Source organism: Salvia splendens, chromosome 19 (genome assembly GCF_004379255.2).
Source record: "Salvia splendens isolate huo1 chromosome 19, SspV2, whole genome shotgun sequence".
NCBI classification, from domain to species: Eukaryota; Viridiplantae; Streptophyta; class Magnoliopsida; order Lamiales; family Lamiaceae; genus Salvia; species Salvia splendens.
This window is the reverse complement of record NC_056050.1, coordinates 18,534,920-18,607,008: the sequence shown is the minus strand read 5'-3', so window position 1 is coordinate 18,607,008 and position 72,089 is coordinate 18,534,920. Positions and strand designations below refer to the sequence as shown.

The following is a 72,089-nucleotide window of genomic DNA, read 5'->3' as shown; positions in this document are numbered from 1 at the left end:
TTCATTTTCTAGAAAATTACAATTCATAGTTGTTATAACCTTCCTAGACCCCGGGTGATAGCATCGATAGCCCTTCTGATTTACCCCATACCCCAAAAAAACACATTTTATTGCACATGCAGAAAATTTTCCTCTTTCGTGTTTCGGTACATGCACATAAACGGAACAACCAAAGATTTTGAGCGGAAGTATGAGAGGTGGGGGAATATCAGTAAGGGATGCGAGAGTCTGCAAAGGAGTTTTCATACCAAAATTTTTGTAGGCAAACGATTAATCAGGTAGACAGCAGTGGCAACAGCTTCGGCCCATAAAAATTTAGGAACATTTGAGTAAAAAAACAGGGCTCTCGTGACCTCTAGGATTATCCTATTCTTTCGTTCAGCTACACCATTTTGTTCAGGAGTGTAAGGACAAGTAGTTTGATGAACTAACCCCTTTTCTTTAAAAAAATCAGTCATGTCTTTGTTAACAAATTCCCTACCATTATCGGTTCTAAGAATTTTGATCGTGGTTTGGAATTGTGTCTGGATCATTGTAAAGAAACGGGTAAATTTTTCAAAAACGTCAGATTTATGCTTCAAAAAATATACCCAAGTCAATCTAGTGTAGTCATCCACAAAAATGAGAAAATATTTAAAACCATGATCACCAACAATAGGAGCAGGACCCCAAACATCGGCATGCACTAGAGAAAAAATAGTCTTAACACGAGTATCACTTGATCTAAAGGATTGTCTGTGGTTTTTTTCCAAAACACAAGATTCGCATATCCTTAAAATGGGAAAACTTTGGAAAAAGCAATTTTAAATAACCTGAGGATGGATGCCCCAATCTGCAGTGCCACAACCAAGCTTCCCGATTTGCAGATCCGTGAGCAAGCATCGCGGTGCCACCTTGTTGAGTAATCTCATCCACATAATAAAGACCTTGACGCTCAGTGCCACGCCCAATTATCCTCCTCGTCCTGATATCCTGTAATACACAGAAGTTTGGATGCATTAGTAACGTACAGTTTAATTCTTTCGTCACGTGGCTGATAGACATAAGTTTATGAGATAATTTGGGCACATAGAGGCAATTTGTAAGCTTCAGGGTTGGGGATATTTCAATGGTTCCACTCCCACCCACAGCGGTCAACTCTCCATCGGCAGTTTGAATTTGGCTTTTAGTTGCCCCATTAAATTCACAAAAATCTTTCAGATCGTAGGTCATAGTATCAGTTGCCCCACAATCAAAAATCCACTCACTCTCCTTAGGGTCAATTTTACTTTGGGCAATGCATGCAATAGGTATATTTTCCAAGGGTGCAAAACGATTTGGGCTTAAGACGGAACTTTTAGACAGTTTTGGGGTCAAACGTAGAATACAGTTTTTCTGGGGTCCTAACTGTAATTTTCCCGGGTCATATTGCATATATTCTGAACTATAAGGACCAGAAATTAAATTACTCATGCTTTGGGGTTTATTCTGAAAATCAAATTGGGTATCGGGGTTTCTGATCAACCCCAATCCGTTACCTCCATATGACCCGCCTCCTTTCTTCTCCGCGAAGGCTGCCTCGCCGGGCCTGCCGCCTCCACCCGGTTGAGGACCGGTATCTCCTGCTCTCCCACGGGTGTTAGTCATCTCTCTATTCCCTGCTCCTTGCAGAAATAATCCGCCTCCATCTTCGACTCCGATGGCTAATCGAGCTTTAGCCTTTTGATTTTCATCCCACCATTCCGGAAATCCAACGAGGAGGAAACATGTATCTCGAGTATGTCTTTGTTTTCCGCAATGAGAGCACCAAAATTTTGATTTGTCGGGTTTGAAACCGCCTTGGCGATTGGGCTGTTGCGCGGCGGTTCGTGGGGGTGGTTGTTTTGGTCGCGGTGGTGGCTGGTTTCTGACGGCGAACCCATGTCCGACTTGGCCCGATGATGATCCATCGTTGATTGCGCCGGTCTGGAGATCGATGTCTGCTGTCGGTATGATTTTCAACCGCATAGCTTCTCGTTTTACCAGACCGTATGCGGTCTCGACTGAGGGCAACGGGATTTCCTTGAGAATATCCCTTCGGATCCCGTCATATCTTGCATTCAAGCCTGTTAGGAATTTGAACAGCCGTCTTGTTGCTACATACGTTCGAAGTTGGCTAATCCCCTTGTCGCAGCAATCCACAGGTTGATGTTGGCATCGGTCAATTTCGACCCAGATTCCGTGGAGATGTCGCTAATATGTTTCTAGCCCATGTTCCCCTTGCACGATTCGGCCTGCCTTTTCCTCTAGATCATACAACAAATATGGATCTGCAGTACTTTCGAATGTAGTTTGTAGGCTCTCCCACAGAGCTTGCACGGTTTGGTGATGTGCAAAGTCGACAACAATTTCTGTTTCGACGTTGTCAATTATCCATGAGAACACTGTCATATCGGCTTCCTCCCATTCTGTGTACCCCTTCATTCCAGGTTCCGGCGGCTGCGGTGTACCGGTGATATACCTGTTTGCTCGTCTTCCCACGATGGCTACTCTCATCAGCCGTTTCCATAGGGGATAATTCATCTCGTTGAGTTTAACGGCTAGAGTAAACATTCTTACTCATCTTTAATCGTGTCTCCTCCATATTTGGTTTCTCTTCATCGTCTGATATGTTGCAGGTTGAAAATAACCGCCTTCTTGGTCGGGAAAGGTATTAGGCTATGATGATTTTGTTATAGAGCCTTTGCTCTGGTACCATGTTGAAAGATGTGAGTATTATTCATTCAACTTGTTCAGAGAATTACAATAGGTACGCCTCCTTTAAATAGGCCAAGGGTTACATAAAATTGGCAAGATTTGTCATAATACTCATTCCCTAATTAATTTTTTTTCCTTGCTTACCTATTTTCCTTATTTACATATTTTCCTTTCTAACAGGTTTAGATACCGTAGTGGCTTTGATCACGGCGCCTCTTGCCAAGTAGAGAGTCATACGGCTAGTGAGATTAAAAGGTCCGGTTAGATATTCGCCGGGAGGAATGTAAAGCAGAGAGCCACCTCTCCTTCTCAAATGCTCAATTCTGTAAATTGCTTCCCTGAATGCTTTCGTGTTCAGCGTCACCCCATCGCCTACGCCTCCGAAGTCCGTTATCGATATCTTATTGTTCCGGTAGCTCATTGGAACGATCCCGGAGCAAGTTGCCCATTCTCCATTCGTGAATTTTCCAAAATTAATTAACAATAGTAGTGATAACGTTCCAACACAAAACCAAAATGAACAATCAAAACGATACATTTGACCTAATTGCTTGCTAATTTAGCGAGAGGAAACAAGCAAACACAAGGCAACAAGGAGATAGTAGTAAGATCTTTGGTTGAAGAAAGGAAAACGACGCAGAAAGGTAAAAAGAGATCTGGAAATAGACCGAGGAGAAAATTCCAAATGCAAATCTTCTAGGATTGATGGAGGCACAGAGCATAAGTTGTGAAAGTTGGAGAAGTAAAGACAAAGGCAGAATGCATGAGGAGAGAAAAGCCGTGCATGAGAAGAAGAAAGAAAGCTTGCATGCTGAGATGAAAGTGCTGACTCAGCATCGTGTTGGCAGTGACTGGGCATCTAGTCAGCATATAGTTGGTTAAGAAGTTGGTTATATTGTTAGTTAGGAGTTAGTTGTTTTCCTCCAAAAATATCTAGCTTGGTGTATAAATAGTGAGCTAGCTTCTTCATTGTAACTCGGTTGATTCATTAATAAAGATATATTTCTTCTCTCTCAATCCTTGTTCCATATATTTGCTTTTATGAATTTTCACATGGTATCAGGAGAATATTGATCAATCTATTGCTTCCGCATCTCTTTCTCTTCTTTTTCAATGGCTCGCAACACTCGTGGTGCAAATGCTGCTCACATTCCTCCAATGGAGGATGCATCCAGCCCATACTACCTTCATCCAAGTGACAATCCGAGTTTTCAATTGGTTCCTCACGTGCTGACTGGTTCGAACTACATCAACTGGAGTCGATCAGTCACCACTGCTCTCATAGCGAAGAATAAGCTTCCATTTGTGAATGGAGCTCTTCTTCGACCGGCCGAGGATGATTTATTGTTCCCGGCGTGGCTCCGTTGCAATTCCATGGTTGTCTCATGGCTTCGGAACTCAATTTCAGATCAAATCTGTTCCAGCATCATGTACATTGATAATGCACATGAGATCTGGTCTGATCTACGCGATCGCTTCTCTCAATTGGATACAGCTCGTGCTTATCAACTGAGGCAGAAGATCATGTCTCTCACGCAAGGGCACGATGATGTCAACACTTATTTCATAAATCTGTGGATTCTATGGGATGAATATCACCATTCTCAGCCGATTACTTGGTGTATTTGTGGTACTTGCCGATGCAACAGTGCATCAAAATGGAATACATATCAGGAAGAAGAATGTAGCATGCAATTTCTGATCGGGTTCAACGCTAGTTTTTCTCAGATCCGATCAAGCATTCTTTCCATGATTCCTATACCTCCTTTATCCAAGGTTTTCTCTCTTGTTTTGCAGGAAGAGATGCAGCGTACAATTAATGGTAATGCCTCTTCTACCATTGCTCATCCTCCTATTACTTCTTCGATGAGTGAGCAGCTGTACTCTGCTAATGCTGCTCAATCATATAATAAGAGTCGGCTGTGTTCTCATTGTGGCAAGACTAACCACACAGTAGACAAATGTTTTGTGCCTCATGGATTTCCTCCAAGTTTTGGCAAAGGAAAAAGGGAAATTCAATGAAAAGGATAGCAATTTCTCCAAGTCTGTGAACTTTGTGGAGAATACCTTTGATGATTCATGTAATGGTTCTACTGTTGTGCCATCTGCTATGCCTTCAGCTATATCTGTTGATCAGTGTCAGCAGCTCATCAATATGCTGCAGTCTCAACTTGCTGCTACTGCCACTCACTCCTCACCTTCAACATCCACACCACTTCCATATTCGTCCTCTGCCGCACAGAATAATCCTTCCACAAACTCCTTCACAGGTACTATATCCTTCATTCCCTTCATTGCTTCAGTCACTACATCAAATCCACATTGGCTCCTAGACACAGGAGCCACTCACCATGTTTGTTGTGATTTGTCCATGTTCAATACTTATTCTGCCATCAAAAATGCATCTGTGCATCTTCCTAATGGTGCCACTGCTTTAGTTACACACATTGGTTCTATCATACTGAATTCACATATCACTTTATCCTCTGTCCTTTGTGTCCCTAGTTTCAGCTTCAATCTCATCTCCATAAGCTCCTTGACTTCCTCACTTTCATGTAATGTCATTTTCACTCATGAATCCTTTGAAATTCAGGAAGTTTCTCAGGCAATTGTGATTGGGAGGGGTATAGCCGAATAGGCAATCTTTATACCCTAGAGCTCTCTGACTCAGAAGATAATAAAGGTTCTTCCATTTCTGCTTCTTTTCCAGCTATTTCTAATTCCTTTTCCAGTTCTGCTGTTATTCCATCTATTAATCTTGTTGCTAATATTGATGTATGGCACAAGAGATTGGGGAATTTATCATATGGCAAGTTGAAATCCATGTCTGATGTTCTTCATTTTCCAAATAAAATCATTCCTTCACTGTGTGAAATTTGTCCACTTGCAAAACAAAAACATCTCTCTTTCACAAGATCTGACAGTATAGCAGAAAGTTGTTTCGATCTTGTTCATTGTGATACCTGGGGTCCTTTCAGCCATCCTACTAATCAAGGGTTCAAATACTTCCTAACTTTAGTAGATGACTGCTCTAGGTTTGTTTGGACATTCCTAATGCAAAACAAGTCAGATGCTGGGGCTATTTTACCTGAGTTCTTCAATACAGTTTCCTCTCAGTTTGGCAAGAAAATCAAAGCCATTCGTTGTGACAATGCCCCTGAGTTCAATATCCCTTCTTTATACTCTTCTTTTGGCACTGTGATCCAACCTTCTTGTGTTGAAACCCCCAACAAAATGCTCGGCTAGAGAGGAAACATCAGCACTTATTGAATGTTGCTAGGAGTCTCCTTTTTCAATCTTTCTTGCCCATTCATTTCTGGGGGGGACTGCATTCTCAATGCCTCTTATCTTATAAACAGAATCCCTTCTTCAGTTTTACCAAATAACTCCACTCCATTTCAGATCCTATTCCAGAAACCTCCATCATACTCACATTTAAGAGTTGTTGGATGCCTCTGCTATGCATCCACTTTGCAAAGAGGCAGAGACAAATTCTCCCCTAGAGCAAGTAAATGTGTTCTTTTGGGATATCCATCAGATTTTAGGGGTTATAAATTGTTGGATTTGGAGACTTTGCAAGAATTTGTCACAAGGGATGTTGTTTTCCATGAAGATGTTTTTCCCTTCTGTCATTTGACTCCATCTCAGTTTCCATCTTCTGGAAACACAGCAGATACTCAATCTTCTTCTGCTATTCTTCCATCAAATAATGACCATAATCTCCCCACACCTTCCATCTCCTCTCCATCTCCCACATCTCTCTGCCCCCCATCCACCTCCTATCCAGAAAATACCCTTTCTAAATCTGGCAGAACAATAAAGCCACCCTCTCACCTCACTGATTTTATATGCAATTCTGTGAGCTCCACTTCACCTTATCCAATCTCTTCATACTTCAGCCTATCCAAGCTCTCTCCAGAATATCTCAAATATATCATCATCATGTCTGCCATCTATGAGCCAGCCACATACAAACAAGCCTCCCAACACCCTGAGTGACAGCAAGCAATGCAAGAGGAGCTGTCAGCTTTTCTAAGAACTGATACTTGGTTCATTACTGTTTTGCCACCGGGGAAGGTACCTATTGATTGCAAATGGGTCTATAAAGTCAAGTTCAACCCAGATGCATCAGTGGAAAGGTACAAAGCAAGGCTTGTTGCTAAAGGATTCACCCAATTGGAAGGTGTGGATTTCCTAGATACTTTCTCTCCAGTTGCAAAGTTGACTACTGTCAAACTTTTGTTGGCTCTAGCTGCAGTAAAAGGTTGGTCTTTGACTCACCTTGACATCAACAATGCTTTCCTATATGGAGATCTAGAAGAAGATATATATATGACTCTTCCCCCGGGCTTCAAGGCTGACTGGCAGACTGTTGAAGGGGCAAATTCCCAATCAACCTTAGTTTGCAAGCTAAAGAAATCTCTATATGGTCTAAAACAAGCATCTAGGCAATGGTACTTGAAATTCTCTCAAGTTTTGAAAGGTTTTGGTCTGCAACAGTCTGCATCAGACCACTCTTTCTTTTTTAAGCATGATCACACTGGTTTCTTTGGGATAGTTGTGTATGTTGATGACATTCTAGTGGCCACAACTGATCCAGCAATAACAGAGAACTTCAAGGACTTTCTATCTCAACACTTCAAGTTTAAAGATTTGGGAGTTCCTAAATATTTTCTAGGAGTTGAGATAGCTAGAAATAAGAAGGGAATACTGATTTCTCAGAGAAAATATGTCATGGATTTGTTGAGGGATACTGGAATGCTGGGATGTAAACCCTCTGCAGTTCCTATGGATCCTCTAAAGAAACTAAGAGCAGATTCAGGGAAGCCTATGGAGGATACATCAAAATATAGAAGGCTGATTGGCAGGCTGCTATACCTATGCATCACCAGACCTGATGTAACCTTTGTTGTGCATAAATTAAGCCAATATGTGGCCAGCCCTACTGATGAACATTGGGAAGCTGCAGAAAAGATCCTAAGATACTTGAAGAGATCTCCAGGCCACGGCTTATTCTATTCCAGTAGCAGCAAATTGAATCTCAGTATATTCACTGATGCAGATTGGGCATCATGCCAAGACACAAGAAAATCGATGACTGGCTATTGTCTATATCTTGGAAGTTCTTTGATTTCTTGGAAAGCCAAGAAGCAGAATATTGTCTCTAGATCTTCGGCAGAAGCTGAATATAGAGCAATGGCACAAGGCACTTGTGAAGTGGTCTGGGCAGTAGCACTCTTGACTGATTTTGGAGTTAAAATTGAAAAGGCTGTTCCTTTGTATTGTGATAATCAATCAGCCATTCATATATGCTCTAACCCGGTGTTTCATGAAAGAACTAAACACATCGAGATAGATTGCCACACTGTGAGAGAAAAGTACTTGGAAGGGGTGATTAAACCTTTACACATCAGAAACAATCTGCAGGTTGCTGACATTTTTACTAAACCGTTGGGTCCAATGTCTTTCCATTCCATATTAAGCAAGATGAATTTTGAAAGCCTCTACAATCCATCTTGAAGGGGCATGTGAAAGTTGGAGAAGTAAAGACAAAGGCAGAATGCATGAGGAGAGAAAAGCCGTGCATGAGAAGAAGAAAGAAAGCTTGCATGCTGAGATAAAAGTGCTGACTCAGCATCGTGTTGGCAGTGACTGGGCATCTAGTCAGCATATAGTTGGTTAAGAAGTTGGTTATATTGTTAGTTAGGAGTTAGTTGTTTTCCTCCAAAAATATCTAGCTTGGTGTATAAATAGTGAGCTAGCTTCTTCATTGTAACTCAGTTGATTCATTAATGAAGATATATTTCTTCTCTCTCCATCCTTGTTCCATATATTTGGTTTTATGAATTTTCACATAAGTGAAAAAACGAGAAATTAGAAGTTATCCGATTATGAAATGGGGAAAATAATTAGTGCCAAAAAAGAAGAGCATTCGACGAAGAAAACACACAGAAGCTAACAAAAAAGAGGCGAAACCAAAAAGCGCAGAGAGACAAAGCAGAATGTGACTGTGCGTGGTATGTGCAAAGCGGAGAGCAGAAAATGGAGGCAATGTTTGTCGAGGATAGCTCTATTGTCTTTGCCGCGAATTTAGAGAGAGAGAGATTTAAGCAGGGAATAGTGATTGCAATTATTTCGTGACAGGCGATTTAAATTTTTGGAATTTGGAAACGTATAAACAATTTGAACGGATATTTTCGGATTTGATTAAAAACATTCAAACAACGTTTTGTTATACTCTCTTTACATCTTAAAATAACTGTATTTTCTTTTAAATTCATCCCTCATAATTATAAACTTTTTTACTTTGAAAAACTTTTTCTTTCTCATTTTATAAACTGAGAAATAAAAATGTAGTATAATTATTGGCAGTCACATTATGTGTTCTAGACTTTGATTAGTAATCTACAATTTCCTGGTAGTTGAGGTTTATTCCATTTTTAGCTATCTCAATTATTTTCTTTTCTTAATAAAACTTTATTTTTGCTCCTATTTTATGGAATAGTATTTCTTTTTTTTTCTCTTACTTTATTATCTTTCATATTTTATTCTTTCTACACAACCTCTAAATTATTAATCTCACCTAAACAGATGTCAACTACGATGAGACAGAGGAAATAAATAATAATGTTGGAAATAGTCACAGACTCTTCGTCGCCCAAGTCTTTTGGCAATTTAGTTGTCGAAGGTTATATCTACTCTAAGATTATCCACAACAGAATGGAGAAGGTGCACCAGCAGCCACAGCGTCACAACAAGTGGTGCAGTCCAATGCAAGAGTGGGCAAGCGGCGACTAGAGATGGGACGAGAGGTGGATATAGGGATGGGAATGGTGGGCGGCACGAGCAGGGGGTGGTTTGGTTTGTCGCCATTTTTGGGGAAGAAAAAGGTGAGGTGAAAAATCTATGTTTGGTTTTTAATTATTAATATTATTTTTATTGAATTATGACTTAATATTATTAATACTTTAATTGTTATTATTAGTTTTGTGTTTTTAATAGTGATTGTGTATTTTATAAATTATTTAAAATAATGAATAATGCAAATTAATATTATAATTATTGCTAGAAGGATGATAATTGTGAGAATTGTGACATAGCATAGAAAGAGAGGGGAATAATGGTGTTTCGGATGAACAGTACTACTAAAGAGATTGGTGGAGATGCTCATTGTGAATTCCCTAAATGTCTATATTTTTATTAATAGCAAGACTTTTCATATTCCCAATAGTAGTATATAAGAGCATCCACAGAGGGACGATTGTCCCAGCGGACATCCCGACGGATTTCCCAAAAACACTGCACTGCCACGTCATAAGGACATCCCACTGCACAATGGCGGGCATCCCCAAGGACATCCCGACGGACATCCCATAATAATAAAAATTCACAAATTCACCAAATTAAACAATTTACGGAATTAAATAAAAAAATAAAAAAGTACATTTTATTAAATAAAAAAAAATAAAAAAAGTACATTTCAACAAAAAAAAGTCTAAACAAATTACATTCTAAACATCAACGACTACCCTTCCGCGTCCATATCTCTTCAATAATATCATTCTGGAGTCGAATATGGGTTTGTCGTTGGCGCATGTCGGCAATTGCACCGACTCGATCGGCCTCTTCATGGGGTATCCCCATACGTACATTGGCGGTGGCCACGCCATGGCTTGGACCGGCAGCATCAACATCATCATTGGCCCAATCAGTCAGTGCTGGACCTTCATCTTCGACAATCATGTTGTGCATGATAATACATGCGTACATGATATCAGCGATGATGTCAATGTACTACAACCGTGATGGACCCTTCACTGCCGCCCATCGAGCCTGGAGCACACCAAATGCCCGCTCCACATCCTTGCGCGCTGCCCCCTGACGACCCGTAAAATAGACCTTCTTTTCTTCTGTGGGGCATCTGATAGTCTTCACAAAGACGGGCCACATAGGGTATATCCCATCCGCCAAATAATAGCCCATGTTGTGCTGGTTGCCGTTGGCAACAAAACTGACGGGCGGACCAACACCCATACACTGGTCGTTGAAAAGGGGCGATGACTGGAGGACACTGATGTCGTTGTTCGACCCGGCTACTCCAAAATATGCATGCCAAATCCACAGCCGGTAGTCAGCTACCGCTTCAAGGATCATCGTGGGATTCTTGCCCTTGAAATCGGTAGTGTACACCCATTTCCAGGCGGCGGGGCAGTTCTTCCACTCCCAATGCATACAATCTATGCTACCGAACATTCTCGGAAACCTATGCTGACTCCCGTGCATATCCATCAGAGTCTGGCAATCTTTGGGGGTAGGCTTCCGAAGATACCTATCCCCGAATATCTCCCTAACGCCCTCACAAAAATACTTCAGACAATCGCGGGAAGTCGTCTCGCCAATGTGGAGGTACTCATCGAACATGTCGGCCGCACCTCCGTATGCCAGCTGTCTAATTGCGGCAGTGCACTTCTGTATGGGCGTGTGGCCGGGTTTACCAACCACATCCTCCCTCATCCTGAAATACTCGTATCGACGCTCTAAAGCGCCCACGATATGCAGAAATAGCGGACGATGCATCCTAAAACGTCGCCGGAACATGTTCTCCCCAAACCGCGACTCCGGAGTGAAGTAGTCCTCATACAACCGACGGTGTATAGCAATGTGGTCCCGGGGTACTATAGTTCGACGATGGATGGGTCGAGGTACTGCCGACTGCTGTTGCTGCTGCAAGGACGCTTGTATTGCCTGAAATATTTCCTTGGACGTAACGACCCGCAACTGTTCTCTAATTCGCCGACGTACGTCATCAGAAATTCCACGACTACCACCCGCACCACTACCGCTGCCACTAACCATTCTGGATATATAAAAGAAACGTAGAGAGAAACAGAAACTCGTTAAAATAAGTGGTACGAATGAAATGAAGTTCAACGAGCCGTATATATAGAGTTTTTTTTAAATTGAAAATCGGGACGTCCGCCGGGACATCCGTCGGGAACCCGCAATGGCGGACGTCATGACGGACGTCGTCAGATTGCCGCAGAACTCCGATGCCTCAGCAGACGTCCGTATCCGTCCCTCCCGCGCCTAATGGCAAACGTCCGCGCGGGACGACAACCGTTGTGGATGCTCTAAACAAGCTTTAGTTTTTTAGAGGGAAAGACACTAATTCATGCAATTACATATATAATGGCTTATACTTTTCACTCTTAATTTCAATACATACATTTGCTTTTGTCAGGTGCAGACCCAACTCTTTTTTTTTTAATAAAAAAACGCCCTTTGTGGGCTGGTGGTTAGCCAGATCCACAACCCGGAAATAAAATCAAAATGTAATGTTCCAAAAACATGATCTTAGCCCGAAAGTGACTAAGATCTAAACAAGGACATGAAGAAGCAGAGTAGAGGTCCCACAAGCCGGGATCCTCCATTCTATCAAGTGGAAAAAAGATGACTAAATAAAATATGTCCGGTCAATGGATTTTGACCAAATAATAAATGTGACGAGTCATCTAATTTTGTGAAATTAAATGATATAGCATCGATCTACATTTTACGCAGATAAATGTAGTATATTCACTTTCTCAAATCCGATTTCCGGTGAGTGAGAAATAGTGGATTAAAGTTGGGCATGATTAGCTTTAATTAAAGCTTGGAGTTTGAATTAAGTGACACATCTTTTAATGTGCTTAAATTAAGTGACTTTATGTTACTTAATAATTATAGTGGACCAAGATGGGTGAAAGAGCCCACACGCGCGCACACGCGCGCGCCGCCGCCGTCCGCTCGTGGTCGTGGTCGCGGTCGCGGGCCTCGGGCCCGGGCCTGGGCTCGGTCTCGATCTCGATCTTGACAATTGGTCTTTGGGTGGTCTTTGGGCTCGGGTCTGGACCCGTAGTAATCTTTTTAGACCACCGCTGAGTCAGCAATCCAAGTGGCTTGACACATCGTCAAGCACAGTCAAAGCCTACACGGCTGCCACGTGAGAAATCCACACACGGAAGGCACACTCCTGCCACAAGCTTGTAACCGCCGACGGTTACGAATGAGCCATGATGAGCCTTCATGGCTTGGTTGACCCTGCATGGTGGCTTGGCCTATAAATAGGCTAGCCATTCCACTGCATTTTAAATATAATTCACAAGCATAACAGCATAAGCTCTATCCCTCTCTCTGCATTGTTTTTCTGTCGAAAGCTCTGTCCTCTCCATCCAGTTCGCCGGAGCTCTGTTGATTGCGGTGCTGTTTCACTAGAGACGTAGCCGTTTTATCTTTGGGGACGACACGCCAAACCGAGAGCACTACCGGGGCATATCTCGTCTTGCGTAAAGAGGCCTCCTCGACTCGGCTAAACCACTGTTCACGGTTACTGTTTCGAATTTCTCAATTGTAATTTCATTTCAGTTTCCCCTTTTGTATTCCTTCTTTTGGGTTGTATTACGCCCGGTTGTATCTCTTGTAATCCTAGAAACCAACAATCGCAAGACGAGCTAACTTGCATTTGAAGGAATTTGGACTATAAACTGAACTTAACACTTTCGAAACATTTAACACCTTTGCTGGAGATGTCGACTAAATCCAACACCGCTGCTGCCACCTCTGCCGCCGCCATTTCCTCCACCATGGCGACCACTGGACCGGTTAACACCTAGTCGATTCCGACGATGATGCCCACTCCCTGGCGCTATCCATCTTCATCAACAACCCCTTGGGAGTTTGGTAACCCCTTTAGGCCCACTGGTGGATCCACCTTGAGTGGATCGGTTGGTTCCACTTTTAGTGGTTCCTTCGGATCCTTTAATGGATCGAGTGCTGGAGCCTTCGGGTCTCACACGAATGCTGGGGCCTTCGGGTCTCACGCGGGTGCTAGTCCCTTCGGGGCTGGTACGACCATGGCGGGCTCTATGCTCAACATGAATGGTGCCCAACCACGTTGTTGGCTCCTTCGGGGGAAACGGAATTGGTTCCTTCCATGGACAAAGCGCGGCACCTTTGGCACCAAGAATGATGCCACCTGCCGAGAAGCCACCAAAGTTTGGAGGATCTGACTTCAAAAGGTGGTACCAAAAGATGTTGTTCTACTTGACAACATTGGGCGTCGCCAACTTCCTCACGGAAAACGAGCCGCCCGCGCCAAGCGATCAAGAGACCAAGCTCGAAGTCATGGCGGACTATGAAGCTTGGAGAAAAGGAGATTATCTTTGTAAAAATTTCATTCTAAGTGTTTTAGATGATAGTTTGTACAATGTATATTCTGTTGTAACCACATCAAAAGAGATGTGGGAAAGCCTAGAAAGAAAGTATAGCATAGATAATGCTGCAGGTACTGAGCAAGTTGTAGCATCCAAATTTATGGACTACAAGATGGTCGACTCTCGACCCATCATGGAGCAAGTTCAAGAGCTCCAAATGATCATTCACGCACTAGTGGCTGAAGGGATGACCTTGCCCGACAAATTCTTAAGGTGCACGATCATCGACAAGCTTCTTCCTAGTTGGAAGGACTTCAAGAGCTATCTCAAACACAAGCGAAAGCAGATGACCCTTGAAGACTTGATCGTGAAATTGCACATTGAGGCTGATGTGCGCAAAAGTGACCAAAAGGCCAAGGGCTTTAGCCCACTTGAAGCCAAAGCCAATCTGTTGGAGCGGGGCGGTCCCTCCAACAAACGCCCTCGCCCAAGTCAAAAGGATAAAGGGAAGGGAAAGCAGCCTGCAAAGAAATTTGAAGGCGAATGCTTCAAGTGTGGCAAAACTGGCCACTTTGCCAAGGACTGCCGCAGCAAGAAGAAGAAGCCGGCGGCCCACGTTATTGAGAAGGAGTTCAAAGACTGGGATGAAAATGACTTCATTGCTGTGGTCACTGAAGAAGTTAACCTTGTTGATAACAAGGGTGGCTGGTACATCGACACCGGCGCTACTGCTCATGTCTGCTCAGATAGGAGCAAGTTTGCCTCCTACACTGCGGTTGAAGGAAGGAAGATCAACATGGGGAATCAAGCATCGTCCGAAGTTCTCGGCATTGGCAACGTGATTCTCATGATGACGTCTGGCGTCACTATCACTTTGAAGGATATACTGCATGTCCCGGACATCCGCAAGAACCTAGTGTCAGGATCAATACTAGTTAATAAGGTGTTTAAACTTGTATTTGAGTCTGATAGGTTTGCATTGTACAAGTTTGGAAAGTCACTCGGAAAAGTTTATGTAACCGATGGACTTTTCAAGCTCAGTGTGGCAACTCGCAGTGTTGCAAAGCCGTTGGCTAATAATAATAAAGCATCTACTTCCTCTTACTTGACTGAGTGTTCAAATTTGTGGCATTGTAGATTAGGACATGTAAATTCAAAAGCCATTAAAAGATTAGTGAATTTAGATTTACTAAAGGCTAATGAAGTGGATACCCAAGATAAATGTGAAATTTGTCTTGAAGCAAAAATGACTAAGTTGTCGTTTCACTCGATCGAACGAAGCATAAAACCCCTTGAATTAATTCACACTGACGTATGTGATTTAAAGATTGTGCAAACTAGAGTTGGTAAAAAGTACTTTATCACTTTCATAGATGATTGCACAAGGTATTGCTACATTTATCTTTTAAGAAGTAAAGATGAAGTAATAGAAGAATTCAAAAATTATAAAAACGAAGTTGAGAATCAACTTGGTTGTAAAATCAAAACGATTCGAAACGATAGAGGAGGCGAATATGTAGCCCCGTTTGAGGAGTTATGAAACGCAAGTGGTATAATTCATCAAACAACTGCTCCCTATTCACCACAATCTAACGGTGTTGCAGAACGCAAAAATCAAACTCTAAAAGAGATGATGAATGCACTGCTTCTGACTTCAGGATTACCACATAACATGTGAGGGGGGAAGCTGTTTTGACAGCCAACTATATCTTGAATAAAATCCCTCTCAAAGTAAAAGATGTTACTCCTTATGAGTTGTGGAAGGGAAGGAAGTCATCCTACAAATACCTCAAAGTGTGGGGGTGTTTGGCAAAGGTGATGGTTCCTCCGCCCAAAGAAGTTACAATCGGACCTAAAACGGTTGATTGCATCTTCATTAGATATGCACATAATAGTAGTGCATATCGATTTGTTGTTCACAAGTCTGAAATATCGACTATTACAGTAGGAACAATAATTTAGTCAAGGAATGTTGTATTTCTCGAAAATACATTTCCTTGCAAAGACAAGGAAAAAGTCTTAACCAATTCTGAGACAAGAATTGAAGTAGAAGCCACTAGTTCTAAATCAGCGGACGAGGAACCTGAATCGCGCAAGCGTGCAAGGCCTGATCCAAAGGATACATGACTAAGACGTGGTAGTAGGGTCAGAACACCAAAAACATTTGGTCCTGACTACATTGCTTTTATGTTAGATGAAGAACCGACATCTATAAAAGTAGCCTTCGATGGCCCAGATGGACTACATTGGAGAGAAGCTGTTCAAAGCGACATTGATTCAATTTTGCTAAACCACACTTGGGTGTTGGTAGATCTACCTGAAGGTGCGAAACCTCTAGGTTGCAAATGGGTACTTAAAAGGAAATTTAAGGCCGATGGAACAGTGGATAAGTATAAAGCCCGACTAGTACTAAAGGGTTTTAAACAAAAGGAAGGACATGACTTCTTCGATACCTATTCACCTGTAACAAGGATTACATCTATCTTAATGCTTCTCGTTATTGCTGCATTGCACAATCTTGAGATTCATCAAATGGATGTAAAGACCGCGTTTCTAAATGGTGAACTAGAAGATAAAATTTATATGGAGCAACCCGAAGGGTTTGTAGTACCTGGACAAGAGAAAAAGGTATGCAAGCTCGTAAAGTCTCTATATGGATTGAAACAAGCGCCATTGCAATGGCACTTGAAGTTTGATAATGTGATGTTATCAAATGGATTTAAAATCAACGAGTGCGATAAATGTGTCTACATCAAGAGCACTAATAACGGCCATGTTATAGTGTGTCTATACGTTGATGATATGTTAATCTTGGGTAGCAACACTCAAGTAATTAACGATACAAAGGCCATGTTAAAGAGAAACTTTGACATGAAAGACATGGGTCTAGCCGATGTAATTCTTGGAATGAAGATTCTAAGAACGTCTGATGGAATCATCTTAACACAATCACATTATGTTAAGAAGATATTAAATAAATTCAAAGCTTATGATGGCGCACCGGTTAAGACTCCAATTGAACTCGACGTTAACTTGAGCAAGAACAAAGGCGAGCCCGTTGCACAAGAAGAGTACGCACGGGTCATCGGATGCATTATGTACTTGACTAATTGCACTCGACCTGACATTGCTTGTGCCGTGAACAAGTTGAGTCGTTACACGAGCAATCCAAGCAAAGAGCATTGGAGAGCTCTTGTGAGGGTTTTGAGATATTTAAAACATACTCAAAATCTTCGGCTACACTTCTCGAGATACCCCCTGGTACTTGAAGGGTACTGTGATGCAAATTGGATATCCGACAATAGAGACTCACTTTCAACAAGTGGATACGTCTTTACTGTTGGGGGTAGTGCTGTATCGTGGAAATCCACAAAACAGACATGTATAGCCCGATCAACAATGAAATCAGAGTTCATTGCCTTAGATAAGGCTGGTGAAGAAGCCGAGTGGCTTAAGAACTTCCTTGAAGATATTCCATGTTTAGGTAAGCCAGTGCCACCAGTGCTGATCCACTACGATAGCCAAGCGGCTATTGGAAGGGCAAACAATGGCTTCTATAATGGTAAGTCTCGACATATACGTCGACGACATAACACCGTGAGACATTTGATCACAATAGGGGTGATTACAATTAACTATGTGAAGTCAATAGATAATCTAGCGGATCCGCTAACCAAAGGGTTAAACCGTGATCAAATGAATAAGTTGCTAGAGGGAATGAGTTTGAAATCCACAAACTAAAGAATTATCATAGTGGTAACCCAACCATGATGACTGGAGATCCCAAGAACTTGGTTCAAAGGGACAATTAAGCTATGAGAGTTCATGAGAAACACTCAACTATATCTATTCCCTAGAGAATAATAGAGTGTCGGAAAGCTTGCCTAGTGGTGAGGCTAAGTCTACGACTTTTAATGACCCCTAAAGGATCTCGAGGAGATTGAGTTCTCAAGGAGACCGAGTAGGGCAAGATACTCGATTAGGAATCACCTATATAAGTGTGAAGTGAGGCCACTTCAAATAACACACTTATGAACCCAAAGTGGTGTCCAAGGCCGCAAAGGACACAAAACGTGAGAACGGATTAGGTTGAGGTGTTTAAGCGTTAACACCATTGTCTCGGTGCACGCCGTGGGGGATTAGTTCAAAGCATCGCGCTACTAAGCCACCTGTGTATCCGATGGTGTCGACTATCGAGGGTTCAAAGCCAACAACTACCTATCCTTATGCTTATATACCTTTCGATGGTTGAGCTTGTGTCTGCATGCATATGCATTTGGCTATTTCCACTCATGTGGGGGATTGTAGAAATCATGGAATAAAATATGCCCGGTCAATGGATTTTGACCAAATAATAAATGTGACGAGACATATAATTTTGTGAAATTAAATGATATAGCGTCGATCTACATTTTACGCAGATAAATGTCGTATATTCACTTTCTCAAATCCGATTTCCGGTGAGTGAGAAATAGTGGATTAAAGTTTGGCATGATTAGCTTTTAATTAAACCTTGGAGTTTGAGTTTAGGGAATAATTAACTAGTGTTAATTATCCCACATTGGAGAAGTGACACATCTTTTAATGTGCTTAAATTAAGTGACTTTATGTTACTTAATAATTATAGTGGACCAAGATGGGTGAAAGAGCCAACACGCGCGCGCCGCCGCCGCCCGCCAGAGCCCGTGCTCGCGGTCTCGGTCTCGGTCTCGATCTTGATCTTGATCTTGGATCTTGGCAATTGGTCTTTGGGTGGTCTTTGGGCTCGGGTCTGGACCCGTAGTAATCTTTTTAGACCACCGCTGAGTCAGCAATCCAAGTGGCTTGACACATCGTCAAGCGTGGCACAGTCAAAGCCTACACGGCTGCCACGTGAGAAATCCACACGGAAGGCACACTCCTGCCACAAGCTTGTAACCGCTGACGGTTACGAATGAGCCATGATGAGCCTTCATGGCTTGGTTGACCCTGCATGGTGGCTTGGCCTATAAATAGGCTAGTCATTCCACGGCATTTTAAATATCATTCACAAGCATAACAGCATAAGCTCTCTCCCTCTCTCTGCATTGTTTTTCTGTCGAAAGCTCTGCCCTCTCCTCCATCCAGTTCGTCGGAGCTCTGTTGATTGAGGTGCTGCTTCACCAGAGACGTAGCCGTTTTATCTTTGGGGACGACGCGCCAAACCGAGAGCACTATCGAGGCGTATCTCGTCTTGCGGAAAGAGGCCTCCTCGACTCGGCTAAACCACTGTTCACGGTTACTGTTTCGAATTTCTCAATTGTAATTTCATTTCAGTTTCCCCTTTTGTATTCCTTATTTTGGGTTGTATTACGCCCGGTTGTATTTCTTGTAATTCCATAAACCAACATTAATTTCGTTATATTTTGAATGTCTAGCACGTTTGAGATGCTTCAATGCATCGGAAGTGGTGTTATCTTTAGAAACATATATTCGACTCAAATTACCGTTATTTGTTTATATTTTTGCCATTTTCAGTTATTTTTCCAGTTTCTTGTCTTGGTTTATGTGTTTTCAGTATTTGGTTTAGTTTCAGATAAATTATCTGATCGAGAAACGCCTATTTAACAAGTAATTATTTCAAAGAGAATCTGGTGTTTGTTTGTGACTCCAACTCGAGATTGGGGAATAAATGTATATGCAAAATTCTAGTGATCTCGAAAGCTGTAAATTTGTCTCTCACAAATAAAATCGAAACGCAAAGTTAATTTTTTGTAAAATGATGTTGCATACGACACAAAACTTGCATAATTCCAAATTCATTCACTCTAAATGCTCTAAAACCTAAGCACTTTGAAACTACGTAAATCAAGAATTGGTAGAGAAACAAAATAAATGCAGGTATACTCAAATCCCAAAACAATAAAGTTTGGATGTATTGAAATAAAGAGTGCATGTGACTGATAATTATACAAGATAGCTAGTGTCCGAAATTTTGCATGGCACTTCAACTTGTCGCATTAATGTTAATTTTTAACGCCACTTCATTAAATTTGTCGCTTATATTACCACCATTATTGACTATCAATTAACTTTGGTGGCGTTCGGTTTCCTACATAAAATAATACCAAGATACAATTTTGGATTGAGTTGTGAGATTATTTTAGTTATAGAGGATTAGCTATGACTAATTATCCCACGATTATCCATTCAAGATTGAGTTGTGTGATTGGATCTCATGAACCAAATACACTACATATTTAATCCCGAGATATAATTTTGCAAACCGAACACCCCTAATATAAAGCTTTACTAGCATAATATAATGATTGTATTAATTGTATGTTAGCGATGATATTCATTAATGTCTAAGCTAGGTTTGAGTTCACCGGCATAGTATATACTCTATAATTATTTGTTCATTCACTAAAAAAAAGGAAGTTAGGAATCGTAGTTTCGAATAGGGATTGTGGTCAATTGTATCAAAGGATTACAAGAATTTATAGAGAAATAGGTTCTCAATCAACGGCTAGATTTCTATATGCAATGTGCCTTAACTTCGTTCGGTATTATCGAATTGAGTTTGCAAAATTGGAATTACAGCCTTTAATTTCAAATTTAATTTTTGGCACAGTAGAATATTTGGATTTGGAATTAAATTATAATTTCAAATCCTCCTAATTCCACAATTTCAATTCCATATCAAAAGTAGAAAATTGGAGTTCCACGTATCTATAAAATTGGGCACCTTTACACATTACAGACATACTGCACACATGAACACACAAACACAAACACCCTTCATATCAATTAGTATACTACCAAAAAAACGATTTAAAATTGAATTATAATTCAATTTTTTCAATTTTAATTCTGTAGAAGTTAAAATCCAATTCAATTCCGATTTCGTGTACCGAACAAACTCTTATTAGTGAAATCATTGGGGTCTAAATTATGCTCCTTATTTTGTTGGATTGTTGGTCTGTTCAAAATTTGGTACTCCCTCTGCCCTATAATAAATGTCACACTTTCGTTTTTTTTTTATCCCATAAAAGATGTCACATTTCCATTTATGGAAAAGCTCTCTCTCACATTAATATAAATATATTATTTTCTCTCTCCACCTAACATATAAACAATATCTCCTAAAATCACGTGTCATTCCCAAGTGTGCCATCTGTTATAGGAAGGAGGGAGAGAGTATTAGTTTTAAATTGAATATCTTTTGAAATTTTATTTATGCAGTACTACATGGTATAACTTTATATTATCTTTTTATTGAGATTTATGTGCGCAGTGCGTGTTTTTTAAAATTGTCAAATATTTAATTGTACTACAGAATGCAAATTGTAGAATTGAGAGTATTTAGGATTAAAATATAATTCTAAATTAAAATATTTTTGCAATATAATTTAAAATTATATGCTACTCCTATAATCTAAACTCACACCCCTCGGTTTCATATTTTGACACGCACACTAATAATAGTTTTGTGCGAGCATGTTATATACGAAAACAACGCAAAACCTATAAACCATGCTTAAATTGCATAAAACAGTGCAAAGAAAACATATGATGACCCTTTTATTTTTCACACTTTATTTTAAAAAATGATAATAAATAATTAAAGTGGAGAGAAATTAAAATAAGAGAGAGAATAATATAGAAGAAACTCTCCTCTATATTATTCTTTCTCTTACTTTATTTTCTCTCCACTTTAATTATTTATTATTATTTCTCAAAATACGTGTAAAAAAAATAAGTCATCTTAATTGAGACGGAAGATGTATTATGTTTTCATATACTCTCTCCATCTCAAGTTGAGACATAACTTTTGGGCACGACGATTAAGAAATTATGTTGAAAAGTATGAGAGAGGAATAAAGTAGGAAAAATAAAGAAAGAGTAAAGTAGATGGTGGAATAAAGTAACAGTGATTGAATATTTTATTTTTTGTTAAAAAAGGAAATGACTCAACTTAGTTGAGACATTCCAAAGAGAAATACGAATCCAAGCCCCCTAGCTCAAGTGGTTGAGGAGGGTGGCAAGGATACCGCGCCATCCTGGAGGTCTCGAGTTCGACTCCTGGATGGCGTAACTTGAGATTAATTTCTCCTATGGGCCTAAACAAGGCTTGTTGCCTTGGGGCTTTGCAAGCTTACGGGCCTGGACCCATCTGAGGGTGGACAACTTACGGGCCTGGACCCGTCTGGGGGAGGCTAGTTCGTGCGGCCACGAGGGGCTGGGGGAGGCTAGTTCGCTTGCCAATGTATTTCGAACTTGAAAAAAAAAATTCAAAGAGGAATACGACTCAACTTAGTTGGGACGGAGGGAGTACAAAATTGAGACACTAGTCTATAATGCTGGAGTATATTCAAATGAAAACAAAATGGAAATGTGACATCTTTTGTGGGACAAACTAAAAAGGAAAATGTTACATCTACCTTGGGACGAAGGGAGTACTATTTATTACTCACTCCATTTTTTAAAGTACAATTTTTTTATTAAGTATGTTTCTTAAAAATAAAACTTTGATTTTAGAAAATAGATCTCACATTCCACTAACACTTATTCAACTATTTTTTCACTTTTTTTCTTACTTTATTCAATTTCTTTTCTTTCTCTCTTATTTTACCAGTTTTACATTAAAATATATATCATTTCAAAAATTTTATTTTTCTACTATTCACTTACCAATACTTTTCATTTGCATACAAAATTAAGTTTAACTTTATAAAGATATCATCATATCCCAAAAGCAAAATTGAATTATGTAACAGGTTTTAAGTAAAATAGGGAAAAGGAAAAGGAAAAGGAAAAGGAAAAGGGTAAGGTGGTATTTCAATAATTGGTGTGTGGAAATGACTAAAGAGGATTGGTTAGGGTGAGTATATATGATTGGTGTAAATTGAATCCTAGTTTTGTGGGAAAGGAAAGGAGATTGGTTAATATGCTAAGAAAAGACAAATTGGAATAGTTAAGTTTGGTTAATAGCTTCCACAATTCTCTCCATCTCTTTGGAAGATGTGAGTGATATGAGAAATTCGAATTTAATTATATTCAACCAATAATCGTAGTGACGTGAAATTTGTAAATAAATACTTCATTTTTTTTCGTAAAAGTTTCTTTTTTTATAATTATCCCAATATCTAAATATTTGGTTTAATAAGGTTATATGAAACTCAAGTCTTTAATCGTTTTTAAATGTTTGTTAATTGGGCAACACACATCATTTGTTCATAATCATATATTCTCCTATTATATTGAGCATGCATTCTCGTGCTGAATGACAGTTCAGAATGTCACGTAGCGTGCTTAAATTTCTTTTTAATCTGAAACTCTAATTTTATTTTATCTAGAAATACCTTCATTCTTCCATCTTCACATTCTTCTCTTCTTTCTCTCCCATACATTTTAATTTTTTAATTTTTGGAAAATTCTTTTGCTCCGTCTTTGAAAATGATAGGACAACTTGATGTGAAAACACTGAATCCAATGTGCATTAGCTATCATAATCAACCTTCAGATCTTCTTATTTAGGTGATCGAGTAATACCGCCAATTCAGGCTATTGTCACTGAAATTCGTAATTTATTAATTATGTAATTTTTTGTTTATTTTAATGTAATTTTAGTAGTTTTCCTTGAATTGATTTGACCAGGATTTTACAAATAAGAAAGAAATGGTCCAAAATAAGAAATAGGAAAAATAAAAGATTTTTTTTATTATTATTTGAATTGAACAACATTATTTTGAGTATCACCAAATATGTAACCGTTAAGTAAAATCGAAACTTTGTGATTTGATATTTTATTTCAAACTTTATGGAACTAATATAATTTAATAAAAATAAATGATTTAAATAAATATTATAGTATTGATTAGAAATGAATTAGTCGGATAATCGAGTTAAAAGCACAGTATTGATGTGTTCAGTTTAAAGTCGTAGAAAATCGGAAACTACTAAAAAAAGTCAAGACATTAATGTTAAATAAACAAAGTGCATTTACATCAAGCAACAGTGCTAGTGTTATTGTTGGTTCTTAAATAGGAAGGATATGATAACTGTCCACTTTCTATTTTTCTCTGCCAGCTTAGGGAATTGTTTGCCTGCTGAACTCTAGCACATGTCATCCTACATTTTTCAAACTATTTGTCACAAATATTTGCACTATTAATCAAAATTTCACTCTTAAATCAATAGTAAAATATGCATATAAATGGGGCCATGGGGGTAAGAATTCATATAATGTGGCAAGAAACCAAATGTTGGAACCACCATTACATCAAAGAATAAAGCTATGCGGCCACATTATGGTCAGCTATAAATTAATTAAATAATAAAAAAAATGTTTTTTTTTTCAAATTTTTGGTTTAATACTACTTGATTTTACTTTTATATCATCTTCATTATATGTTGCTCAACATGTTAGTGTTGTTCTTTGGTAGTTTTTGCTCAACTTATTACTACTGTCATTTCTTGATTGTTGCTCAACGTATACAATAATTCGTGATATTAAGATGTTTTACGTAATGGAATTCAAAGATAAGTATCAACTTACAAGTCCATTCACACACATATAAGTTTATATCGATAATTCTAATTTTTTATACATGTAAATAGACTAAATTAACTTTTTATGGCCGGCCCTGTATATTTTCTGTATAGAAAGAATAAAAAATGGAAGTACATCATTAATTGAAAAAACTTAATGCACAATTGGATTTGGCACCCTGTATATTTTCTGCTACTACTATTTTGGTCCCCCATACTTTTAATTTTATCATCTTTTAGCCACTCCAAATTTGCTTTCTGTCCCTACCTCATTTGAAAGGGATAATGGAAGGTGTGATGGAAAAGCAATATATATATATCTTTCAAAATTAGGGTAGATACTAGTAGTATTTTCTAAAAATATAAAAGATGAAGTATAGGGTTGCAATTTGCTCTCTTTTTTTCCCACCAAATAGTCATAGTTCAATAAAGACAAGATTTTGGCTTAGGAATATGGAGTACCTAACAGGTCTTCAGCAGAGGATAAAAAAAGAAGCGCAGCTGTGATAACTTTTGATGAATTTAATTATTTAAGTGATAATTATCTTGAAGGCGACTGGACTCAATATGGTGTTTTTTTATATACTAATACCAAGAGAAATACACTAAAACCATGTAGTGACTAGCATTCATAGAGAGTTTATAAGGGGCAAATAAAATTAAAGGAATTATCATATACATAATCCAAAATAAGTCAATTTCAAGCTGTGGGCTTTTCATAACATTACTGTGAGAGTCCATTTCTTTGGTTGTATGCAGGCAGCCTATTTCAAGTTCTTGTACATGTTGTCAATAGCAATCTGCACCAACACATGTACCAGAATCAGTTTAAGAATAAGCACAAAAGATTTTCAAAAAATGAGGAAAGTAGTAATTCAATGAATTAATGTCATCTCATAATATTGTTAGAGAGGTCAAAGACAACCCACCTGGTAGTACTTGAGCATCTGAGGCCTTTTAATCTTGAACGTTGGCGTGATAAGGCCTCGTTCCAAGTCGAATGGAACTGGATCAAGGTGGACATCTTTGATGAATTCAAAACCCTTTAACTGCAACACAATAATATGGTAGGTTTAGACTTGATATTCAAAGCTTTTCGAATAATTTAACTGAATCTCCAAGTCGATAGGAAGAGAAGAGAAAACCTTCTTTTCCTTTCCAATCCTTGCAAGCTCTCCAGTGAAGTATTTTTTTACTTTGGGATTTTCACAGAGGGTCTCGAAGTTGTCACCCGATACACCATTCTGTTCGGCCCATTCCTCCACTGCATGTTTGCTTGGGTTTATTACAGCAACAAGGCAAGACTCGAAGCTGTTCCCATATACCCATATCTGCAACAGAAAATACATAATCCAACTCAGAAGCATATTTAACAGTATTGGAAAATCTTCATGGGATTGTTCAATGTTCCATCATGTTTATGATCAGCAAGCAGATATAAACGGACACCAACAGAAGAATGGTTTCCTAATACAATTATCATGATATATATATTGTATGATATGCTCAAACTGCTTTGCAAGCCTTTGCCAAGAATAGCTTCTTGTATCCGAAAAAAGAATGCAGAACACAATAACAGTCGCACTTACCGAGTCAATTGCAGCAACTAGACCATAGACGTTTTCCAAGTTCTCTACTGCTACATATTCTCCTTGTGAGAGTTTGAAAATGTTCTTCTTACGATCAATAATTTTCAAGCTTCCATCTGCCTGCCATTCACCAACGTCACCTACAAAAATAGTGATTTCCAGGAATAAGAAAACAAAACTAGGACAAGAGACCAATCCAATATGATAACTATGATTGTAACCTGTGTGAAACCAGCCATCAACAAAGACTTCTTTGGTAAGGTCTTCGCGTTTGTAGTAGCCGGAAAATAGAGTATCCCCCTTTACACATACTTCTCCACGTGGTTTGCTCGAAAGTGCATCATATCCCATTTCAGGAACAGATTCCAGACAAACATCTACATTAGGCACTGGAGGTCCCACTGTGCCCAACATATTCAACTCATCCGGTATTGAAACAAATGTACCAGCACAAGTTTCTGTCAAGCCTACATGCATGCAAAACGAAAAACAAAAACATCAAGACACCAACAGTTGCAACCATCAATTAACGACTGAAGTCTAAAAAAAATGTAGAACAATAAAAGCCATGGCAAGTTTGAAAAGGCATATCATAGTTAAACTTTTAAGAGCGTACTAAGGCAGTCTTGTAAGTTCTAGTGTAGATGATTAATAATCAGTTCAAGTTATATTGGAGGGAATATTTTATTAAATATTGAGATTGTTATAACCAATTTATGGAAAATATCATCAAAATAGTACTCCCTCCATCCCACTCAAGATGTCCATATTTTTGAGTGGCACAAGATTTTAGGAGGAGTTGTTAGGTGGAGTAAGTAGAGAGAAAAAGGTAGTTGAAGAGAAGAGAGAGATTTATTTCCAAATATAGAAGACATACTAAAAAGGAAAAGTGGACATCTTGAGTGGGACGGAGGGAGTAAAATTTAAGAAAACAAGTGTAGCCAGAACTTTCTGCGTTTAAGAATTAATAATTTTACATGTAAACAGGTGTAAACTTTAGTTTCCATCTTTTGGAAAAACCAACAAAAAGGCAAGTAAAGATGCAACCCCCAAAACCAAGTCAGGACTAAATAAGAGCCATTTCAACAAAAAAAAAGGAGAAGAAAAGAAAAAATAGGGTGCCAGTAAGTAAATTTCATAAGGTAAAGGAACTTACCGTATCCCTGAAGAACATAAGAACCAGTCACTATTTTCAGATACTCTTCTACATGGGAGGCAAGCGGTGCTGCTCCGGACAAGATTATCCTCACATTACCCCCAAGACCTTGCTTTATCTGAAACAGCATACCAGGAGAGTGCAGTCACACATCTGTGACAACTTTGACAGATATGAATAAGACCATTTAAATATAATAAAAAAAACTACCTTACTGAACACAACTTTGTCGGACATTGGAGATGCCACGGCATGCTTAAGGCCCTTTCTCATATTACCTAGTTTTCTGGGAAACAGAGTTTTATGTGCAGGTATTAGAACCAAGGAAACATGATAATGCCCTACCATTCAAGTACAGAGGTCACAGCTTGACAGCAGTGAGAATAAAGCTATACAGTAAGGCCAAACAAAGTCTTATTCACTAGTGATTAAATTAAGGAATGTTATAAGAAAAAAGATCATGGTGTGGACTTTTATATATGACAAGGAATGTTAAAAAACTTATTCTTGCATCAGTACTTCGTACTATGATTTTGTTCTTGTTTTTCTCCTTTTATTCCCCTATTAGAAACTGAGTGAGTTTGTGAAAATGCACGATAACTTACAAAGAGTAAGCAAAATTAAACATGGTTTGTTTGATAAAACCCCCTGCAGATATCTTCTGTTGCAAACCTGAAATAGAAAACAAACACATTAAGGTTGCTAGGAAAAGCAAAAACCAGAGTCCAGTCATGTTCTGTGAAACTTCAAAAGTGTGAAGTTTAGTACTTAATCGATACATTGTGTAGGGATGGTTTTCTAATAGGCCTCAGTGGACTGGACCATATAGGTCAGAACAATTAACCCATAACTTTGTAAATTTATATGCCAGATATTGGATCTTTTGCCATAAAACAAATTTTTAGGTGTTATCAATCATAATGGAAAATGGTAATCCTTCAACAGTATTCCAATCAGCAACTCACATTCCTATGATCCATCTCCAACTAATCAATCATTCAGCCATCAACAGTAATTATGTTGAATGACAGGTACCAACCTGAATAAATTCTTTCTAAAACCCGAGGAACTGCACAGAAAATAGTCGGCTTAAGCTCCGCAATATCTTCCGTTAATAATTTCACATCCTGTGAATAAGAAAATATCATAATTCCATTAGTCATACTCTGTTTCCATTGTTCAAAACCTGAAATATAACCCTCTTACCCCACGCCAAAATCCAATTGAAGCCCCATGATTAATGAAACACTCTTCAATAACACGATCAAAGATATGGGCCAATGGAAGGTATGATAGATACACATCATTTGCTGTCAACTGCAAAATAAGTTAAGAGTGAAAACTGCAGCTTCTTTCCCGAGTGATTGTTTAGGAATAACAATAGTTAGATAAGATCAGACTCTCCAATCTCCCAATTAAGTATACAAGCAATAACAATAATCAAATAGATAAGTAACTACCGATTCATTGACACTCCCTAGTAGACATTTCACTCCAGCTATTAAAGTGACAATGCTGTTGTTAGAAATCATGACTCCCTTGGGGTCTCCAGTGGTACCACTAGTATACATGATAGTGCAAATGTCGCTTTTCTTTTTCACTGGAAGTTCAAAGTTCTTATCTGAGCCCTGCAGAAGATAAATGGAGGAGAATTATGTATAATTCCGAATCAGAAATAAATGAACTGAAGATGCTAGTGTATGAAAAGATAGATAAATGGATTCTTGTGTAACATCATGAAAATCAAATATAGTAGTATAACAAAGTAATTCAAAAAATTCATAATATTCTTATTTTATACTCCCTTCGTCCACCAAAAATAGTCCCATTGGTGGACGGAACGTGTTTTAATGCAAAATCGGTAAAGTATGAAAGAGGATAAAGTGGGTAAAGTATGAGAGAGAAAGAGAAACTGTGAATTAAGTAGGAGAAAGAAAGATAAAAGGTGAGTAACAAAATTGGAAGTAACTTCATTTTTAGTATAGGACTAATTTTGGTGGACGGACGAAAATGGAAAAATTGGATTATTTTTTGGGACGGAGGGAGTATTAGGTAAGTATCTAACACAGAGATAACATGCAAAGATCATTAGCTTGATTAACCCAGCAGTCACCAAATATGCAAACGTATAGCGCCTAAAATCTATTTGCTCCATCAATTTTTACTTTTATTGTGTGCGTGTCACATAAGTACGACAACATTATTGGAAGAAATTACAACATAAGCAATCTTTTTTTTCTCCTTTCTGTTAAAGTGATGGAACAAAATATTTGTTCTGTTAAAAAATTCTTAAACCAGGAACATGACAAAATACTGGCCACCTAACCAGAACCATAAAAATGCTAGAAGACTCCACTTAGAAAATCAAAACAAATTTGAAATGAAGCAATTTAAAACCAAAGTGCTTTCCAGCTAAAAGTGGACACAGACTCGATGATGGCAAGTGTCAGGAGTCATGCAGGGCAATTGTAAATCCAACTGGTGATACTACGGAAAGAAATAACAGATTAAAATCCATCTGCTTACCAGTGCCAAAAATTCATCCCAAGAATGCATAATCACCCCATATTTTTCAGCCTCTTCCTTCTGCTGAGAATTAGCCTTCCCAAAGCTTACAATTGCTGAAAATGAAGTTGTACATTCATCATTATCACAAACATGAATGCACAATGATTAAGGAATTGTGGCTCCACAAAGTACTTACTTTTCAAGTAACTTGCTGCACCTGGAAATGTTTTTAAAAGCTGCAAATCCAACAGTTAAGTGTCCATTAGTTACTTGTGACGATATCCTGTTTAAATCAATCCAATACTTATATACTGGGCTGTGGAATCATATATATGGATTCACTTCAAATTATCCATCAACATTCTATTCTAACAAGAATAGCAATGAAAAAAACTTCCATACTACATGTAAATATATGATACAAACTCTAAGGAACTTTTTTTTCTCTAATCTAATAAATGTACCTCAGAGATCTTTTTCTCTTCTACAAAAGCTAGTGTAACTTCAGCATGACAGATGATGAACTCAATAGCCCCAGCCCCTGAACCATCCAAAGAGAATAATTAAGTCTGGCTGAATATCTCCTTTGGGTGATGAAACCTATAAACTTGTGTTTTGTCTCTTAATGTTACGACAGAAATAGTGAAGGAGGGACCGATTACTTACCTAACGTGTCATATAGAGGGATACAGTAGAGTCCATGAGCATTGCATGCCTGCATAAATCTCATAGTCAGCACATAAATTATTTCCAGATAATGGGTGATACCTTCTAAGGCCGCCTCAGGCCCAAGGGCTGCTAACAATCAAGAATAGAAGGGACGGAAGTATATGATGTGAGAAAAAATAAATTGAGATATATACAGACGTTTAGCATGCAGTGGATATAGGAAAATCAAAGGTAAAGAAATCCATTGTACCTATAGACCGAAATAGACATTTAAACAAACAAGGATGAACAAAAAGAGAACAGAAATTCTTTGAGTACCTCCATACTAATAACCCACTCAGGAGAATTGGCGCCATAGATTCCACAACGTCCTCCCTATCATAATTAGTCAGTTCAAAGGAGGGTAAGATGGAAACCATTCAACAGTAATAATAAAAATCGTAAGCATAATAATAATAATAGAACAAAATTGATTCAACTAATTTGATAAAACATAATGAGCAGCATTGAAGTTATAGGCACAGAGTACTGAGAAGGGTGGAAACCTTTGGATGCCGTTATAAAACTGGTAAGAAAAAACAGGTGGGAAGTATATATACTGGTTAACGGTGATTTACAGCAATGACAAACAGAATGCTGCATAACTACGTAGTTCTATAATTAGATTTGCAGCCAGATTTCTCTTTTTAGAGAACATAACAATTTGATTACAATGTGCCTTCTACAGGGTAAAAGAAAACTTAAAAGCAAGGCTTAAGCTAGTCTATAAGTAAAAAAAAAAGCTAGTCTAGTAATACTTACTTGCTCAATGCCACAACTGCGGATGGAGTTACCAACTTTCACCACTACATTGTACACCTCTCTGTAAGTCATCCATAAGAATTTACCTGGCTGTGAGGTAGATAAATAATGACGCTTAGCCAAGAGGTTCCCAAGGAAGGTTCAAAGGGATTAAAAAAGTAAGTTGAAGTTGAAATCTAAACCTAATTCTTAATCTTAAGCATTAACATATACCTTCCCATCAACAATTTCACGGCGACCAAGCATCCTGTTATTGGGATATTTTTCTACTGACAAACTGCACCACAAAAGAAAAGTTGGGTTCAAGATCTATGACATTGACAGTTGAAGGGGGGTCTAGAAAATTTATCAAACAGGAAGCTCAGTAACTCTTTGAGAGACGTAGCATGTGTTGGAGACAGTATTAAATTTGCGTATGTTTTTTCTCTTCTTTTTTTGTTTTCTGTGGGGGGTTATAGAGGCATAGCTTAAACTTCTAAAATCTACATTAAATTTCACATTCAGTTTTCTGAAAATCCTGTGATTTCTAGTTGTCCTCATGTATGAACAATTCATAAAGATTATGCAACCGGTAGAATTGAAGCTATCATCCCCACAAATAAGACTAAAAAAATTGATTTTTGTTCTGCTTAGCAGAATTTTCTCAGGAGTTATTGGCAATATGTTTAAAATTTCTGGCATTCGTTTCATCAATTGTATTTCCATTCTCCATCACTCCCTGCGTCCCACAAAAATAGACACTCTTTCCATTTTAGACTGATTCATAAAAATAGTCCACTTCAATTCTTGGTAACTTTTTTTTCTCTAAGAGGTTTGCTCCCTTCTCCGCTAACAATACTCCTATATTTTTTCTTCCTATCTCTCTCCTACTTTACCAATTGTGCATTAAAACTCGTTTAATTCCAAAGTGTCTATTTTATGTGTCTTGAGAGAGTTTTAGTAATTGCATGTCACGCTAAATAGAGGAATAAGAGAGACTTCACAGGTTTCCTACAGCCTGCTATTTTCCCAACACGGTTGAGACTGTAAAATCAAATACAGTTACAGTGAGGGATGAAATTGAATTTAAACAGGGATGATGAATATCCAGATATTAGAATAAGATCGCAATGTCAACGTTGGTAGAATATCATCATGGTGCCAAAAAGGTGATATGCCCTATGCAGATAATCATATTTACATTAAAGTATCACTTTTAAAAATAAAAAAAAAAACTGCACAATCTGATTCTCATCAGTCAGGGGTCCCATTGCTAGAAACCTGTCTCAATCAAAAAAATTCGTTCCAGAATAAAATTCAATCGCAAAAAAACGAAATGCTTGAATTCAAAATCCTCGCGAACAGAGAACAAGCACCAATCTCCAAACACAGAAACAATCAGCTCCAAATTCGATAATTCACAAATAAAAACGTTAGAATCAATCAGTTGGCGGCACATGCAAGTAAAATCACAAACAATTTCGTAAGAAGAAAATGGCACCGGAAAATATCCCAGCAGCTGTCGAGTCCGGGAATCGGAGGCGGAAAACCATCCTTGGCGAAAATGCTCCGGTAAACCGGTCCGATCGACGGTTTGCCGTCCTTGGAAGGCTTCCCTGGCTCGACTTCGACGATATACTTGGCCTTCGCCATTAGGAAATCTGTGTATCTCTCTCTCTTGCTGGGTAGATGAAATGTGTATACAAATGCGAGCGTGGAGGGCAGTTATAGAGGAGAATTGAATAGGTCTGGTATCATTTTGTAGCTTACAATTACATAACAACCTCAAATGCTATTTACCATTAAATACAGCTTTCCTTTCTCCAAATAACAAAATGCCCAACCGAGGGAGAAGCTGACCTCCTATTTCTTAGAATTATTACTATTATTTTTTATTATTATTATACTAGTAATTTTTTATATATGTTAAAAAATATAGTACACATTTAGTTAGGCATTGGTTTCAATGCACATTTGGTAAAAGAAGAAATATAGAAGAAAGAAAAGGTAAATAAAAATATTATTAACGGAGAATGGGTCACATTTTATAAAAGAGTTTATAAATTGTAAAAGTGCATACATATTTATAATGATATAACTATATTGTGGTGTATTGTATATCGAATTTCGGTATGACATATCGCCTATTCGCATACCAATAAGGCCAAGTAACTATACTGAAATTAGTTCAACAGAATATATAGTAGTATTTCCTCCGTCCACAAAAAATAGTTCAATTTGTGGACGACGCGAGTTTTAATGAGAAATTTGATAAAGTAAGAAATAATGAGAAAAAATACTAGTGAATTAAAAGAGAGATTTAAAGAAAAAGTGAGTAAAGTAAGAGATATATGGAGAAAAAGTAGATAATACATGAGAGAGAGAGTTTCCATTTATAAAAATGTGAGATTATTTTTTGTGGACGTCTCAAAATGATAAAATAAGAGTATTTTTCGTGGACGGATGGAGTATATCGAACCTCTCGATTTATTTGGTTAATCTTAAACACTTTCCTGCTCAAAAATCTTGACACCTTTCTATATTGAAAATGTCATTTTTGTCGTTTCTGTATTGAAAATGTCATTTTGTCAATAGTTGATAGTCATTGTATAGTAGTACACGATAAATAAGAAATTACGCGTAGTAATTTCTTTGATTAATTGATTATTTTGTATAAGATTGAGGTGTATGTTTTGCTTCGAAGAAGAATAGGTAGTAAGGTTAGTTTTTTGCGGAAGTATAGATTGCGTTTCATTATAAATTATCTAAAATGATGTGTGAACTTGTAACAAACTATAATTGTTTATAGAGTGAATTACATGAATGATACCTGATTTTTCACTTTCGCAAATAAATAATACCTGATCTTTACTTTATATCATTTTTGATACATATAAATCACATTTTTGGTACATGATGTCATTTTCACTCCAAAATACCCTCTAAACAAATACTCCACATTTTTTTCATTTGTGTCATAGAGGATATTTTGGGCATACACAAAACTAGTACCAAAAGTGATATCATTATAATAACTTCTCTCATTCTCCTCACTCTTTATACTAATATTATTAATCATTATTATTATTATTATTATTATTATTATTTTGATATTATAAATTAATAATTAATTAATATCATTCATATATACTTAATTATATTTATAGTTATAATTTTATTTAATTATTATAATAATATTATTGTTATAATACTAAAAACTATTAATAAATGGTTATAGTATAATTATTTAAATTATTAATCATATAATATTATATAATAATAATAATTATAATTATTATTATTATTATTATTATTTTTATTAAATTAATATCTAATGAATATAGTCTTATAAAAATTTAAAATTGTGAATTGTATTCATAATGATATAAAGAGTTGAATATTTTTAGTTAGGTGTTTCAATCCTAAAATGAGTATAAAATAATTTAATAAAAAATATTCAATTGATTTAACTACTTTAAATAATTAATTTAATTAGGTGTTTTGTTCTTGATTTATATTATGAATTCAATTAGATAGTACGTATAAAACACTAAAAAGAAAGAAGAAAAAGAAGAGAAAAGAAAAAAGAGGAAACATAAACTAAAGGAGAAAAAAGAAAGAAAGGAAGATAAAATACTAGTAAAAAGAAAGAAGAAAATGAAGAAAAATGAAAGAATAATAAACTAAAGAAGAAAAAAAATAAGAAAGGAAGAAAAAAAATCACATGTTTGGTATTGTTTAATTGAAATTTCTAAAAATATCCTCCATAACAAAAAAATCACATGTCTGGTACTTAAGGTTATTTTTGTCATGGGGTACCAAAAACGTATAGAATAAAGATCAGGTACCATTTATGTGCGAAAATGAAAGATTAGATATCATTTATGTAGTTCACTCTTATTTATAAGGAGTTGAGTATCGACAAAAAAATACTTATTAAATCATCACATAGTACTACCTACATCTCAGCCTAAGCCAGACATTTATTCTCTCTCTTACTTAATTTTATCTCTACTTTAACTATTTATCATTATTTTTTCAAAATTAAGTAAAAAAAATGAAACTTTCGTATTTTTTATTCATACAAGCGATCGATTGGGTGAAGAAGGAAATCTAGATTTGTCGCATGGAATTCGCTTTGGTTGTTGCTACAGAATCAAACCCTTTTTTATTTTTATTTGGTAACCGTAGTACGAGGATAAATAAATTATTGTACATAAAGTCAAAGAGGCTATTCCTCATAATCTTCATGAATTTTACTCATCAATTATAATAATCGTGGTCCCCCAAAAGTTCCACCGCCAACTAATGTTGCAATTATATTTAACAAACTGTTATTAATGGATTTGGCAATAGTGTGGTCATCAAACCAAGCCCACAACTAATATCTCACCCAACTATTAGGTGCGAGGATTTTTATTTGCAAATATCTCAGCCAACTATTAGGTGTGAGGATTTTTATTTGCAAACTAATTGTATGCTACATATCTTAATAGTACTGATCTCGTTTCACGCACGTTTTTATATATTTAGTGTGATTCTAATACGTTAAAAACTGTTATTGAAAATTTTAATTTCACAAAATTCATAAAAATTAAAGCTTGATTTGTTATTTTATTAATTTATTTGAAATTATAGAGAATGCGAGCAAATTAAGCTTTGATTTTTTTTATGAATTTTATGAAATTAAAAATTTCAGTAACAGTTTTAAATATATTAGAATCAAACTAAATATATAAATCGAAACGAACAGCGCTAAATGTGTGTCAAACGGGATCGATGCTCACATAAGGTATATAGCATATCATTCTTCTTTATTTGAAATTTCTCATTTAATTTTAAGTTTGTGTTTCTTTTTCTTTTAGAACCTTTTTATTTGTGATTTTGAGGCCATTCATAATAATTGAGCTTTATTTTCAACGTCAAATTAAGTTAAAATTCTATTTATCGTGTCATTATTTTAATTTTTAGCCATAACATCGGCCTCATTTTCAGCAATAACTCCGGCCGCAATTTAATTTTTTTTATTCCGTAATTTTCTTATTATTCACTAATTTTGTATCTTTATTAGTGGTGAGATCGGTGGTGTTTCTCTTCTTTCTTGAAAATGACTAATAAAGATCATATTTTTATAATTGTAAATAAATTAATCATTATATTTTATCATTTTAGTTAGTACCGAATATAGCTGTGTTGTAAGATTTGTAGATTATTAACTTATTGCACACGAGAATAGGTTTATCAAATGCCCACGTAAAGTCACGGTGTGGAATTCTACAAAATAAAGGAGGGACTCTCATTTATTTATTTTTCCAGCAAAGTTCACATATAAATATAGCTTTATTGGCCGAAATTAATCAAATTATACTAATTTTTTGTTAGAATTGCACATCGAATATATATAATATGTACTAATTAATAAAGTATGTGGTTAACTTTACAAACCAATAACCCTAGCTACTATTAAAAAATAGTCACCTTAATGAAATCTATACAAAAATGAAATCAATAACCCTAAGTTTAGATGATGTTTCATTAGTTTGGTAGGGAATCAATACATTCTCACCTAATTAATTAAGAATATAATTTTAGTTACTCATTTGCCTACGAATCGAAATGAAATCGACGCCTATTAATTAGTTTGGCTATCCAGTATTATATAGATGGCTTATAAATTACATCGCAGGGTGATTAATTAACATTTACGTATCTAATTTAAGGACTTTAATTCATGATCAAACGATTGCATTGAGTTGCAGTACAATGGTCTACAATCAAAATTTTACTATAATAAAAATAGTATAAATAATTAATATGTGTTACTTCTAAAAAAAGATGCAAATATGTCCGAACTTAAAATTTCAAACTCCGAAATTTTGACGTGTATGCCTTGAATCCGATATCAAAGTAGTATACAAAATTAGAGTATTATCAGAATCCAAGCTCGAAGATTGATGGGGTGCGTACTAAACAAGCCCAACAGCAATGACGGCCCATCAGCCCAAAGCCCAAGGAAGAGTATGAGTTCGGCATTACCAAAGAGTTCGGCCTCAGCCTACAGCTCGGTAAAAGCCAACCAATCAAGCTCTGCTCTCAGGTCGGCATCAAGCTCTACTCAAAGATCGGCAACCAAAGCAGTTCGGTCTCAGTATTCGACCGAACAAGGAGTTAGTGGACCCATACAGGATGTCCAACACACCCACTACCACGTGGTGTCAACTCAGGCCACGATCGTAGGCCATGACCTACGCTACATCCACGATCTTAGGCCATGACCTACACGACATCCACGACTTAGGGTGGAGATGCAAGCCACGATCTTAGTTCCATATATAAATAGAACTTAGATCTGATATGAGGAGGTTAGAATCTCTCTAGAGAAAAAATCATATAGCAAGTCTGTGTTGTAAGCTGTAATTCGCAGATCAAGCAATACAAACCTGCCCCCATTTCTCCCCGTGGACGTAGATTTACCTCAGTAAATCGAACCACGTAAAATTTCCGTGTCGTAATTTATTTTTACGAGCATTCATCATCATCAATAATTCGCGGATTCATCACTGGCGCCGTCTGTGGGAAACAGAGAACCAAATTTGTGATAAAGCGAATTTTTGACCATTTTTTCCACCCAAAAAATGCATACCAGATCGCAGAGTACCCGTATTCCTGCCCGTGAGAACCAGGAGGAAGCCAATCCATCCCATAGGTCTGGAAAACAGCCTAGGGATAAATCCACCACCAGTTCTCATGGCGGAGGAACAAGCCGCTCCAAAAATCGTCCCACTGAGTCTTCCCAGCAGCCCGATTTGAACGAGGCTGTCAAGCTGTTTTTGGCTGAAAAGCAGGAGGAATTCTTAACCTTCCTGCAAAAAAGCCAAAAGCAGCCGGAGACGAAAACGGCGGATTCTCCCTCTCCCTCCATACGAGACAGTCACTACCGCAGTAGTGTCATGTCTTCCAGGAGAAAGAATCCTCGGTACCGGAATCACAGGAGAACTCCATCTCCTCCATACCGAAGAAATGTCGGGTTCGCCGTGTACGGAGCATTGAGGACTCCGTTCTCGGACGATATTACCCGAACTCCCCTACCACAGAACTACCGAACTCCGTCGATAACCTATGACGGACTCGTGGATCCTCATGATTTCTTGGGACGCTATCAATATAACATGGCGAACCAGGGTCTCAACGAGGTCCACATGTGCAAGCTGTTTCCCGAGCTGCTCATCGGGAACGCAAGAAGGTGGTTCGATAGCCTCCCCCAAGGCAGCATTAGATCTTACCGAGATCTAATGGATGCATTCCATAGGAGGTTCTTTCAGAAAGCGGAAGTCCGAATCACTTCGGCTCAGCTGCTTTCCATTCGTCAAGGTCGCGACGAAAAAATCAGCGACTTTATGACAAGATTCCACAAGGAATGCCTGCAAGTAGACGATCTCAACGATCTGCTTGTCATCTCGGCATTCCAAAATGGAATCCTGCCCGGAGCTCTCTACAGGAAGCTCGTTGAGTGCGGTCCGCAGACAGCTCAGGAAATGTGGGACATTGCGGACCAGTACTCCCGGGCCGATGAGGCAGACCGTCGCAAACGGTCGTTAGACAGCTCATCGTCCCGAGGAGACAGAAGGAAGCCCGATCATAGCGATCAGGGGCATCCTCGCCGGACTCCATTTGAAAGAATTCAAAAGGCTCCGGTACAAGACAGATTGGGACCCCGTCTCAATCCCGAGAAGCCGCCCGCTCAGTTCGTACCGCTGAACAAGCCGAGAGCGGAAATTTTCGAACTGCACTCTGACCTGTTCGAAAAGCCAAAGCGGATGACGAAATCAGCCGCGCGCCGACCCCGGGATAACTACTGCTCCTACCATCAAGACCACGGTCACGATACCGAGGAGTGCAGAAACTTGGCTGCAGGTATCGATGTTCTTGTGAAGGCAGGGACATTGAAAAAATACCAAAGCAAGCAGTCAAAGAAGAATAAAAAGCAGAGAGGTGCGAACTGCGCTCCTCAGGATCCGAAAAGGCAGCCGGATCCCGAAGACGATGACGAGCCGCAATATGATGGAGTAATCCAGACTATCGACGCTCTCCCTGCCGGGAAGACCAAGTCGTCCCTGAAGTCAGAGCGCAGAGGCTCCAATCGAGAGGAGCCAACGCATAAAAGGCTGAAGCAGGACGAAGTGATTACGTTCTCGGATGCTGATCCCGTCCCGGCCATCTCTCCTCACCAAGACGCCATTGTCATCCAAGCCGGAGTGGCAAACAAACTAATCCACAGGGTGTTTGTGGATACAGGAGCGTCGGTTAGCATTCTTTTTAAAGAGTGCTTCGACAAACTAGAAGTGGACCCAGCTCGGCTCAGTCCGGCTCCGCTTCCCCTGAAGAGCTTCGCCCAGGAGGACACCCGCCCTGAAGGTATTATCAGCCTTCCGATCACGGTGGGGAAAGCGCCTACTAGCTCCAGTACGATGATTGAGTTCTTTGTGGTAAAAGCTCGGTCTCCGTACAACATCATCCTGGGAAGAGACTGGCTCAACGCAGTTCGGGCCGTTTGCTCTACTTATCATCTCACCATCAAGCTCCCCACTAAAGGGGGGATAGCGGTCATCCGAGGTGATCAAAAGAGAGCAAAAGAGTGTCTGCAGATTGCGCTTAAAAGTGCCGAGCAATCAGATCGGCATCATCAAGCATAGCAATCACAGCAGCCGGAGTCAGAGGCAAGCGAAATTACCGAAGTCACACCAGAGCCGAACTCAATGACCGTTCAGTTATACGAAGATGATCCATCCAGAACGGTCAAGATCGGTTTCGCGGGAACGCCTCTACTCCGAGAAAAGACCATCCAGCTCCTCAAGGAGTACAAAGATGTCTTTGCATGGTCTCCGTTGGACATGACCGGAGTGCCCTCTGAGGTAATCACTCATCGGTTAAATATTGATCCATCAGTCCGGCCTATAAAACAGAAGCAAAGACTCTTTGCGGCAGAAAGAAATCAAGTCATCCATGACGAAGTCCGCCAATTACTGAGAGCGGATGTGTTATTCGAAGTGAAGTATCCTTCGTGGGTGGCCAATCCTGTCATGATCAAGAAAAAGGAAGGAGGATGGCGGATGTGCATAGATTTCACCGATCTAAATAAGCACTGTCCCAAAGATTGCTATCCCCTTCCGAACATAGATAAAAAAGTAGAAGCTTTGATCGGCTTCGAAATTTTCTGTTTTCTTGATTTATACAAAGGCTACCACCAAGTCTTAATGGATGAGATTGACGCTTCAAAAACGGCCTTCATTACTGATTTCGGCATTTTCGCTTATAAAAAGATGCCATTCGGTTTAAAGAATGCCGGAGCCACTTATCAAAGGATGGTAGACAAGCTTTTTCAGCACCTGATTGGAAAGGAGGTCGAAGTGTATGTTGACGATATAGTCGTCAAAAGCAAAAGCACTTCGGAGTACGAGCACAACCTCAAGTCCACTCTCAACGTGCTCAAGAAAGCCAACCTCAAACTTAATCCCCAAAAGTGTACCTTTTTGGTAGATTCGGGAAAGTTTCTGGGTTGTTGGGTTTCAAAGGACGGACTCAAGGCAAACCCCTCAAAAGTTCAAGTCGTTCAGAACATGGCAATGCCGAAGTCCATACATGACGTGCAAAGGCTAACCGGATGTCTAGCCGCACTGAATCGATTCCTTTCCCAAGCAGCCGAAAAGCAACTGCCGTTCTTCAAGGTGTTGAAAAAGGCACCAAAGTTCGAGTGGGGAGCCGAGCAGAAAAAGGCCTTTGACAAGCTCAAAAGTTACCTAGCCGAGCTTCCTATTCTCTCTGCTCCAACCGAAGCCGAAGTAATATTCTTATACTTAGCGGCATCGGATCAAACCATCAGCGCGGTGCTTGTACGAGAAGAAGGCCTAAAGCAGCTTCCCATCTATTTTACAAGCCGAGCATTAAGAGGTCCAGAAACCAGGTATCAACCTCTGGAAAAGATTGCTCTGGCATTAGTAAATGCAGCAAGGAGACTGCGGCCATACTTCTATGCTCACAAGGTATGCGTCTTAACTGATCTGCCACTTCGGCAAGTGTTGACCAAACCAGAAGCATCAGGCAGAATCGCCAAGTGGGCTATAGAGTTGGGAGAGCACACAATTGAATATCTACCTCGGAAAGCCATCAAGGGACAAGCCTTGGCAGATTTTCTTGCAGAAGCAAAGTTCGATCAAGCAATTCCTGTTATTGCCGAACAGAAGAATTCTGCCAATGCCGAGCTAGCACAGCCCTTGGAATCCGAAGTAGAGCCGCCGGACTGCTGGAGCGGATTCGTAGATGGAGCTTCAAACAAAATGGGAAGTGGAGCTGGTATTTTACTTGTCGCTCCCGACGGACACGAGGTAACCTACTCACTTCGGTTTCTATTCCCCACTACTAATAATGAAGCCGAGTACGAAGCCCTCCTGGCCGGACTCCAGTTAGCGCAAAGTCTGCTCGTCAAATCTCTCAAAGTCCATTGTGATTCACAAGTCATAGTAAATCACATGTTGGGTACAAGTGAAGCTCGTGACGAGAGAATGAAGAAGTATTTGGACAAAGCGCAAAACATCAGCCGAAGTTTCTCCTATTTTCGGATAATCCGCATTCCCAGAGCGGAAAATAGCCGAGCAGATACCTTAAGTAAGTTGGCCTCAGATCCGAGCTCAAAGGTGGAAGAATTAATGCATCGAAGCATTGATGAAGCCGAGGTACATTCAGTATCCAGCTCGCCGAACTGGATGACGCCGATCTTGCGGTATCTGGATCAAGGACAATTGCCCGAGGATAAGAGAGAAGCTCGGAAGATCACGTGCCGAGCACTTCGGTACGAACTTCATGAAGGAGTCCTCTTTAGAAAGTCTTACCTCCAGCCGTTGTTGCGGTGCGTAGGACCAGAAGAGACGGACTACATCCTCAGAGAAGTTCATGAAGGATCGTGCGGTAGCCACATCGGAGCCAGAGCTTTAGCTACAAAAGTTCTGAGATGGGGATATTATTGGCCAACCATGGTACAAGAGGCAGTGCAGCTCGTCAAGAAGTGTACGAAGTGCCAAATTCATGCAAATGTCCCAAGGATGCCGCAGACCGATCTATACACTATGCAAAGCCCTTGGCCTTTCATGCAATGGGGCATAGACATAGTGGGACCACTTCCTCAAGCTCCTCGGCAAATGAAATTCCTTATCGTTGCCGTGGACTACTTCACGAAGTGGGTGGAGGCTGAACCATTAGCTACGATAACGAGCTCAAAGGCATTGGACTTCGTCTGGAAGAACATAGTGTGCCGATTTGGCATACCCCACATCCTCATCTCGGATAATGGGACTCAGTTCACCGACAAGACGTTCAAGAATTGGTGCCAAGAGCTGAACATTCAACAGCGGTTCACTTCGGTCTCCCATCCCCAAGCAAACGGACAAACGGAAGTAACGAACCGGATTCTGGTGAAAGGGTTAAAAGCTCGGTTAGAACAAGCCAAAGGACAATGGGTAGAAAATCTCCCTCAAGTCCTATGGTCCTACCGAACTACACCCAAAACCTCCAACGGTGAAACTCCGTATAGTCTGGTGTACGGCACTGAAGCCGTAATTCCGGTGGAGATCGGCGTACCCAGTCCCCGAACTCTAAATTTCTCCTCAGAAATGAATGACGACGGACTGAGAGCAGAACTAGATCTCGCCGAAGAAAGAAGAGAATTGGCGTGCATAAAAGCAGCCAAGTATAAGGAGCAAGTAGCCCGGTATTATAACCAAAGGGTGAAAAAGCTTCAATTTCAAGTGGGAGATCTCGTCTTGAGAAACAACGAAGTAAGCCGAGCAGAAAAGCTGGGCAAACTCGAACCCACATGGGAGGGTCCATATCGGGTGTCAGAAGTCCTCGGCAAAGGGTCTTATAAATTGACTCACATGTCAGGAGAACAAGTACCCCGAACATGGCACATCTCCAACCTCAAGAAGTTCCACTTGTAAGAGACAGTCCGGTCAGTCCGTCTCGTGTCTAGTTCGGTCATAGGGGTATATGTTTTTATTTGTTTGTTTCTTACTTGCACCTTTTACTTGTCGTTTTTTAAAAAAAATGTTTAAAGTTTTTTTCTTTCATCTTTTTCATTTTTTCTCTATGTGTTTTGTCTCTATGTGCTTGTCGTCTCTTACAAATGGTACCAAGGTATATCGTTCTTTAAAGACTGATCCCCTTTTTAGATCGATTATTAAAGACTATTGTGAGTCCAAGCTTCTAAGGAGGATGTAAGACCACAATTCAGCTTAACAAGCAGTCCGTCTGAAACGAACTGCAATAAGCCAACGATTGTGAGTCCAAGCTTCCAAGGAGGATACAAGACCGCAATTCAGCTTAACAAGCACTTCGTCTGAAACGAACTGCAATAAGGGAAAGTCCGATCCACGCGATAAACCTCGCCGAATTAGGACGACCAAGTTCGGTCAAAGAAGTTTACCTCATAAGACCGGGGACGACCATGTCTAGTCAAAGAGGTTTACTGCATAAGACCACTTCGGTTAACTGGGAAAGTCCGATCCACGCGATAAAACTCGCCGAATTAGGACAAGGGAAAGTTCGATCCCGGCGACAAAAATCGCCAAATTAGAACACAAACCAAGTCCGGTCAAAGATGTTTATTTCATCAGACCAAAGACGAGTCCGGTCAAAGATGTTTATTTCATCAGACCAAAGACGAGTCCGGTCAAAGATGTTTATTTCATCAGACCAAAGACGAGTCCGGTCAAAGATGTTTATTTCATCAGACCAAAGACGAGTCCGGTCAAAGATGTTTATTTCATCAGACCCAAGACGAGTCCGGTCTAAGATGTTTATTTCATCATACCAAAGACGAGTCCGGTCAAAGATGTTTATTTCATCAGACCAAAGACGAGTCCGGTCAAAGATGTTTATTTCATCAGACCAAGGACCAAGTCCGGTCAAAGAAGTTTACTTCATAAGACCAAGGACCAAGTCCGGTCAAAGAAGTTTACTTCATAAGACCGAGGACGAGTACGATGAAATTTTTTCGCTAAGCTGTAAATACAGTGTTAGAAGCGAAAACAAAATTTCATTTTTCAAATCTTGTTCGGCATACAACTCAGCTACCCTACAAAATGGCGTTACGCTATTACAAAGGACTATTCTACTGTCCAGGGTTGCTGAAGTTAAGCCACCTATCTGCAAAATCCTCTGGAAGCCGAGTCCGGTTGTTCCGAGCAGATGAAGAATAAGCAGGTCGACGAGATGCTATCCTCGACCCAACACCTCTTCCGCGAGCCCCAGAAGCTCTAGCCCCTCGGCGATGAAGAGTCTCTGCAATAAGCATCTGCTGATCTTGCTCGCTCATAGTCACAACTCCTCGGCGAATTTCAGTCCGTCCCTGTCTTGACGATTCCGGTTGCTCCTGAGCCCGTTCTCGTCTTGACGTTTCCGGCTGTTCCGGAGTTCGTTGTTGACTTGGAGTAGGATTTTGAACAAGGGAACCAGAGGTTTGATCTGGAGTGCGAGCATCTGTTGGCACGATATGCCGAAGGAATCTTTCTATGGAGGGGCGCCGAGAAAGAACAATGTTGTACCGAGAAGCCCAACGCCGCAGTGATTTCACAACTTGTTGGCAAGCCGAGCTCTCCAGCGCATTGTTCCTCCGGAGTACATGATATTCCTCCCACAGTTCGTCAACTCGACTCTGAACATCTGATATGGTCACTCCCCCGCGCACACGGATGTAATCCTCGTACGCAGTCCTCTCAGCAATGGTCGTATTCAGCTCGGCCTCCAGATCCTTCTTATCGGACTCTAAGTCCTTATTATCGGCCTCCAGCTTCACTAAACGAGCCAGAAGCTCGTCATTCTTCGTCTGATCGGCTATAGCTCTTTTCTCAGCTTCGTCTAAAGCCGAAGAGTACAGCCGTTTCCAGTGAAGTATCTCCATTTCCTTGGGTACAAAGCAGCTATATTAGTTCGGCAGCTGTACCGAGCAGATAGTAAAATACAACAGGAGTAAAGGCGAGTACGAAAAGTCATACGAAGACAAGTGTAGAGAATTTTTCATTCACAAGGAAAATTTTTTACACTAGGAGGGCTTCAAGGCCATTTTACAAGGAAGAAACCAGAGTAAGAGAAGGGAGACGAAATCATACTCCGCCAGCTTCGTCTCCGGCTCCTCGCTCTGGTTCAGCTTCTTTCTCCTGGGCTACCTCAGCCTCGGCCTCGCATCCTGCCGGCCTCGCCTCCGCCTCCTGATCGGCTTCCTTCTCCGGATGCCCGGCCCGCTCGACTTCGGCCTCCGGCTCCAGCGGCTCGGCCTCACCCTCTCCGTTGTAAGTCGAAGCGGGTGAAACGGGTCCCACGGAGGCAAAGATAGCCTCCAGGTTCTCGTCCCGATCAGCTCGACAACTCCGGACTCGGTCTGCAGAAAGCAGGACCGAGGATGAAGCGAGCTCCTCAAGGAGCGGCAGATTCTGAAGCCGAGCTGCTATCTCTCGGCTGTACAGAGGCAGCACGACGTCGGCCCCCTGCTCGCCCTTATCGGTAATTAGCCTTACCAGACTACCGACAAAGGCCGAGAACTGGCTGCTCAAAAAGAGTTTCTCCGTGTAAACACGGAGAGCCTCCCCCTGGGCAGCCACGGCGGCTGCCTCCTTCTGAGCCTCCCGGAGCTTCGTCTGCTCTCGCAGGATGATGAGCTGGTTTTTGGCTGACCGAGCTTCATCCTGAGCCGAGATCCTAGCAGCTCGGGCCCTCTCAAATTTGGCCTCAGCCTGTTCGGCCAGACTACGAGCAAGATGCAACTTCTTCTGCATCTCCTCGTAGTCATGGGATGCTTTGGAGAGCTCCACGGAGACGAGCTTCGCTCTCTGAAGATGAACAAGGAAAAAAGTCAACAGAAGGCCCATCAAAAAATGTGGAAAAGAAGCCAAGTCAGAAAGCTTACCTCCACAAAATTCGTCGGCCATTGAAAAGGCTCAGGGACGTGTTCCGGGATGTCTGCAACCACCTCGGAGATGACCAGGTCTTCCCCCGGCACTCTTGGGGACTCATGAAATTTCCCCTTCCCTTTAGCCGAACACGACTCCGGCACTTTCGGATCCGAAGAAGAGGTTTTTTGCCTCTTCGGATTCTTCTCGGCTTCAGACGCCGAGCGAGGGGCTCTCTGCCTCTCCGGCTCCACAAGCTCGGAGGACTTTCGGATAGCCTTATTCAGCATGTACACTGCCAAAAAGCAAGAAAGCAAGGTTAGTTTTCTTCGTTAAAGCAGTAGAGCATAAAGATAAAGAGAAATCCTCACCCTCGGCCTCTTCGTCCGAAGACGAGATGTCGAACACGACGTCGCCCTTGACGAGCTCAGACTCCGTGTATTGTTTCCTAACTATGGGAATCTTGTTGAGCTCGCCATCGAGCTCGTCCAACGGTTCAGGCCGAGGATGACGGATAACGGACTTCGGCCCTCTCCAGGGAAAACTAGGAGCCGCGGTCCTATCATAGTAGAAGAAGCGGTTTTGCCACTTCGGCCACTTCGTTTTACAAAAGGCCCTAAAGGGCTGTACAGGGATCAAGTAAAACCAAGACCCCTTCCTCTTAAATTGAAAGAATTTAAGGATCGCCTTCAAAGACAAATCCCTTCCTAACCTACGGAGTTCGGCAGCGAAGGCCGACAAGTGCCTCCAAGAGTTCGGAGTCACCTGGCCTAAAGGAAGCTGAAAAAAATCTAGTAAATCTATAAAGGCAGAAGGGAGGGGGAAACGAAGCCCGCATTCTAAGCAGGCCTCGTACACGGTGGCGTAACCCTCCGGCGGGGAGTCAGCCCTATGATCACCGTCAGGTACCACCGCCTTCCCCCCAGGAAAAAAGTATTTTTCGGGTAGGGATATCACAGTATCCTTACTCAAAATACTATGGAAATACTCTACGGTCTTCTCCCCGGACTCTTTCCGGCCAGAAGACCCCTTACCGCCTCTCCTAACGCTACCCGACTCCGAAGAAGAAGAAGAAGACATTTTTCTTACTTTTTGAAGGTGAAGAAAGTCTGAAGAAATTCTTAAAAGCGGAGAGAGAATCTTCGCAAAAAAGAGAGAGTGCAGAAGAAGCGGTCGCAAAAGTGCTTCAATGATGAAGAAAGGAAGTATTTATCAGATTCGGCGAAGATTTAAAAATCGTCGCACCGTTTCGAATCCCACCTTTTCAGGATTCAACGGCCGGATTTTACTGTCGCATTTAATGCAGTCACGCGCAAGGCACGTCCCCTGACATCAGCCTCCCCCTTGCCTTTATCCAGAATGCCGAAGTGACTCACTTCTCCGAAGTGATTCACTTCGCCCTTCGGGGGGGGTAGTGATGGGGTGCGTACTAAACAAGCCCAACAGCAATGACGGCCCATCAGCCCAAAGCCCAAGGAAGAGTATGAGTTCGGCATTACCAAAGAGTTCGGCCTCAGCCTACAGCTCGGTAAAAGCCAACCAATCAAGCTCTGCTCTCAGGTCGGCATCAAGCTCTACTCAAAGATCGGCAACCAAAGCAGTTCGGTCTCAGTATTCGACCGAACAAGGAGTTAGTGGACCCATACAGGATGTCCAACACACCCACTACCACGTGGTGTCAACTCAGGCCACGATCGTAGGCCATGACCTACGCTACATCCACGATCTTAGGCCATGACCTACACGACATCCACGACTTAGGGTGGAGATGCAAGCCACGATCTTAGTTCCATATATAAATAGAACTTAGATCTGATATGAGGAGGTTAGAATCTCTCTAGAGAAAAAATCATATAGCAAGTCTGTGTTGTAAGCTGTAATTCGCAGATCAAGCAATACAAACCTGCCCCCATTTCTCCCCGTGGACGTAGATTTACCTCAGTAAATCGAACCACGTAAAATTTCCGTGTCGTAATTTATTTTTACGAGCATTCATCATCATCAATAATTCGCGGATTCATCAAAGATATATAGCCCTAACCATATTGGCAAATTGTGCAAAAGTTCACGGTTTAGTTTTTGAATTATTGTTTAAGTTCGTTATATATTTACAACTCCACTTAAACGTTGGACCATCAAGTAGCATAAACCATTTAATTTTATATCTTGGACATTACAACTTAGATTGACTCATATAAAATTGATCGAACCTAGTACTAGTAGTATTAGATAGTCTTGAAATTTTAAAATCAAAGGGTACCCAAATTTAACTTTTAAATGTTGAAAATGGACTTTCAAGAGTCGGTGTAAATTGTCACCATAGAAAAATAGCAGCTAGAAGCAGGGGCAGAGCTCGGAATATAAATGGAAGGAGGCAAAATTATATGCGAAGAAAATTTGATAATTCAAAAAGGGCCAAATACAGAGAAATTTAGATAATTTTGCATAATTGAGGAGGGATATTCCCCCCACCCATTGGCCCCGTCCCTAGCTGGAAGTCGCTACATGATGTTGCATGCATGATCATTCATGCGTAAAATGCATGCAACACAAGATAGCGAGCTATAAAGGAAGTCGTTGGAAGTTGGGAGTTAAGTAGGAGTTAGTTGCTGTGTAACTAACTCAAGCCAGCTGGCAATCATCACGTGAGATATGACGTGTTGCAGCCAATAAGAGTCGAGCACGTGGATGTTAGTTAGTTAAGTGAGCTAAGATGAACAGTATAAGTAGAGGAGTTGCTTATTTCTTTCGGTTATGTCGAGTATAGTGTTGAGTTGTAAATCGGAGCTTAGATCGTGGATCTAGTTCCTCCTCTTCGTTTGATTGTTTCTATCGTGTAAACTTCTTGTTGATTCAATAATACGATCCTCGGTTATTCATCCAAGAGTTGCTTTGCGTATTATTGCTGAGTTCGGCAATGCCGAACTAAGAGAGGGAGACCGAGAAGAAGTCACTGAGTTCGGCAGTGACGAGCTAAGATAGGAAGACCGCGAAGGAGTCACTGAGTTCGGCAGTGACGAGCTAAGATAGGAAGACCGCGAAGAAGTCACTGAGTTCGGCAGTGGCGAGCTAAAATAGGGAAGCTACGAGCTCGGATCGTAACAAGTGGTATCCAGAGCAGTCGATCTCCGGAAACTGGAACGGTGACGCGAGGCGCTGAAATGGAGAAGAAAATGGCGGAATTGATGGATCAGAAGTTAAGTGAGCGTGATCAAGTCATTCATGAGCAGGAAATCCAAATTTTGGAATTGAGGCAAGCAATCGCTACGATTAATTTGCAGAATCAGAAAAACAACGCAGCAATGGATAATGGTGAAGGAAGTAGCGAAGGAAAATCAGATTGGGGAAGATCTACTCGATATGAGTTTCCTAAATTTGATGGTGAAGGATTTGAAGGTTGGATGATGAGAGCTGAATATTTTTTTCAAGTAGCAAGGGTACCAGAGGCGGAGAAAGTAAAGGTAGCAGCAATTCATATGGAAGGAAAAGCTCTCCAATGGCATAGAGGATTTTTGACTCTACATGGAAATGAGGCGTATGTTGATTGGAGATATTACATCTCGTGCGTAGCAGCTCGCTTTGGAGCTCATGCTTTTGAGGATCCGCTTGCAGATCTGAGGAATCTCAAACAAAAAGGTACGCTACAATCATACATGGATACTTTTGATGAGTTGTATCCGAGAGCTAGTATAAGAGAGGATCAAGCACTTAGTTTTTTCTTATCTGGACTTATTGATGAACTACAAATGCCAGTGAGAATGTTTAAACCTAAGAGCTTGGCTGAGGCTTACTCATTAGCTAAATTGCAAGAACTAACTGTGAAGGCTTTAGGAATTAAGCCTAAGGTGATGCAGAGTAATGTGTATTCTAATAGCAGTTATTACTCGAGTAGTAAGCCCCTGGCAGTCACCACTAATAGTAAACCTGTGGTGAATACTAACAATTGGAGTGGAGGTAATAAGGAGCCTAATCGTTTGGGTGGTGTTAGAGCTAGCACTAATCTATCACCCAAAGAAATGGATGAAAAAAGAGCTAGGAAGGAGTGTTTCTGGTGCACTGAAAAATTCACTCCTAATCATCAATGTTCTAAGAGGAAATTTTATGTTATACAACTGATTGAGCTGGGAGACACAGCAGAAAGTGAGGAACAAGCAGATTTGGCAGATGAAACAAGGGCTGGTGAAGAACCGGATCTCCAGCTGTCTTTACATGCTGTTTGGGGTAAGAATGGACCTCAACTGATGAGGATTAGGGGAATCTGTCAGAAAAAGGCTTTAAAGATCTTAATTGATACTGGGAGTACTCATAACTTCTTGAGTTCCAGAGTAGCTAAAAAGATTAAGTGTGAACTCACTGCAGTGAGCTCTAAGGCTGTAGAGGTTGCTAATGGACAACTACTGCAATGCAATCAGAAATGTAGTAGCCTTGAGTGGGAAATGCAGGGAGCAACATTTCAAGCTGAGGTCTATCTTATTCATTTAGAAACTTATGATTTGATATTGGGTGGTGCTTGGTTGTCTACCTTGGGTGAGATTACATGGGATTTCAACAAGCTGACTATGCAATTCAAATTATCTGGTGCGGTTGTGAAGTTGCAAGGAGAGCTATGGTCACCAAAATCTGATCAATTACATTGTTTACATATCTGCAACCTGCAAGAAAAAGATGAAAATGAAAGAAAGATCAGCCAGCTGATGCCTTCAATAGAAGAGGAAATTTCCTTCTGTTATGAGATCAGTACAGAGGAAATATGGCCAGAACTTAAACTGATATTGGATGAGAATGAAGCCATATTTGCAGAGCCAAGTTCATTACCACCACCGAGGGAGCAAGATCACAAAATCATTTTGAAAGAGGGGTCTAATGCTGTCAACATAAGGCCCTATAAATATGCTTCCAAACAGAAAGATATCATTGAAACTATGATTGATGAAATGCTGAAATCTGGAGTTATAAGGCATAGTGAGAGTTCCTTTGCTAGCCCTATTGTTTTAGTCAAGAAGAAGGACTCATCATGGCGCATGTGTGTGGATTATAGAGCTTTAAATGCTATCACGGTTAAGGATAAATATCCTATACCGGTTATTGAGGAGCTTTTGGATGAGTTGGGTGGGGCTACTTGGTTTTCTAAAATTGATCTACGGTCTGGCTATTGGCAAGTTCGAATGAGGCTGGAGGACATCCATAAAACAGCCTTCAAAACTCACTCCGGTCACTATGAATTTTTAGTGATGCCATTTGGATTAACAAATGCTCCGGCCACCTTTCAAAACTTGATGAATTCTGTCTTCAGAGAGCATTTGAGGAAATTTATTTTGGTTTTCTTTGATGACATCTTGATCTATAGCAAAAGTAAGGAAGACCATGAGTTTCACTTGAAGGCTGTGATGAACTTAATGAAGCAGCACAGCCTTCTAGCTAAGAAGTCTAAATGTAGTTTTGGGTGTAGAAGGGTGGAATACTTGGGACATGTCATTTCTGCTGATGGTGTTGCTACTGATGAAGCCAAGATAGCAGCGGTTAAGAATTGGCCAAGACCAAAAACGATTAAACATGTTAGAAGCTTCTTGGGTTTAACTGGATATTATAGGCGATTTGTATACAATTATGGAGTCATTGCTAAACCATTGATAGAGGTGACAAAAGGTGCTGCATTTAGTTGGCCTGAGGAAGCACAAGAAGCTTTTGATAAATTAAAAAGTGCTATGATATCTGCACCAGTTTTAGCTTTACCCGATTTCTCCAAGGAGTTTGTAGTTGAAACAGACGCATCTGGAGTGGGTATTGGTGCTGTACTAATGCAGGAGAAACATCCTATAGCTTTTATCAGCAAAGCCTTAACTCCTAAACATCAAGCCCTGTCTGTGTATGAAAAAGAACTCTTGGCTATCTTGATGGCAGTAAAAAAATGGTATTACTACCTGCAATGTAGGAGGTTTATAATCCTAACTGATCATCAGAGCCTCAAATATTTGGTTGAGCAGAAGTTGACAACTCCAACTCAACAAGCTTGGATGACAAAACTTATGCAATTCGATTATGAGATAAGGTACAAGAAAGGATGTGATAATGCAGTGGCTGATGCCTTATCTAGGGTGCCAGAATCTATGATATTTGCTCTAACTTCTCTTATAATTCCCTTGGAATTAATTGAGCAGATTAAGGAATCTTGGAAAGCAGATCAACAAATTCAATTAATTTTGAATGCAAAACAGACTGATACTACTTCTCACCCTAAATTTAGCTGGAAAAATGGTGAGTTAAGGAGAAATGGCAGACTTGTAGTTGGAAATGATGTATTCTTGAAGGCCAAAATTCTAACTATATTCCATGAGTCTGCAACAGCTGGCCATTCGGGTGTGTTGGGAACTTACAAGAGGATCTCTGCCTTGTGTTATTGGCCTAAGATGATGAAGGATGTTAAAGAATTTGTGAGGATGTGTGTGACTTGCCAAAGATATAAACCAAGCACTACTTCCCCGGCTGGATTACTTCAACCCCTGCCTATGCCTGCTGCAATTTTTACTTTGCGTTACGATCCTCGGTTATTCATCCAAGAGTTGCTTTGCGTATTATTGCTGAGTTCGGCAATGCCGAACTAAGAGAGGGAGACCGAGAAGAAGTCACTGAGTTCGGCAGTGACGAGCTAAGATAGGAAGACCGCGAAGGAGTCACTGAGTTCGGCAGTGACGAGCTAAGATAGGAAGACCGCGAAGAAGTCACTGAGTTCGGCAGTGGCGAGCTAAAATAGGGAAGCTACGAGCTCGGATCGTAACACATGATACGAACATCTCTTCAATAATATCTTCATATCTTTATTAATTAGTTAATTATTGATTTACCATATCTTTTCATATTTGTTAGGATTATTTTCTTGTTCCTTAAGTTAGGGTATCCACTATTATAAATAGTGGACATTGTTATTCATTTCGATCATTCAAGAAATATCAAATTATCTTATTTTTCTTTTATCGTGTTTTACTTTCTTTTGCAACCCTAAATCTTGGTTTGATCGACAGGCAAAGCTCCCGCGACTACTGTTTATCGTGTTAAGGGAACTTCACCCTTAACAATTGGTGCTTTCATCTTCGTACTCATGGCTAGTCATACCAACGAAGAAATCTATATTTCTTACCTATGTGACCAGATAATGGCTGCCTGCAACAGAATAAACAAGAAGTTGGACGTGATGGACGAACAACAACGCTTGTTCACCTACACGGTTTCATATGCGACGCTGAAATATTCGGCGCCAGCCTACGTCACGCCTGGGCAAACAACGGCTGAGCACTACTTCCACAATCAGCCGACGCCGTCAAAAGACTACCACCATCAGCTTCCTCCTCCGAAAACCTACCAGCCGCCGCCGTCGACGTCTCCAACCACCTACCAGCAACCGCCTCTAACATTAGCCACTACAGCCACCAGCCTACTCCACCAAAACCACCAGCCGCGGCCTTCAAACGCCCACCAGTCGCCACCGCCTCCAAACACCCACCAGCCACCGCGTCAAACTACGGCTGCACCCATGGCACAGTGTCACAACTACCCCCAGCCGCCACTACCCTACCTCTAGCAACGTCCCCAATCCTACCGATAGCCACCGGTAACAGCAGTCGCCGCTGCAAGCCTACCCCACCAAAACTACCAGCCCGATGGACAACAGCCCTGCACCGGCAAGCCCCCACTCAGCTGGCCACTGCCACCCCCGAAACACTCTCTGTCTGGCTGGTCTCCGCTGAGTCACGGCTGTTCAGCAGCACCGCTGCCCGCTGTGGATGTCGCGATCTCAAAGGGGAAGATATATTCTTCTCTTTCGGGGTTGGTTTTATTTGGGAGGATTGATAGGGAACAATGGAATTTTAATTCTGTGTATGGACCTCGAATGAAGGTGCACGAAGGAGAGGGGTCTGATTCATCGATTTTAGATGCACAGATGGAATACTCATGTGATTATGCCAAAAATTTAGACTGCTCGAGTTCTTCTTTAGATTCATATGGTGGTGTTGAGGCATCTGTCAGTTCCTTTTGTGATTTGCAAACGATGCTTTCCGAAATTTCAGCTACTAGCGTAGGTAAAACCTCGGAATATATGTTGCAAGAAGAAATTAAGGATGCATATGCTTCTACTTGTACAGTAGTCTCAAAGATTTAGCCAACACCTCCGCCGCTGCGTATTTTCTTGCCGATTATCGAAAGTGATTTCAAGGTTCGGCTTCAAGGAAATGTGCATGATAGGTTGGATATTTTGAAGTTAAGGAAGATGATGAGCTCTTCTTTGATAAAAGAGGACACCGATGGTTTCTATGTGGATTTGCGTATCTGTAATGTTGCAGGTATGAATTATCGTTTAGCATTGCTCGATGCTGATGCACGGTTGATCCCTCCTTGGATGGACTCGCGTTGTTTGAGCATTCGTGGTATCGTTGACAAGATCCCCATTTTAGCGTTGAATTATCACGAGCCCGCCTTGGTGATTTTTTATGGAGATAATGAAGGAAGATGCTCAGCTGTTCGACATGCATTTGATCCCGGAGGAGATAGATCTCGTCAAGCTTATGTTATCAACGACTCTCTTCTTTGCTTCTTCGTGTTCCCACCTTGAGGACAAGGTAAATTTTAACCGTGAGGAGTTGATACGAACATATCTTCAATAATATCCCCATATCTTTATTAATTAGTTAGTTATTGATTTACCATATCTTTTCATATTTATTAGGATTATTTTCTTGTTCCTTAAGTTAGGGTATCCACTATTATAAATAGTGGACATTGTTATTCATTTCGATCATTCAAGAAATATCAAATTATCTTATTTTTCTTTTATCGTGTTTTACTTTCTTTTGCAACCCTAAATCTTGGTTTGATCGACGGGCAAAACTCCCGCGACTGCCGTTTATCGTGTTAAGGGAACTTCACCCTTAACACTACAACTGAGATATATAACGCTAGAATATCCGAAAACTTGAGAGAGTACAAGATAAATATTAATTGTTTTTCATCAATCTAAAATGTCAAATTTTAGCCCAACACTATCGATATCCTCCTCTAAGATATCCAAATTTAGCCACCACTCTCAATATCCCCTTAGGATATTTTTTACATCATAACTGTCATTCCTATGGTGAAAAGTCTCCTATAAGGATCCAAACCTTTTTATAGCATTTTTTAACACTTCATTATCAATCACATGTAGCATTTGATAACTCCAATTCTCCATGTCCAGCATTTTTTTAACAATATGTTGTATGTAATCACCACGCTGCCACCTAATTCAGCTTCAACTTTATTTGCAAATGAGTTAACTAAATACTGTGTCAATAAAAGTTTCACCAACTTCAACTTGTATCGAGGATGAATCAACAACAACCGTAACTAGCTTATTCATCCTCTTATAGTCTCCCCAATATTTGTCAAAATTTTCTTTTGCCATTTTACTCAATTCATCATTACCACTTTTAATTAAAGCTTTCAACAATCCTTGCACTTTGTAAATCAATTCACTTTGCCATTTAAATATTGTAAATTGCCTGATAAAAAATTCTCAAGAAATTCAACATCAGTTTTGCCTTTTTCAATCTTCCTTTTCAGGCACCCCATCCTCATCATCACCATATTCAAGGTCATTTTTTTGCATTGAATCTATCAACTCATACCTAAAAAAAAAGCTTTCTCAAATGTTGTTGCTGCTTCCAACATGAAGAATGTTGAGTTCTATGAAGTAGAAACATTTAAGCATAACAAACACTTGATATTTTTTGCAGTTCAACTGAACACTCTTTAAACTTTTCCAACCTAGTAGATGAGTGTCTAAAAAATCAAATAACATTTCTAATTTTCTTCACCGACGACCCAATCTCTCTTCATCGCATCTGCATATAGTCAAAATTTCTAACATTTTTCCCCATTGACTATTAGTTTTTTTTTTCAAATAACGTAATACAAGATCATTCTAGGAAGCATTATCAAAGGTAACACCTTATCGATTCCCCAATCATACAAGCATTTCTCAATTTTCAAACCGATGTTTAATCCTTTATGACTAGTAACTAGACAAAAATTGATAATTTTCTTGTTCAATTTCCAATCATTTTCTATAGTGAGCAGGTAAATACGTGTAATTCACTTTTTGACAAGAAGTTCATGTATCTCTTAATCTCTGGTAAGCCACACTCTTTAAACCGACCAACCAAAGAATATGTCTTACCACAAATACATGGACTTCTTGTCATTCTTGTCAAAAAGTGAATTATATGTGTTTGACTGCTCGCTATATTGATAATGATTGAAAATTGAACAAGAAACTTATCAATTTTTGTCCAGTTACTAGTCATAAGGCTTTAGACATTGGTTTGGAAATTGAGAAATGCTTGCATGATTAGGGAATCGTTAAGGTGGTCACTGTTACCGTTGATAATGCATCCTCGAATGATCTTGCATACGTTATTTGAAAAAAACATTCAGCCAATGGGGGAAAATATTAGAAATTGTGACTATGCACATGAGATGCATTGCTCTATATTCAATTTTGTGGTGCAAAGTTGCTTGAGAGAGATGGGTCTTCGGAGAAAGAAAATTAGAAATGTTGTTCGGTTTCATCTACTAGTTATGACAAGTTTAAGGAGTGTTGTGAACTGGAAAAAAATATCAAGTAAGAATTTGTTGTGCTTAGATGTTGCTACTCAATGGAACTCCACATTCTTCATCTTGGAAGCTGCACCAAAATTTGAGAAAGTTTTTTTTAGGTATGAGTTGATAGACCAAACTTATAAAAGTGATTTTGAATCTGGTAATGATAATGATGGGGATGGGTGCCTAAAAAGGAGATTGGAAAAAAAGTAAAATTGACGTTAAATTTTTTGAGGATTTTTCATAAGACAACTTATAAGATTTCTTATCGATTATTTAATTTATTTTACTTATATAACTCTTTTTGTGTACGAATAACAACTTTATTATATACTCAATGTTTAATAAATTAATTAATCTCCACTATTTATAGAAATTGGATGATATTGAAAATTTGTTGTGAAATTATCATTATTTGTTGAAACATATGGAAGTTGGAAGTATTGAAGACTTGGAGTGGATTTACTTTGTTATAATTTGTTGTGGATTTATAAGATGCCATGTAATTTTATTTTGGTTGAAATTTAATCTTGTGACTGACTATTTGTTTTTGTTGGTTGAGGATGCTAATCATGTTATGGTTTTATGGAATTTTTATTCTATTTTTTTAGATTTTAGGTTTTATTTGTTTTAAAACCTATTATAATTTCGGCATTTTCGGTTTAGTTTGATTTTATAAGCACGATTTGAACCGTGCTTATATAATATACATATATTAGTGCTTCTTTTTATGTCATTACTTCTCTGTACATAGGAGTATAATATTGCTTCTATTATGCTAATGCTTTTTCTACATCACATTTATGCCTCTTGTTATTACAAACGTAGACTACACAGACAGAAAAGCCAATTATTCAAATTGAATACTATTAGTTAACATAGGGAGAAAGTATTGTTGGATCATCTCCCTATACAAGACTAAATACATTGTAAAACATATATAAGACCTCCTGAGGATAACATGAAAGGCAAAAGGCTATACCTTGACATACAAAATAAAAAGAAAAGATATAATGATGCTGACCTCCACTGTAATCCAAAATGTCAATGCAGTCAAAACCGGAAAGATATATAAGCTATCCGGAGTACTCAAATCAGTAAACCATGATATTCCACCATCCCGAAAAGATGGAACATTCTCGGCCAGGTCACGAATCTGAATAGAACATTGTGCCTTAAATTGTGAATGGTATTAAAAGGCACAGAAAAAGATGGACCAAATCATAGAAAAATAGGGAGAAAAAAGAGATGGAACTTTGAAAGAAATTACGTAAGCAAGGAAAAGTGAACTTACAGCAAAGAAAAAAGCGCAGAAAATAGGTCCATTAATTAAAAGTCCCTTTATAGGGGTGAATGGAGTTACACCATGTCTGCAAAACCAAAATGCAATCAGATGAGTACATACATATCCGCTCGGACATGAGCTTAGAAGGGACTAGGGGATCAAAGGAGAACCGGAAATATAAGAATATCATCAAAGAGTCTAAAGCTCGCCATCCAGATGAACTGAAATACTACCTCTGTCCACATAAAATAGTCCGTGTAGCGGAAGGCATGGGTTTTAATGTGAAATTGGTAAAGTAAGAGAGAGGTAGAGAGAAAAGGTGATTGGAGTATTGTTAGTGGAAAATGAGACCCACCTCATTAGAAAGCGAAACTTACTATAAATAGATAAGAGACTAATTTTGGTGTATGGCACAAAATAGAAAAACTAAACTATTTTTTGTGGACGGAGATACTAAAAACGAGGCTTAATTGTTTGTGCCCTAAATACTTTTGTGTATCATGTCCATTGTCCGTTTTAGTGGAAAATGGGACCCACCTAATTGTTCCACTATTTTAAGTGGAAAATGGGATCCACCTCGTTTTTTGTGTATCATGTACATTGTCCGTTGAAAATGGTGATGCATCCATAACTTTTTTATTTACCTCAAAGAAATCAAAAAACAAGACTTAATTGTTCATGCCCAAAATACTTGTAGAGAAAAACAAATTTCATCCATTTAGCAAAGTACTATTACCATATATCAAATAAAATGGTGCAGCATAGCTATCTCCGTGATTCATTCATGCACTAAAACCTTAACAAGCTACACTCAGCCATTTCTTATGTGGATAAGCTTTTAATGTCTCAAATGACTGAAAATATATAAGGACCTTCTCTAATCTACCATATATTGATAGCAGTAAAAACTAGCTGTCGTAAACACTTCATAATTTTCTTAAGATAGTGAGTCAAGGTAACTGTGGAAATACATTGACCACATATATTCAGGAGTGATTCTTCTGGATATTTGTCAACCTGTACATTTAAAGATAACCTGATCTATTCTAAGAAGGAAATAACTTAAATTCATCCCTCTAACATAATGTTAGATCACAGATATGTACCTTATCAATAACAAAAAAAAATACATACTTTTTGAATAGAGCTTTCATTTTCATCTGACCTTCAGCAGCAGCATTAGGGTCCATGGCCTGTCAAATAACCAGAACACGACAATCGCTAGTATGCAGTGCCATAATAAAAGAGCATATGCAATTTAGATTGATGGATGCAACAGTAAATAAGGTTTTGCAGCATAAACCTCGTATAGACCATAGAATAAGCAAGGAGGATCCAGAGTAAATATACATACACAGACTATTAAGTTCATACCTTATTACTCATTTCATCCCTAACTGCCTCCAACTCTGGTCGTAAAATCTGCACAAGATGTACAACCATAAAACGGTGTTTATGGTCAAATGCTTAGAGCAATAGGTGAGCCTATGTCATATTCAGAATAATGGCACAATAATAACTCTATGTAGTACGACTCCACCAATATACAAAACCCAAAGTGCAGAGGACACGAAGAACTCACAGCTAATTTTGAAGTGGACTTCAGAGTATTTATGAGAAATGGAACTTGAAGCCAACGAATAACAAGAGTTGTCACAACAATCGATGCCCACCTAAACACAAGTATGAAAAGTCACTTTGCCAACACACACATCTTAACCACAAAAAGAAAAAAAGAAAGAAAGATCTCTCCATTTCAGATCAGCACACATTACAACAGTAGGATTTGCACTGATGCATGACTTTGTGTGCAATACTTGCACACACCATCAACTTAAACAGGATAACCTTCCTATTAAACTCAATATTATACTTCAATATGCAACTCCACAACTACTCTTATATCATACAAGAAGCATTAGAAATCAGGAAAAAAATCTCAACGCACACATTTTATCAGAACAAAATAAAAAACTCGGAATATGTAAAGTCAAAGAAATGTCCTCACCAATTCAAACCAGTAAAACAGTGGACATAGTCAATCACATACTGGAGGGCGGCCACTGGAGCAAACGAATCCGCCGCTGCAATAACCACCTCGTTCAACGCAGGAGCAGCCTCTACGGCCTTATCCCCCAGCACAGCCACCACATCATTCAGAACCTCAATTTTATCAGCCGCTCCTTCTCCAACACTCGCACTCGAATAATTCCGAGCTCCAAAAACCGTCTGCACGGCAAATCTCTTACCTTGAAGAAAGCTTGTTGGCCGGCGGTAATTGCTGAAATGATCTCTGCCTACGAAAAATCGGTTGTAGATATTGTTCTCGACTACATGATAACTCGAAATCGGTTCGGTCTGCAACTTGTGAGAATCATCATCGTCGCGACGCATATTTGAAATTGAAGGAGAAATTCGATGCTGCTGTTGATAAAAGAGCTTCGCTCGGGCTGTGATGCTCCGCCTGTACGCCATTCCAACAAAAATCGAGAGAGATGATATAGTATTAAGGAATTATCCGATCTGAATAGAAAGTTTGAAGGGAAAGCATTGAAGGAGGTAGGGTTTAAGCGGGTTTAGGCATCCGCCAAGAATATTCAACTAAATACCCAATTTTTAGTTAATCCGGTTTTCTTCATCTATAAAAACTCCTAGCACATCTCCCAACGTTATACACTAAAACCTAAAATAAAGTAGTACTCCCTCCCTTTTTTTTAAAATAGCAACTATTTACATTTTGAGTCGTTCCTTAAAAATAAAAGTTTTAGAATTTTTGTATTTTAGGACCTGACTCCACAATCCATTAACTCTACTTTCACTACTTTTCTCTTTCTCTTTTACTTTACTCATTTTTTTTCTTCTCTCTTATTTTACCAATTCTTTTCACTTACTTTACCAATTGTATATTAAAACCTGTATCATTTAAAATATTTCTATTTTTTGAATACAGAGGAAGTAGGTAATTAGCTCTAATGAAACTCCAAAATCAATTCATTATTTTAGTAAAAATATCTGTCTAGATTTATACTATAAATTTATAAGTAAAAAGACATAATATAAAGAATATTCTTTTAAGTTTTGGTTTAGTCTAAATGATTGGAGATGCTCTAATGTTGAGATGCCCATGGTTTTCGGTTCCGGAGTTTAACCGCGGAACCGTAACCGCCGGTTCCGGTAACTTTTTTCTTGAACCGAACCGCCATATTTTGAACCGCGGGCCGGTTCCGGTTCTAAATTTTACGAACTGAAACCGCCGGTTCTGGACGGTTCCAAACCGTAACCGTGAAAAACCATCGAAAAACCGTGAAATCTAGCCGGAACCGCGAAAAACCGTCGGAAACCAGCGGTTCGGAACCGTGAAAACCGTAAAAATCGTCGGAAAACCGGCGGTTCGGAACCGAAACCGTAACCGTGAAATAGCCTCACGGTTCGTTTCCGGTTCCACATTTCTCCACGGAACCGCCGGTTTACGAACCGTGGGCATGTCTACTCTAATGTACTCTCTCCATCAAAAAAATTTGGGCACTTTCTATTTCCGCTCGTCCCATAAAAATATGGGTATTTCTATTCATGGAAAATTATCCCAATTTATCACTCTTGTTCATTAAATTATTTACAACTTATACAACTATCAAAACACTAATAATAATGTGGGTTTCACTATCTACTAAAAAGTCTAACACTACTTTAAGAGCATCCGCAGCGGTGCTCGCGCCGACGGACGGCGTCCGTGCCACTGGCGCGGCACTGCCCTGCTCGCCGTTGCGCTCTTGCCGCTGGCACGGCGCTGCTCGATGCATCGAGCACGTCCGTTTCCTGATTGGCCAACGACAATGCCGTTGGCAATTTCATTTTTTTTAAAATCGAAAATAATACTAAAAATTAAAAAAAAAAATTCAGATTCCCAAAAATATGGTCGTTTCATTACCGTTTTTAGAATTTTTTATATTTTTTTATTCTCAAATCATCTATAAATACACACATTCATCATCCATTTTTCACATCAAATCATCTCTCATTCATCTCTCATTCATATTTTTCCATACAACTCATCTACATCTTCCTCTCTCACTCAAACCCTCTCTAAAAATGGATTTCATCGATATCATGGCTGAAGCGGAGCGCGAAGAACAAGAATACTATGAACAATATCGTGCGAAATTCGCCCTAATTTTTAATTTGGGCGAAATTCGGCCATGAGTAGTGGGTTTTTTTAATTTTATGAATTTAATTATGTAATTTTAAATTTTTAGGATCTTAATTATGTAATTTTTAATTTTTAGGATTTGAATTACGTAATTTTAAATTTTTTAGTAATTTGTAATAGTATTCCGGGTATTTTTAATGCATTCTAATATTGTGGAAATATTTTTATTTAAATTAAACAATAGAATGGTGGGACCCTTGAGCATGTCTTTGCGGAAGAGCATGAATGTGAGTGTTATCCTCTTGCCTAAGAGCAGGGAGTAAAAAAGTAATAAAAGTGGGTCCGGGCTCACATCCGTTCTCTTTGGCAAGAGCACGGATGGGGATGCTCTAACTACCATTCTCCTTCACTCTCTTACTTTACCAATTTTATCTTAATTCTCATGCCGTATCATATGCCTATATTTTTATGGGACGGATGAAGTATTAATTTAAACATGAAAATGAAAATAAACAATATTTGTGAAAAATACACACCACAATGACTATTTTTCTTGGGCATCCCATCTTTTCCATTCCCATCTTTTCCATTGTATTCTCTAGGGTTGTCCAATAGGATTCTCATGGTACTCGACCCGAAAAATTAGGTATCCGATGTCAATTTTAATTTTGGGTACCTGATTGACTTGGGTATTTGGTCCCGATTAATCGGAATCCAAATACATGAAATTGAAGCACAAAAAAACCCTATTTTAACAGTTAGATTTGCCCTTTGTAATCTTATGTTATTTCGTATTCACTAATGTATGTGTCAACAACAAAATTGTAATAATGTAGTCCCTCCGTCCCTTAAATTTTTTCACATTATGATTAGGCACGAGTTTTAAGAAATATAATGGAAAGTGAATTGAAAACGTTAGTGGAACGTAGATCCTATTTTTAAATATTAGTTTTATACTACCCGTGTCCCACAATAGGAGTCACATTTGGTGTGGACAAGAGTTTTAAAAAATATAAAGAAAAGTGAATTGAATAAGTTAGTGGACTATGGATTTCACACACATATATATATTAGTTTTATAGTAAAATGTGAGTGTAATAAGTTGGTAGAATGTGGGGCTTACTTATTATATATGGTAAAAGTGAAATGTGACTATTGGGACGTATCGAAATGGCAAAAATGTTACTCTTATTGTAGGACGGATATGAGTGAGAATGATTTGGTAGAATGTGAGATCCACTACCAAAAAAAGTAAATAGTGAAATGTAACAAATTTTATAGGACGGACGAAAACGGAAATATGTGACAAATGGATAAGTGCGAATCGGGATGGAGGGAGTATTCAAAAAGTGGAGAAGTGGGAAGAGGGATGAACGAGCTTAAGGCGGGTCAGTGACTGAGAGAAGTGAGAAGTTAGAGAGGTGGAATGGAGTGATAGAGATCATAGAGTGGACAATGGTAGTGTAACAGACTGCAGTGGTGCTCTAAAAGGCTAATACTCAAAACTTATAAGACCCCATAAATAAATTTACTTAATTCAAATGTCTTATTCTAACCGGGTAACCCAATATCAAAACTTATAAACACCTCTAACTTTCTCGCACTGAATTTGGTGAGACCAACCTTCTGTAATTACTTCATGTTCCTTTAGATGTATGAATTCGGCCATGTTCCTTGACTATCTCATATGCGGTAGTGACCTCATTTGTTTTTTCTTTTTTCCTTTGGTCTTTCTCTTTGCATCATTTTCTTCACTTGAAATGGACGTTTGTGTGTTGATTAGTTGATGCAGATGTTCAACTGATGTGGATCTTCATGTGTCAATCCATAATGATGGGAATGGACAAGCGAATGAAGCAAGAGACCTTATTAAAACCTACGGATCTTCTCCCAAAAAAATTAAGACAACCCAAAAACAACTTTCATTTATACAACCTACTTACGTTGGCTCCACAATCTAGTGTTACTAAACTAGAAAGTATACTTTTATTTAAATAATTAGAAATTGATTAAGCAACAATCAGAATGCAATTGATAAATACTCCATCTATCTCTTTAAAAATGAAACATTTTTTTTTTTGGATTGTCCCATTAAAAATAAAACGTTTCCAAAAATGGAATCAACATCATCTCTCTACTTTTTTCTCTCCTCCATTAACTCACAAAACAACCTTACATAAAATCCCGTACCGAAAAACAAATGTTTCATTTCTAATGAGAAGGAGGGAGTATATTCTTACTTGAATAGGGGGAGAAAACATACAAAAGGAGTTTAATTTCAATTAAGTCTAAGCTAGAATGCACCATAAATGGCTATTTATTCTTGGAAAGGAAAATAAAGCATGAAAGGCTAAAATAAGACATAAAACATGCTATCTAAGAAATTACTAGAGCCCGCCTGATAGGGTGGGTATTTGGATTGAACCTATCAGGTCGGTACTAAACACAAAATTTATATGTTTATAAAGCCTAGATTTGATTCAAAAATATTTATAAAGCCTAGATTTGACTCGTTTTAAATGTATAACATACTCCCTCCGTCCCACTTTAAGTGGAACATTTCTTTTTCGTCACGTGATTTTATATAGTGTTGTTTTGTGAGTTAAGTAGATAAAATAAAGTAAGAGAGATGAAAAAAGTAGAGAGGGTGATGTTTTTATTTTAAAAAATGTATCATTTAGAGTGAGACATTCCAAAAAGGTAAATGTGTCCTTATAGAGGGACAGTGGGAGTATTAATTATGGTATGATATTTCTTATATTGTATACTTTGGTATTTTGACGTGTTTATTGAGTGTTGATGGTAAAAGACTTGAAAAAATGCATAAAATTGAGAAGGAACAGTTTTGAGTCACTGGCCAAGGTCAACGATCCGCTGAACCTCTCAGCGAATGATAAAGATACATCCAACAACTAGCTTCGGAAACATGCTCATGATCGAGAACACATCCAGTTACCATAGAGACATGGTCAGCGACCTGCCGAGCGCATGCCGATAGAGACCGAGAGCAGTCCACGGAGATTGAGTAGTGCATGTAAGAAGCCCTGATTCGAGTCGATTATGTCTTTTCGAGCTTTAATTGTTATCAAATTCAAGAACGAGCCTCCAAGTGTATATATATATATATATATATATATATATATATATATATATATATATATATATATATATATATGGTTGTGATCAATGTCGAACCATTCTTAAGGACCGAACTAGAGACCAAATTAGGGCAGAATTTTCCATCGAAGATTTTCGAGTATCAACCATTTTGAAGAGGAAGTTGTGGAGTCGTCGATTTTGGCAGAGAAGCAGCGTTTGAGCGTCGATTTGCAGTAGAAATGAGAGTCGGTTTGGAGTAGAAAATGAGCGTCGCTTTGTAGAAGAAGATTCGTCGCTTTGTTGTAGAAAATTCGTCGATTAGTAGAAGAATTCTTCGATGTGGAGAAGTATTCTTCGATTTGAAGAAGAAAAGAGCGGGAGAGATGAGAAAGAAGAGGAGCGGCGGGAATGAGGAGAAGCAGGGGTGATTTTTTTACCCTAGATGTAATTTGACCGAAATACCCCTAATTTGAAGTATATTGCTTATATAATGAAGTAGCGAAATTCATGAGACATGGTTTAATCTTATCCATTAAAATATAGATCTAAGGGCCCTAATTTAGTCTCTAGTTCGGTCATTAAGACTGGATTTGTGAATAATGAGACTCTATATATATATATATAGAGTAGTGATCTATGGCAAACATCTCTTAACCATATAACTAGAGAACAAATAATAGCCACAAGATCAAAAAAATCAAGGGCTAATATTAATTTTCGAATTTAATGAGATATTAGCTCCCTCAATCACAAATTTACTCCATAATAACAAGTCAGGGGTATTATTGTCATTACACCATCGAATTAAATCCAAAATTGTGTTAGTCATTCAGAAATTCGCGCCGATTCAGTTCGTCTCTCTCGTTCTCCTCTGTTCAATCCGAATCGCCGACTCAACCGCATTCAAGCCGTCGCCGATTAAACCGAATTCAACTCATCAGCATCATCTACTTTGTCAAACAAATGGATACAAATCAAAAGGATTTTTCGAAAAGTAGGTTTCCTACTGATTAACAATCATTTCTAGGTTTTATTTTAGATCTGATTTAGATTTGTATTCTTTGTAGCTTTCGAACGAACAAAGAAAAAAACAACCGAAAGTTCCGTTTCACTTCACTCAGGCTCGAACCGTGAGTCATTCCTACTATTTATTAATTTTAATATACAATATCTTCGTTTGCTGTGAATATGAAAACCGTAGTTTCTGTGTTTAGATTTATAGTTGTTTCACTGATGTTAAGTGATTATGAAAACCGTAGTTTCTGTAGTAAGATTTATAGTTGTTTCACTGATGTTTAGTGATTATGAAAACCATATGGCCTTTGTATTACGTTTACATGGTTAGATTTATAGTTGTTCTGCAAAAAAGAGTTAAGTGTTTCCTGAACAAGAGTGAAGTGTTTTCTGAACAAGAGTGATGTGTTTTGTGAACAAGAGTGAACTGAAATCAGAATAATAGTGATGTGTTTTTGTGAACAAGAGTGAAGTGTTTTCTGAACAAGAGTGAAGTGTTTTGTGAACAAGAGTGAACTGAAATCAGAATAAGAGTGAAGTGTTTTTGTGAACAAGAGTGAAGTGTTTTCTGAACAAGAGTGAAGTGTTTTTGTGAACAAGAATGAAGTGTTTTTGTAACAAGAGTGATGTGTTTTCTGAACAATAGTGAAGTTTTTCCTGAACAAGAGTGTAGTCTTTTCTGAACAAGAGTGATGCCTTTTGTAAACAAGAATGATGCGTTTTCTGAACAAGAGTGAAGTGTTTTGTGAACAAGAGTGAAGTGTTTTATGAACAAAAGTGAAGTGAAATCAGAATAAGAGTGATGTGTTTTGTGAACAAGTGTGATGTGTCTGATTTTTTGCTATATTGATTTTTTTCCTCATATCCATGAAGTTGCTGCAGCCGAAAAAAGGTCTAAGATGCGTGAAGATAGACTGCAACAAAGTGCTGCACGTACAACTGAAATAAGCACAATAAATCAACAGGATGTTCTTCGAACAACAACTTCTACCGAAATAAGGTCAAAAAAGAAAAATGATATGCAGAAACCAGAGAGTGAGTTATGTAATTATTTATGTATTGGACATAGTTATTAATGTATAATTTTGAGCTATATTAAGTGTGTATTCACGAATTTGATCAAAAATCTTGTATGTATTTAGCCTCAAAGCGTGGGAGGTCACAATGCATCGACAAACCAGAAATGCCTGCCAGAAAGAAACAGGCTAAAGCAAAGAGTGACAAAGCTATTACTTGTAAAATCAGAAGACCTAAATTGGTCATTAAGATAGGGGTGAAAGTTTTGGTTGATGCCATTGAGAAAATGAACTCCAAACAAAAAGCTGCTCTGGAAGAGATGGGTTTCGGACAGCTTGTGCATTTGAAGATACGATGTATTCCTGCTGACATGGCATTTTCACTACTTGAAAATTTTAATCATGACAACTGCTCCAGAATAAAACTTGTTGATGATCAACCATTACACATCACTGAGGAAGATGTGTATGCTACGTTGGGACTGCAAAGAGGAGAGTTGATGATTAAAAGAGAAAAGAAGCATGAAATGAATGATGTGATGAAGACCATTGTCAATGCTAAGAAGAACAAAGCAATAACCCCAGCTGATTTGCAAGAGCAGCTTGATAGTGATCTAGAAGGTGGTGATTGGTTTAAGAAAATATTTCTTATTCTGTTGGACAATGTTCTGATCTCACCAATTGCCAACGGAAAATGTCTTGGCCGTATCTTGGACGATATTGGCAACATTTCAAATGTGAGGCAGTACAATTGGTGCAGCTACGTGTTGGATACGCTAATCACAGCACATGATAGCTGGAAACTCAAGAACAAATCCACCCCATTCACTGGACCAATCACTTTCCTCTTGGTGAGTTTTCTATTTTAACCACTCCTTTATAGTGAAGTAAAAACATGCTTAGAGTGAAGTAAAATCATATTTAGAGTGATGTTTTTCACGGTTAAGTAGTAAATGCATGGTTAGAGTGATGTGTTTTTTATACATGAGTGAAATCAGAATAAGAGTGATGTGTTTTGTAAACAAGAGTGAAGTAAAATGTGAATAAGAGTGAAGTGTTTTGTGAACAAGAGTGAAGTAAAATCAGAACAAGAGTGAAGTGTTTTGTGAACAAGAGTGATGTGTTTTGTGAACAAGAGTGAAGTAAAATGAGAATAAGAGTGATGTGTTTTGTGAACAAGAGTGAAGTAAATGAGAATAAGAGTGAAGTGTTTTGTAAACAAGAGTGAAGTAAAATCAGAATAAGAGTGATGTGTTTTGCGAGTGAAGTAAAATGTGAATAAGAGTGAAGTGTTTTGTGAACAAGAGTGAAGTAAAATCAGAACAAGAGTGAAGTGTTTTGTGAACAAGAGTGAAGTGTTTTGTGAACAAGAGTGAAGTAAAATGAGAATAAGAGTGAAGTTTTTTGTGAACAAGAGTGAAGTAAAATGAGAATAAGAGTGAAGTGTTTTGTAAACAAGAGTGAAGTAAAATCAGAATAAGAGTGAAGTCCTTGTAATGCATTTTATTATTGATCTGTTTTTGCAGGCATGCTATGTAGATAGGGTTGTCTACAGAACAAGACTGGTGGTTAGAAGATTCCCAACTGTCCGTAACTGGACAAAATTCATTCTTAAGGAGAGAGGACAGATGGAATTTGATAATGGAGGCACCATTGGAAGAGGAAGCATAGAAAGTATCATTGATCCTGTCTCCATTGAATCTTTATATGCCAACAAGGATTCAATAACTGTCACTACCTCTGTCCCTTCAACTGATGAAGCAACTTTACGTGTTGAAGCCCCCCCTTCAACTGATGATGCCCCCCCTTCAACTGATCAAGTTCCTTCGTCTGATGAAATTAAAAGTTCAATTAGGGAGGCTGCAGATGCAATTAGTAAAATGATGAGGTATATAAAGGTTGCTCCAGCAAATACCAATGACATCAATTGCTTCAAAGTTGCAGCTATAAATGCACTAAAGATGGTTGGTGTGGAGGTTGATCAAGGGGACCAAGCTGTTTGTAAGCCAATTGAAAACATGACACAAGCTATGGAAGAGGATCAAGAAGATGATCCAGAATGGATTCAGCTTGTGGAAAAACTGATGGAAATCCATGATGAAAAATGCAAATTAGTGAATGAAGGCACAACAATTTTCCCTGATATTAACTTGGGAAAGAAACCAGTAAGTTCAAGATTTGGAATAGAAACCATGGATATTTTAAACAATTTGATTGTGGTCTGTTGAACTTTAACACTTGACATTTGATTCAGAGTGAACTAAAAACAATTTGTATTATGTTCTGTACTAATGCATAATATTTATTTACTTTTTTGACTTTTTATTCTTATGTTATATCGCATTTCACTATTTGCAGGAGACAAATGAATTTTATGAAGATGTAGCTAAAGCAACATCACAAAACACACAGATGAAGGTATAAAAAAGTGCTTCGAGTGATGTGTTCCATTGTTAAGTGAGGTTTCTGTGTTGCATGTGTATAGTGATATGTTTGTTAACAAGAGTGAAGTGAATTCAGAATAAGAGTGATGTGTTTTGTGAACAAGAGTGAAGTGTTTTCTGAAAAGAGTGATGTGTTTTGTGAACAAGAGTGAAGTGTTTTCTGAATAAGAGTGATGTGATTTGTTAACAAGAGTGAAGTGAAATAAGAATAATATTGATTTGTTTTGTGAACAAGAGTGAAGTAAAATCGAAGTAAGAATGATGTGTGTTATGAACAAGAGTGAAGTGATTTCTGAACAAGAGTGATGTGTTTTGTGAACAAGAGTGAAGTGTTTTGTGAACAAGAGTGAAGTGAAATACCAATAAGAGTGATGTGTTTTGTAAACAAGTGTGAAGTAAAAATCGTGTTGATAGTGATGTGTTTTCATTTCTTATTATGAAAATAGGACGACATTGTGGATGCCCAAATTGCATCTGCAATAGAAGCATGCATGGAGATATATGCTGATGATGATTGTGTTCAATCAGAGTTAAATGTATCTGGCAAAAATCCTTCAACCGAAATAGTAGTTTACAATCCAGACATTGTAAGTGTTAAACAATGATATATCTCATCCATTCACCAACACTTTTAACAAACATCAAGTGAACTATATGTCTTATATAGTGATGTTTTCATATCATTCTTGCCCTGACAGGAAACTGCTAGGATTGAACAAATGGAGATACGCTCAAAAGCTGAGAAGAAAATATCAGCTGCATTGAAATCTCCATTCCATGAAAGAGTGGTTAAGGCTAAAACCAAGTTTACCTTGAAAGAGTCACAAGTCTTTTTGTGGATTATGACAACAAATGAATTAAATGAGTAAGATTTATATTATAGTTCTGATTTAGAAAAAAAACATACAAAAGATGTGCTAACACACACACATGTTTGAACAGGGACACCATAGTGTATGATGATGATGTCATAATGGTAACAAAAAGAGAATTCTGTTCACTGTTGCCACATACGCTAATAGAAGTGGGTGTGATAAGTGCATGGGCTTCTTATTTAAATAACATGGAAGAATACAGGTCCCTATCTTCATCGAGGCGCCTCTTTTTCACAACATACCCAACGGTAAGAATAGAATAAATTCTGAACAGTATTGTGATTATGAAAACCGCAGTTTCTGTGGTAAGATTTATAGTTGTTTCATTGATTTTAAGTGATTATGAAAACCGTATGGCCTTTGTATTATGTTTACATGGTTAGATTTACGAGTGAAGTGTTTTGTGAACAAGAGTGAAGTAAAATCAAAGTAAGAGTGATGTGTTTTGTGAACAAGAGTGAAGTAAATTCAGAGTAAGAGTGATGTGTTTTGTGAACAAGAGTGAAGTAAAATCAAAGTAAGAGTGATGTGTTTTGTGAACAAGAGTGAAGTAAATTCAGAGTAAGAGTGATGTGTTTTGTGAACAAGGGTGAAGTAAAACAAAGTGAATTATTTCAATCCAGATTTAACTTGTCTCATTTTTCAGCTGTATACAGTTGTTCACCGGCCTGATGGGGTCGACCTCATGACCATAATTGATAGATTCTGTGACAATTTACAAACTGAGGTTGAACAAATTCCGTATTTCAAATGGGCCGACGTAGATTTGGTAAATACTGAACACAATTGATTCTTTATTATATTCTCTAGTTGTTTTTATTCTGAAATTATTATTATTATCTATGTAGGTGTTCTTTCCAATTTGTGCTGCGGAACATTACTATACCATATGCTTCAGATTTAGTACTAACAGTATAGTGCTGATTGACAATTCAAAGAATGCTGACGATGTGGACATAACAGTCAAATATGGTGGCATACCTGAAAATGTGGTAAGTATACACGATATACAGTGCAGTATTTTTGTGATTACAATGAATTATAGTTCTCTTTATAGTGAACTACATCTGATATTCATGATGATATATTGCAGAAATTATATTTTTGTCATTATTTGACAAAAATGGGGCATCACAACCAAACCAAATCAATAAAGGATGTGAGTATAATAAGGCTCAAAATGCCTTGGAGAACAACATCAAATGTAGAAGATTGCGGAGTTTTTTTGATGCGACATTTGGAATGTTATCATGGTGAGCGCGAACAAGATTGGAAGTGTGGATTAACTACAAGAAGCAAATGAATACTCCAAAGACTGAGAGCAAAGTATTGCAGCGCATTATTATTGTCGAAAAAAAACCATCAGTCACTGAATATGTTGTCAGTAACATCAAAGCATTATGAAGAATATGGGAAAACCAATAACATAGATGTGGAAAAAATGATTGTAAACTTCAAGCGTTCATGAACTATTGTAGAAAACTTCATAAGTGAATTAACAAGTACTTATTTTACATTAATAT

The 72,089-nt window shown here is 38.8% G+C and overlaps 3 protein-coding genes across 4 annotated transcripts; 1 reads left to right on the top strand and 2 right to left on the bottom strand.

The window, feature by feature from the left end:
- Positions 1-25,020: 25,020 nt before the first annotated feature.
- LOC121780460 (long chain acyl-CoA synthetase 4-like) lies at positions 25,021-32,945 on the bottom strand. The gene is made up of 19 exons (XM_042178094.1): positions 32,623-32,945; positions 31,356-31,419; positions 31,143-31,232; positions 30,660-30,716; positions 30,339-30,387; positions 30,137-30,213; positions 29,869-29,908; positions 29,691-29,785; positions 28,625-28,792; positions 28,371-28,481; positions 28,204-28,291; positions 27,770-27,836; positions 27,375-27,450; positions 27,165-27,282; positions 26,230-26,475; positions 26,009-26,148; positions 25,565-25,750; positions 25,349-25,468; positions 25,021-25,219 (listed from the first exon to the last, which is right to left on the bottom strand). The coding sequence occupies exons 1-19, from the start codon at positions 32,772-32,774 to the stop codon at positions 25,184-25,186; spliced, it is 1,980 nt and encodes a 659-aa protein (XP_042034028.1). The 5' UTR covers positions 32,775-32,945; the 3' UTR covers positions 25,021-25,183.
- Positions 32,946-49,084: 16,139 nt separating this feature from the next.
- LOC121779117 lies at positions 49,085-53,633 on the top strand. The gene is made up of 2 exons (XM_042176458.1): positions 49,085-52,498; positions 53,077-53,633. Exons 1-2 carry the CDS (start codon positions 49,219-49,221, stop codon positions 53,631-53,633), a joined length of 3,837 nt encoding a protein of 1,278 aa, XP_042032392.1. The 5' UTR covers positions 49,085-49,218.
- A 3,889-nt stretch (positions 53,634-57,522) lies between these two features.
- LOC121779789 (mitochondrial inner membrane protein OXA1-like) lies at positions 57,523-60,581 on the bottom strand. Of its 2 annotated transcripts, none has more exons than XM_042177209.1 (6): positions 59,980-60,581; positions 59,554-59,644; positions 59,346-59,393; positions 59,106-59,164; positions 57,981-58,056; positions 57,523-57,842 (listed from the first exon to the last, which is right to left on the bottom strand). In XM_042177209.1, the coding sequence occupies exons 1-6, from the start codon at positions 60,444-60,446 to the stop codon at positions 57,663-57,665; spliced, it is 921 nt and encodes a 306-aa protein (XP_042033143.1). In that variant the 5' UTR covers positions 60,447-60,581; the 3' UTR covers positions 57,523-57,662. The 2 variants fall into 2 exon arrangements, 1 of the variants encoding a protein (XP_042033143.1); XR_006045935.1 differs by having other exon boundaries at positions 57,800-57,842; positions 59,137-59,164.
- Between the last annotated feature and the right edge of the window lie 11,508 nt (positions 60,582-72,089).

Bases quoted from the DNA above. Each gene is read 5' to 3' on its own strand.
- LOC121779117 (XM_042176458.1), top strand. From the start codon at position 49,219: ATGGAGAAGAAAATGGCGGAATTGATGGATCAGAAGTTAAGTGAGCGT. The intron at 52,499-53,076 runs GTGTGACTTGCC...TTTGATCGACAG, and splicing joins TAAAGAATTTGTGAGGATGT to GCAAAGCTCCCGCGACTACT.
- LOC121779789 (XM_042177209.1), bottom strand. From the start codon at position 60,446: ATGGCGTACAGGCGGAGCATCACAGCCCGAGCGAAGCTCTTTTATCAA. The intron at 59,394-59,553 runs GTGAGTTCTTCG...CATCTTGTGCAG, and splicing joins AGTCCACTTCAAAATTAGCT to ATTTTACGACCAGAGTTGGA. The intron at 59,165-59,345 runs GTATGAACTTAA...GTTATTTGACAG, and splicing joins GGGATGAAATGAGTAATAAG to GCCATGGACCCTAATGCTGC.
- LOC121780460 (XM_042178094.1), bottom strand. From the start codon at position 32,774: ATGGCGAAGGCCAAGTATATCGTCGAAGTCGAGCCAGGGAAGCCTTCC. The intron at 31,233-31,355 runs GTATATGTTAAT...TCTACCTCACAG, and splicing joins GTGAAATTGTTGATGGGAAG to CCAGGTAAATTCTTATGGAT. The intron at 28,482-28,624 runs GTAGTTACTTAT...CTTATTTTGCAG, and splicing joins TAGGGAGTGTCAATGAATCG to TTGACAGCAAATGATGTGTA.